General features: G+C 45.2%; 1 protein-coding gene across 2 annotated transcripts; it reads right to left on the bottom strand.

Annotated features, from left to right (window-relative positions):
* Positions 1 to 244: 244 nt before the first annotated feature.
* On the bottom strand, positions 245 to 31,191 carry ALDH1A3 (aldehyde dehydrogenase 1 family member A3). 2 transcript variants are annotated; one of them, XM_062501206.1, is made up of 13 exons: positions 31,093 to 31,191; positions 27,637 to 27,741; positions 22,027 to 22,167; positions 19,769 to 19,898; positions 18,461 to 18,522; positions 15,513 to 15,641; positions 13,099 to 13,212; positions 10,593 to 10,695; positions 9,452 to 9,636; positions 4,670 to 4,834; positions 2,986 to 3,143; positions 1,645 to 1,719; positions 245 to 317 (listed from the first exon to the last, which is right to left on the bottom strand). In XM_062501206.1, the coding sequence occupies exons 1-13, from the start codon at positions 31,189 to 31,191 to the stop codon at positions 245 to 247; spliced, it is 1,539 nt and encodes a 512-aa protein (XP_062357190.1). The 2 variants fall into 2 exon arrangements, with proteins under 2 accessions (XP_062357190.1, XP_062357191.1); XM_062501207.1 differs by lacking the exons at positions 15,513 to 15,641; positions 18,461 to 18,522; positions 19,769 to 19,898.
* Between the last annotated feature and the right edge of the window lie 29,757 nt (positions 31,192 to 60,948).

Here is a 60,948-nt window from a genome sequence, read left to right as displayed (position 1 = left end):
CGTTTGAGTCACAGGGAGCAGGCAGGTGCACAGCCAGGGACTTGTAGAGTACAAGTGTGTACTGCCAGTAGGGTCAGTGAATCAGTTTTTGAAGAGCCAGTTGACAAAATGGAGTCCAGTAGATTCAGTGTTTCTAGAGGAATAAAGACAGGTGTTGCCATTTTCCTTCCCTCCCCTCCCCCTTGTTCTGAACACGTCCCCCATGTATCACATTCAGAGTGTCAGTATTTTAGGCCCCCTATTTTCATGGACTCTTCTGGGAGAGTTTAATGGTGACTGTTTTCACTTCGGTGTATTCTGCCAAAGCATATTCCCCACTGCAAAAGAAAAGAGGAGGAAAGGGACAAACAGTTGTTGAATGTTAATGTCTATTTCCCTGAGAGAAGAGTTGTATACATGTGCATTTTTGACATCAGGTCATTAAAACTAGATCTGAAAAATTTACACCGGCTATCCCACCACTTCTAATAACCACCAAGTACATGCACATAAGTACATACAATTACACTCTGTTGTGGAAGAAACACAGACTGCTATTGTCACTGTAACACACAAGATTACACTTGTGACTCTGCCTAGTGCAAACTAACTTCTGCTGTGAGAAGCCGTACAAGAGATAGCCATGTGCACACCATTATTGGTGCTTAGACAGCAGTTAAAGGAATTCTTTTTTCACCAAAAGAAAGCTTCTATCTACAGGATACCATGTCATCAGGAAGGCACAGTTGCTGCAGAAATGCATACTGATGAGAGAGCCTTGGTTGGTGATAACTGGCTCTGTTCCCATGCCTTTCCCATGGGAAACCTCTGACATCCTTCAATTAGCCAGGCAGTCAGGCAAACCAAACCATAAGGTCTCAATATATATCTATGTCCCATCTGAGGATTCGTTTATTTGCTGTGCTTAGCAAATGAGGCACCTGAATGTCTCAGAGCAGCAGATGTACCAGAACAGTTACTGGAAATGGTTTCTGGGATTAAATCTGGCTTGTGAAAGAAAAGGTGTGTTAGATTCCTCTGAGGAATCTGCTAAATAATCTAAGAAAACCTGTTTCCAAGACAAAAATTAAGATTTAATACAATGTCTCAGCTCCGTGTCTAACTCATGGGCTGACCTTGGTTTAAAAATTTCAGCTTTAGACTAAACTATTAAGAGCTGACATGTCTGGTAGCCCCACTGTAACAGGTCAGGCTGGCAAGAGGGACAGAGGGTTCTTCTGTAATTTAGCAGCAAGCTTGGAAGGTGGGATGTAGAATGATTTGGGAGATCATGCCCTCCCACCTGAACAAGGAGCAATGATACAGCAGCCAAGAGAGGCACAGATACCACCATGGAAATATTGGGGTGGATACCAGTGTGCCCAGCCATGATGCCATACTTCTCCCTTCATCTAAAAATCTAACCAGTATGGAAAATGCTTCCAAGTGGACTTGACTGAACTGGAGCTATTAAAAGCTTATAAAGCAGATGAAGGTGCTCCTAAAAGAGTGCTTTACATCCACGCTCTACTGGCTTAGCACCTCCCTGTGGAGCATGCTGCAAGCCTGATTAAACTTTAAAAGCAAATTCAACAGTGTTTTCACAGTCACAAATGTTACTGCATTCACCACCCACACAGAAACAAAATATTGAGCAAAACTTACAGTTCTCTGCCATTGCCTGACATTTTAAAGCCACCAAAAGGAGCCTGAGCATAGAGCGCATTGTAACAGTTGATCCTACAATAAAAACATCAATTTTAAAAAGACAATTCAATACCAAGGAAAAGCAAGATGATGACAACAGCAACAATACAATAAAAGGCTGAAATCTCTCAGCTTTCTCTTTCATACAATTCAGTCACTTGAGAAATCAGATTTTTGCAATAAAATCTTTTGCTGCAGAAACAGAAAACATCTGAGTAGTTCTCAGTCTGACCTACATCTCACTTCATATCCTCTAATGGCAAAGACATTCATGCTTGAGTTGGAATTTATGCCATGTTCAGTCATGATTAAAATAAATAATCCAAACTATATCCTAACTTATTAAGCACGTTCTGAAATGAACATAGTTACTCAGAAATCTGTCTAAATGCTCACAATGAGGCCCCAGCATCCCTTGCCAGGTATAGAAAGCCTTTGGACTGTATCAGACAATTGTGTCACAGTAAAATAAAAGCACTAGGTCCATTTCTATAGATACTTGGTAGAAAAAGCTGATGCAGACATTACCCTAGCATCTCAGTAAGATTAAATGACTGAAGGTCATACAGCACAGGTATGGCTTGTGCTGTAGGTGTGCACCTCCATGTGTGCTCGAGCACATGTATCCTTCAAAGCCCAACATCCCATCTTTATGTAACTATTTGAGGCTGATTCTTCTGGTGCCAACTCTTGAAATTAATCCTCTGCTTCAGAATCAGACACCAGATCAACTTCCTGTATTGAGTGGGAAAAAAAAATCAGGATTCCATCTTTAAAACCATTCTAATATAAAATAAGAAATTTTGTAAGCAAAAATAGTTGCTTTTTTTGTGACAGTGGTGTGTTGCCATCTACTGTCCATACTGGTTTGTGCAGCCATCCGGTGCGGGCTAAAGATCATGAGAATTGCTTTTTGCTACATACAGGGTTTTGAAAGGCATCACTCCGGTGGAACTTACAACAACCCCGACAAAGAAATACCTCGACCGAAGGAAAAACCAGTCAATTCCTCGACATGCTGTCTGGGCCTCACCACCCTGTTTTGAGGATGGGTGTTGCTTCTGAGCAGAGCATCAAGACTTCGGCAGGCTACCAGTACATCTTACCTCCAGCATTTAGAGAATCACAGACACTCTGAGTTGGGAGGGACCCACAAGGATCATGAAGTTCAACTCTTAAATGAACGGCACGTATGGGGATGGAGCCCACAACTTTATTATTTTCTAAACGTGACTGCAAATTCCTCTCACCTCCCAGGAAACAAAGTCCCAGCCCACTCTTTGTCCCTAGCCTGCTCACCAGACTGTTCCTGACTGCAGAGCTGAAGCCAGGGTTAAGGCTCTGTCCAGGTTCTTGGTGAACACCGCAGCTGTGAGTCCGTACTCGGTGCTGTTGGCTCTTCTTATAACCTCTTCTGTACTCTTGAACTTCATAATTGGCTGAACTGGCCCAAAAATCTGCACATATCAATTAAACTTTAGTACAGGAAAGCATCTGCTAATGGTGGTAATTTTGAAGTAATCAGAATCAGATGCTTTGTTTGGGTAATATTTAAAATCTTGTATCTTGGCCTTCTAGGGGTCACTGATAGAATGTCTTAAAAACTATTAATTAAACTTCAAAGGAAGCATTGCGATGTGCTGTAGTAGTTAAGTAGTTAATAAATGTTAAGATCCAGCAAGTAATGGATCATCTGAAACAATCAAAATAAGCAGAGTTAGATCTGGACAGGTTACAAATGATTCATCCTTACACCATTTACAACCCTCCTTTTGAACTCTGAAGCTGAGTGTACTCAAGTAACAAATTAATTTATTTCAAGGACTGCAAGTTTTCTTCTGTGGTATTAACCCTGATTTTGTCACTGTATGCATTTTATTTGCATGCAGTGCATTAGCCATGCCTGTGTTTGACCACAAACTTGGCTTCCCAGGTTGCCAGTAGAGGCAACAGCCATACAGAAGGCTTCCCAAATTTTGGGATGGAGTCTCTCATTAGGTACAGTATCAAAGGTAGAATCCTTTCTTGGTCTGCAGGTTCTCACAGCACAATAAAGCACACTAAATGTGAGATACAGACTCATTTTTAAGCTCATACAAGGGTTTCTAAATGTCTTTGTTTTGGAGTATCCAGGCTCTCATTTGGAGCCTCAATCCTAGGCAAAGGATGAATGTGCCAATGAATGGAACTGGATAAGCTTTGTGAATCATGGCTTGGGATTTGGAGACAGTTCATTAAGGAAAGGTCTGTCATGGGATTTTCAGCTCTTTTTCTCTCTATTTTTAGCATGTAACTGATGCCCTGACTGACTGATATCTTTCCCAGGCTCCTTAGAGATTCTGTGGCAGATCTGAGACATTTAAACATCTTGCCAGGAGTGAACATCAAGCAGCTCCATAAAAAGCACTAAGCTAAACTATAAACTACAAATGCCAGTTAGACTTTGGCAACTACTTATTTTCCATTAGGGAACATGATGAAAAGTAGATTAACTTCTATTTCAAAGGAATATCACAGGATCTAATCACATGCAGCTTGTTCAACATTTCTGCATATGAATAATGAAAGCCAGAGTATTAGATCTGCACTTTGCTGGCTTTGACCACATTTTCATATAGGAAAGACATAGTCAGTCTCAGGAGATTTTGCCATGAGAATGGAATTTGGGTTTGTTTCAGATGCTAAGGCTGCTTCAGAGAACTTCAGTGGCTGTTCCTTTGCTCCTTACCAGCACCAGGTCCCCGAGTTCTTTTCCTACCTTTCCGCAATAAAACAACCCCTTCTTTACAAAATAGTGGAGCAAGAACACACATTACACTGAGCACTGTCACTAGCATTAAACAGGGTAAATAACTGCTCCAGCTTACCACAGCAGCAGTTATTTTTACTCAGTTACTTATATTTAAGGATCCAGACAGAACCCTCTCCATCACTACTATTCCTGTTTCTGAAGCAGCATTTTCCTAGGTGATTTGTACTGTACCTCTTCTTTGGCAATTCTCATGTTGTCAGTGACCTCTGAAAACACCGTGGGTTTTATAAACAAGCCTCTGTCTTCAATGGCAAGACCTCCACACTCCAGCTTAGCCCCTTCTTTCTTCCCGCTTTCTATCAGCTCCAAGATTTTATCAAACTGTTTTTGGTCAATCTGTCAGACACAAAAGGAAAAGAAACAAACAGCAGCACCTTCATTATCATGGTTCCAGAGAGGAGTAATGGAATATGGCCAGGGGCATGTTTGCAGGGTACTGTCAAACTGGGTCCGTTTACAACTCGGTTTAGGATGTGGCAGGCAGTGAGCAGGGAGAAAGACAGGACATGGACATAGTTCTGAGCCACAGAAAACAGAAGGTGAAGTGACATGTGACAGTTTAATCTGATCTAATAGTCTGTTGTTACATGGAGGGGTCTCCCCATTTTCCCTTCCTCCCTGTCCTGGTTATGTGCTCCTGCAGCTCACCTCACTTGAGCCCTGGGACCCTAGAGACTGGTATAAGCTTGTACTTTTTTTTTTTTTTTCCTCTGCACTGGGAGCCGTATCCTCACTTTTAACTACCTTTTCTAATTCCTCCTCCTAAATATAGAATTATCTCAACTAGTGAGTGCTGTCAGCCTTTAACCAGGGAATCGCTGTAGGAATAAGAAAAGGCCAGTCCAGTGACAGGAGCCTGAAGCTGCACCAGGGCTTAGAGGACACATGTACTCAACAAGCACAGTGTGTCCTATGCTGGGAAGAGATGCAGAAGCCCACAGCACTTCCAATCACTGCTGAGCCTTCTTCCCTGCTCCACATGCAGCCGTGGGCTGCAGAACTGGAGGTTTCAAAGAAACAGACCTGGCCTCCTGATATGATGTGGAATTAAGTGATGAAACCCTTTATGACAGGACACCAGAAATGGTAAGAGACTTATAGAGATGTTTTTAAAAAGAAAATCTCAACAAAAAGCTCAACAAATTTATTGAGGTGATTAAAGAAAAGATTCTAGCCACTGGTACAAGGTGTCCTGGAAGCCTAGGGGAGGGGGAGAATTCTGATTGCCAGGTATCTCCAGATGCTTGTTCTGGCTCAATCACCCTCCCTAGGCATCTGGTTTCATTTCAGCAGGGCCCATTGCCAGTTGGGACTGTTTACACAGAGTGTTTTACACTTGACTCCTCCAGATTACAGACTATATCCTGTCCCTAGTTAATCCTGGCCACACACAATCCAAGTTTTTATACTTTTAGACAAATATCAAAGCTGCAGGAGGGTGTCCTTGGGATACTTCTGGTACACAGTGGAAATAGAACACATCTCCAGGCAAACAGATGTGTCCGTAGCACATGCACTGTGGGTAGCATGTGCTTGTGTTCTGTCATGTGTTAAGGTGCTACCTAAGGACACACTTAATTCATACTACTGCCTGAGGAAATGTGTGCCCTCCTGTAATATACAGTGTCACACTGAGTTTGGCAGGTGTCATACACATTGTTTATTTGTCTGGTTGCTTAGTTGCCAAGTGTAAATAATTCAAAAATATCTGCAAGTGCTTTCCATCCTGGCATGTCTGTGATCCAGACCAATCCAGTCAATCCACTTCACATCACAGAAAACAAAACAAGGATATTTATACAGCTGTAACTTGTTGCAAGGCAAACTACAGTTAGATGAGAAGACACTGGGGAAAGAAAACATTTGTAAAAATGACATGCAAGGGTGGAACTGTTTGTCATTGTAACTAGAGCTTGCAAGGCTTGTTTAAATTCTGTCCCCTACTCCACTATTATTTATGGTTCAAGCATTGAATTCTATTAAAAACATATGAGCTGGTAAAACAAATTCTACTATTTGTTCATCTAATTCAATAGAGAAGGGAACTTCTAAGGATCACTGCAATACTGAAAATCTGGGAACCCCCAAATCTTCATCTCTTGCTTCCTTTCAGTCAAGGCCACAAGGAGAATTTTTCCCAAGTGCAAACCTAGTGTTTGTAATCCTACAAAACAGCCCACAACTGGATCCAACAGGCTGTTTGACACAACCCTTTCTACTTAAATGTTTTATTTTCACACTTTAATCCTAAAGTGCATGTCTACAGTATAAGAAAAATATTCACTGTCTTATAAATCAAATTATATGCCTTGGGCTCAATAATTATTGGCTAACAAGTGCCACAATTAGTACTTGTTTTATTTCTGCATACTAGGTCTTGCAGTCCACAAATCCCAGTATCTGGGGTACTAAAAAAACAAAACTAGTCTAGTCTTGTTCTAATCTAATCCCTGTTTTGGTGCCCCAGGATGTCAGTCTCATCTAATAGTTTGCTGTTCACAGTTGTATAATGCACTGGTTAACCAGTCTGCCATCTGTGCAGATTTATTTTATTGCTTCCTGTGATACAGTTCCCAGGAATCCAAAGTTTAAAACTGCCCTTGGTCTGCATTTGAGGTTGGCACCCTGCTCAAACAGTCCTGATCACCCCTCAGGTTTCTTGTGGTGTCCTTTGAATTCCAGCCAGTCAGCACTGCCAGACACATGTGAGTTTTGGAGAAGTCTCATCAGAAGCATGCCTCATTTCTGTCTAATTTTAATGCTGTTTAAAGTTGACCTAATTTTAATCAGAGCAATACAGTTTATATCAGCATAACCCAATACTGCAGCTGACACAGTCTTTTTCCCACTGCCATGCCATGAGCATCTATGCCAGTGAACAGTAATCCTCATCAGGGGACTGACCTGAGTAAAACCTTTCTCCCTCACTTCCAAAAAGGCAGGGTTAGACCTGAATCAGCCAGTTCCCAAATCTAGTGCAGTGCAATGTAGGAACAGACAACTGCACGTGGTACCACTTCTACAGGACTAGCATGCATCAACTTCAAGTTCTTGTGGAACAGGACTGTCATCACCTACAGCTGATTAAGAACCAAAGAGATCATGAGCTACAACCACTGTCAGCCTCAAAGTTGGCTTCAACCCCTTCCCCCTGTTAGCTTCTAAGCAAGTGACCATCCCAAAATGGGATCTGTGCAGCATTATTGCAATGCTGTTGTATATGTTCACCCTGACTTACACCAAAGAATGAAAGCAACAGGCTGGATCTGAAGCATCTGATGGGGAGAGATGAAGACAAACCATTTTTCCTGGTGATTCTTCCCCTATCCATCAGTTCAAGACCAGAAAACCCTCATAGCCAAGCAAGTTACTTCAGGAACAGGGCAGGGAAATTTATCTGGAAGCTTCACATTAGAAGAGTAACTTGTGGACAGGTTTGAATCTTTGCTACTTTTGGAGGTATTTTCAAGTCCTTGTGACACTGCATCATTTGTCTCCTCTGCTTCAGTTTCTGTATGTGCCCACAACATAGCTGCAGAGGAAGTGGTTGTTCCTTTGAACTGGCAACCACATAAAAGCTTTGGGATTTACAGTTTCATCCCACTCCCTCAACACCTTCCCATCCTGGCCTTGACAGTTGCATACACAGAAATTCAGGTGTGTGTGGGTGTGCTCTCTCCTACAAGTATACCAGGTAAGCCAGAGCAAGAAAAATGGACAGATGGGCCATAGGTAAAATCTGACCAGACACTGCTATTCTAACTTGCTACCCTTGTTACCTTTAATTACAGGTCAGTATGTAAAAAGTTTCCCTCAAGCCAGAACAGTGATCCCAGAGGATGGAGATGTGCCATAGTGCACCCTGGAAATGCTCTGGGAATACTGATGAAGTTAAACAAGCAGCCCAGTTCAACATACTCCAACCACTGCAGGGTGTTTCACCCTTTTAAACTCACAACTGAATGGATTCAGGAGCTGTTCCTATGAAATCAATGTTTGAGGGTCAGCTCATCTCTGCTGGAGCAAGTCTCAGCATGGGATTTTTTTCCTCAGAGTCCCGAGCAGTTTGAAATCTCTAGGCAAGTTACAGGGCTAGATGCAGCCTCAGAATGAGCAGGGGATGTACATCATCTTATTTCCCATGCAGGCGGGCAAGTAATGGGGCTTTACCATGCATGAATCATGTACAGATTCAGATCCAAATAAGGAGAGGCAGATGTCCTCAGAGCCACCCCTTGTCTGAGGGATCCTACACAGACAGCATCAAGGAAGAAAAGCCCACAGTGCAGTACTGAGAAGAGGCCTTGGCTATAGGTTTCTGGGAACCTTGCTTTATTTTTGGTACTAAACAGTGGGCCTGTTAGAAGATCTGACCTAAGGATCATCTTCCCCCAGAGCTCTCCATCCCAACTCAGATTGCCTCAAAAGGAAAAACTAAGAGGAAGGCTCTGGAAGTATTGAGGAGGCTGGTTCTGACAGCAGTTTGGCATGTTTCTTCCTTCTAATTCAGCTGAAACTTCTCCAAAGGATCAGAAAGGCAGCAGAGGAGGAGAGGGAAAGTGAGGACTCAGGAGTCTCTGGGCTCTAACTACTTGTCATCACCCACACAGCCAAGGAGCTGAATAGTCATTTAGCTGCACTCTTCTGCACAGAGCAATGGCTCACTGAAACATGCTTTGTGTTACTGCACCAGGGAGACAGCCCCTTCCATAAAGCTGGATAAGAACCGAATTAAATACATTTGTGTTTTTTAGAAAAATTACAACATAACATTTCAACAGTTGTGATTAATTGATATTTAAAATAGAGAGGAAAAAATAAAGCCACGATACATTACTCACCCCTCGGCACTTCTGCTGGGACCACATCCGTAAGGATAATATTTACGCAAGGAGAATTATACAAAACCACAACCAAAAACCAAACAACAACTGCTCTCAGACACACAGTTACCTGGGGCCCTTGTTCTGTTCTGGCATCAAAGGGGTCTCCAACCAGTCTCTTCTTGGCAAACTCCACGCTGCGCTTGACAAACTCAGGGTAGATCTGCTCCTCCACGAAGACACGGGAGGCAGCAGTGCAGCACTGCCCCTGGTTGAAGAACACGCCTTGGTGGGCACATTCCACTGCCAAGTCCACTGTGAGATGACCCAGGAGGGAAAAGTGTTACCACATGCACAGTTCCAGCATTCCAGGGTTTCCAGACTTGCTGTTTTCCTTTCTCTTTGGAAAACCGCCTTAAAAAATGCTGACAATGGTCCACACCCATGGAAGGCACTCACAGGGCCTCACTGCCCCCAAACCAGATCTTTCATTGTATCCACCTCCCTTCCTGCCTTTTGTCTTGAGGTCTAGTCGGCAGTAGTTCCTGATACTTTCTTGCACAAGGACTCACTGAAGGCAGTGACCAGTTTTTCTTGCTGTGGAAATTCTTGATACCATGCATTGGTTCATAAAGACAAGTTTCAATTGTGATTGTTCAGAAAGCAGCATGCCAGCTTTGGCCAGCTCCTTGCAATGCTTTCTATTAGCAGCTGGCTAAATACCCGATTTTTCAACCTGTGCTGTGCAGGACTGGAGAGGATTTTCCTGAAGCCAGATAGGATTTCCCAACCATTTTGGTTGGTCACAGGTTACATATACCTCCTAGTACTACTGAGTCATGTAACAAAATTGCAATGAAACACACAAAATGAGCCCTGCAGACTATCAGGATAAAGCTGAAGGCTGGATTAGATCAGGGCCTACAAATTTCCCTGTCACAGGAATGCCTGCAGAGGGGCTGCTTTACAGAAAACTGCTTTCCCCAGTGCTTAGCTCAGGCTCTGCAGCACTGCCAACAAAGAGAAAGCACACAAGTCCAACATTTAATTGCAGCCATCCCCAGGGAAGGCAATATGGACCATGGGAGCAATCCCCATGCTGGGGAAGAGCTCCAGGAAGGCAGAACTATATCCTGCCCTTGGACATAGGTTTCCTCCAACCTTTGGGGTGGAAACACCAGCCCTGTTAGCTGCCAGAGGATAGCAGAGACACACAAACCCCACCACCCTCAATTCTCTTACAGCAAACACACCCAGCAGCCCATACTCACAGTCTGCATCTGCACACACAATGCAGGGGTTTTTCCCTCCCAGCTCTAACGTCACCCTTTTGAGGTTGCTTTTAGAAGCAGCTTCTTTGATCAGTTTTCCAACCTGTATCAGTGAGACACAAAGAGGACATGAGTGGTTTCTCCTAAAATTCTCAAGTGCAATTCCAACAAGGGTAGAAGAGGCTAGATGGCAGCTGAAGCAGGTGGGGATCAAAGAGAGCATTCTGAAATGGTTTGGTTTGAGTTTCCTACTGCTGTGATGTGTTGGGTCAAAACCAGCCCCAGAATTAAGGATTGGTTTAGGCAGGTCTGAAGGGACAGGCTATGCGGAAGAACTACATCTGTATCCTGAAGGGAAGGATTTACTCTGCTTCCAGAATTTAGTAAACTAATTTTGTTAGAAATAGTATGAATTAAAACTATTTGGGACCTTTAATTGTTAGGGCAGGTTAATTTCTTAAGAGTGATATAATATGAGCAAATTCAAATATTACAACTGTCTTCTTGTATTTTACCTTTGCAAATGGAAACCTTACCTTTATTTCTAACTACACTTACCCTGGAATAAAACTGTGAGGAAGGAAAGCATGGGGCAGCTGGCTGGCAATTACAGGTCTGCATTTCTCATGGCTTGCCCTTGTTATTCAAGCATGACTCCTGAACTTAGGAGAGATCATCTCTAGTCACTTAGAGCTTATGCCTAGAGACAGCAGAAATAAGTGATGCATCCTAGCTTTGCAAGAGGCATCACTGCAGGCTGGCTGGCCAAAAAGGAGCAAGTTAATAACCTAAGAGAAGAGATCTATATTGGAAAATTCTCGTGGAGTTTAAGATCAGCATTTCCAAGCTGGCACTGAGCCCAAGCTGGGACTTAATAACTAAGTCAAAATATATTTTGAATAGCTTCACTTCCTGGCTCAGAAACAGTAGCATTGTGCTGCAAATGCTGCAGAGATGCAGCTGAACTCACAGATGGGTGGAGGGGGAAGAAAATGCTTCTAAATTACACATGCATTAGCAAAGAACCTGTCTCCTTTGGTGTTTCCTGCACACCCATGGATTAGGAGACAAGCACAGTGTCTACAGGAGTTTTTTGCCTACAGGCTCCAACAGCTGAGGCTTTCCTTCTGCCACTAATCCACTGGATACTCCTTTTTCATTAAAAACCCAAACAGATCCATGTGGGCTGGATGAGTCTATAAGCTCTATTGTTTTCACGCAGCTAATGTCTCGTCTGGGCTAAAAGTTTCTGATCTAGGATTTGGAGAGAAGCATGTAATTGAGTAAACTCCAAGATTAGACCAACTATCAAGAATGTAAAATCTCACTGTGAACTTTTACTTTATTGTGTTCTGTTTGTACCCATGATCTCTGCACAGAAACAGAAGCTTAGCACACCTTTTCCTAAGGGATAAGTACAGGATGTACACAAAGCCACTAGATGGTAGTGTTGGTAAATGCTGCAGCTTTTAAGTGTTTGGTGTTACCTTTACCGACCAAGAACACCTCTCAAGGTAATTTGTCATCATTATACATTCACATCACACTGTGCAATTACCAGGGCAGACATAAGAATGGATGAATTCAGCAAATGCTCAACAAGAATAGTTTTCCTCAAAGAAGTAAGAGAATTTGCCTCAGCTGCCCCACTGGTACGAGCATTTCCATTCTTTGGACACTGCCTCTATTCTGGAGGTGTAGTTCTTCTGCAAGAAACATCTAAAGCACTCAGTGGAAAAATGTGCACTTTTCTAAGCAAGCTTTTGTTTGAGAATTTTCAGCAGTGATTACTGAAGTCAGATTTGTTTGCACATCTCAGCTGTGCTCAATTCCATGGTCTTAGCCAAGCCATATGCACTTTTCCCATGTACGTATGGAAGAGGATGGCTGTAGGTGATTGATAGTGCAGAGGTCTTGTGGCCACCCCTCTCGAACAAGCCAGACATCTATTTACAGGAAAAAAAAGCTAAATAGAAGGTGCTTTACTGTGCAGATCTCAGAAAGAAGCTCAAATATTAATCCCCTCCATGTCAGCAGAGAAGGCCTTGGGCACAAAGCCATTTTTTTTATTTAAGTCCTAGTTGTTCAGAGGTAACTAAAGCCAAGGAAGAATTGTTCAGGGCTCTGACTGTTTTCCAGTTGCAGGACAGGACTGGCAGGCAAACATGCCCAGAAACTCCATTGGGTCAATGACATGATGTTAAGTCACTGCCAGCCTGCCCTGGAGAGCCTTCCCTTACATCAGAGCACCTTTTACTTACAGCTCTTACAGAATGTGGTGGTTTGGCAAAACCCAGCTCTCAGAGACATGGGATTATTACAAGCACAAGGATCTGAATTAGACAAATACCAAACACTTCTGAGAAATCCTGTTACATGGAATGTGACAGAAGTGTTGGCTCTACAGGAGTCACTGACATTTCATAGGTCCAGTCTCGTATGGATGACAGTTGACAAGAGAATGCAAAGAGGAACAGCAGGTGTCTTTGAGAAATCCATCACCTACCTTGGTTGATCCAGTAAAAGCAATTTTATCAATGCTGTCATGGGTAGAAATTGCAGCTCCAGCTGTGGGGCCGTAGCCTGGCACAATGTTCACCACACCTGGAGGGAAACCCACCTGAAACAGAGATTAAAACCAGTTCTGTAGAGAATTGGAGAGCACAGCTCATTGCTCAGGAAGCCTGGATTAATTGTACTATACTCCTGAGCTCTTACCAGAAAAATCCCTGTTTTCCAGACTTTCCACTAACATGGCTGCATGCTACCAGCTGGAGTAGATGTGGGTGAATCTAACAGCCATGCTTAGGAAATGCCAGGTTTCAGTAAGAATTCTTGGAGACATCCCAGTTTCAAGTCAAAAGAGAGTGAGTCTTTTGACCAAACTTGGCCCCCAGCTACTACAGTGCAGCTGCAGCCAAGGGGTAAATGAATGAAAGTTTGTTTTGAACAAAGGTTGACATTTGTGGTTCTTCAGGGACCAGAGGGATTAAGAAGTCAGTAAAACCTCACTAGATGATGGGGCTAATAAAACAGGAATACAAAAGCAGATGGTAACAAGACTTATGCAAGTTTCCACCACATTTACAACCTAGATTAGCCAACTAGTAATTTTGCCAAAACAAATGGCAAAACTTCAGGTGAAATTCTAGCGCAAGGAGAACTGAGAGACTGACTGATTTGGTTTTACTTCCTGAAACAAGAGTTTCAAGGATTATTGCTCTTCTAGGTTAGCCCTCCCCTACTACTGATAGCACAGGGTTGTTTTCCCTGCAATGTTGTTAGAAACTGCAGAATATAACACATTTGCTTCATTTCCTATGACTTTTTAATGCAAAATCTCAATAAATGCCATTACTTCTTAATAGAGGAAAGAAAAAGGAAGCAATTGCTCATGCACTGTCTTGCAAAAAAATTATCCTCATAAGAATTTTCCCCCATTTTCTCTTTTCATAAATTGGAAGGGCAGTCTCATTTCTTCTATGGATGTGACAATGACAAAAGTGCATTTAATGGCGTTTGCATCCTGGCTAATGAGTTTTCAAGCAAATACTGCATGTCAAACTGTGCAAGCAATGGTGATTGAAGTCAGCAGCAAAGCCACAAGGAAGCAAAAAATTGGTTGAGAACACCCTGAGCCAAAAAGTTTTTTTCTTCAGCAAAAATGAAAGCCAAAATATTTTGGTTGGCCAAAATTTAATTCACTGAACGTAACACATAGCTTTGTGTGTGTGGTAACATCTTCTGCATCCTTTCAAAGATGAAAACAAGAAAAAAAAAAACACCCTTTAACTCACTTTTCTGAAAAACTGCAAAGAATTTAGCTAATTCTGGATGGAGAAAGGAACACCTTCAAATAAAATTATTCTGTTCTAATTATACTTCTGCCTTGAAGGACAGTTTAGAATTTCTGCTGAAAAAAAATAATTTTAGCAGAATTGAATGATGTTTTTATGGGGGGAATGCTATGCCTGTGTTTGGGGAGCTGCATGTCAGAGTTAAAAAAAGCAGTGGTGTGACAGATCTCACTAGAAGTCATGACAACTGCACTCTATGCTCACTCACTCATCTTGTGTAATCTCATTAAGCCAAGTAACTGTAGGAGATACTTAACTGGTATTATTTTTCCACTTCCTTCCCTGATGGAAGAGCCCTAAGTGTCAATCATCAGCATGTCTTTCTATTTTCTCCCAGGCCAAGCCAAGAAAGGACAAAATCATCATTTGACTCAGCCTAAAAAACAGACTCCCCAGCTGAGAGGCAAAAGCCCATCTACAGCTCCTTTAGTTTTTCTCAGTGAGTTACATCCATAGCTATAGGAAGCTGATGTACTGAGCAGTGCTGGAAGGTTCTGTGCACCTCCCACCCTCTCTGAACAATTAACAGATTTGTTGGCACACAGGATTCCCACCTGACAAGCCCATAACCAGCATTTTAAAATCCCAACCTATCATCTTGCCTTTTTTTCATTTGATTTTTCAGGCCAGACACAACTAAATTGTCGTATGAACTACAGAAATGAGGAACTGTTTCCCAGGACACTCTGTCGTTGTTGAATTATCCCACTTTTTGTCCCATTGGCTAATAAAACTGAGCTGTTGTCTTTCCCTCATCTGGGAGAAGGGAAGACAAGGTGGGGGAAGAAAAGCATTTTTTTCTCTCTTCAGCTTCCTGAGAAAGGAAAAAAATGCATAGATTTTGTGATATTTGCCACCTCCCAGCCAGTCACAAAGGCCTCTGTAAAAAAGACTGAAGACAGAGGTTGTTTTCACCTTCCTTTGTGAGGCTGTTAAAGCTGGAAGTCTGTTTGTTATGCTCAGACTCTTTAAAACATAAAAATCTGGACAGCCCACTCAAAATACAGCCTTGCTTATGACCTTAAGAGAACAGAACCTTGACAGGCTGTTCAGATTTCCTCACCTCTTTGATCAGAGAGCCAATGTAGAGCGACGTGAGCGGAGTTTGTTCAGCTGGCTTAATGACCAGAGTGTTTCCACAGCACAGTGCTGGTGCCATCTTCCAAACCAGCATCAGCAGGGGGAAGTTCCACTGCAAGAACACAAGTCACTGGTCAGATCAGCCTGGCACAGCCACCTACTCACTTCCATGCAGCCTTTTCCCAGCTCAGGGAGGAAAGGAACTGGGAGGAAAGCCACAAAGAGAAGCGTCTGTTTATAATCCTGTGTTTGCTTGGACTAAGGAATATAACTTCCTTGATTCCCCCCTGAGATGCCTGTTATTGCTGGCAGTCCTCACACTAATCCTCTAAGTTGGACAACCTCCTGCATGATGTGACCTCATCGCTTAAAGGGGTTTGATCACATTTTGTGTAGGATTTTGGCTCTTCACCCAAACTGTGTTGGAGGCAGTTTCCTGAGGCATCACTTCTGTGCAGTATCTGTATGTGGGGAATTACAGAATGTAACTACTCATTCAAAAAAAAAACCTATTTTTTTTCTGTTAAGCACTGGCTGAGTAGCTAGGAGTTATATAATATCACTCAGTTCCAGTTTTATAACTAGGAAACTGCAGTGAGTTGATCAGTCATGGAAATCTAGGGGAGGTCTTATACTCCCTTCATATTGTGAATTGCTCCTTTCCAATTTAGAATTAGGAACCAGTCCACATCAGTTTTCTCTGTTCTTGTCTCTTTCATGGTCATGTGTATTTGGGGATCTTAGAGTCTAAGCAAGAAGTGGAAAACCTAGCTCACACTGAATCTTAGAAAGGTCATTTGGCAGCAGAAAGGATTTCTTCATTAAAAATAATTAATGCTGCTTCAGAGATGATGGAAGCAGGCCAACAGCAAGGGGACTTCTTGTCAAGACTCAAGCCAAGGGCCTTCAGCTATCAGCAAAGAAGCCAAGTATGTCAGGAATCCACAAATTCACATTTACAAATAAATTAGCAGTGTAGCTTTTGAGCCATGAGTTCTATTCTAACCCTGAGACAAAGCAGAATTTAATCTCAACTATTATTCTTCAACTTGCTTCACCCTTTTTCCCCACACCTGTTCCATTTCAGTGATCTTCTCCAATGGCCACATGCCATAATTTCCCCATTTGTCTTTTTCTCCTAAGTTTTCTTGGAGGCCCAACTGTGCAGCTTGAGCCATTTACACCTACTCTACTTTTCTACCATTTCAGAACATGAAATAGCTCCATTAGGAGCTTTCTGCTGCAGAGTGGCTGGTGAAAGCAACAGTAAAGGACTCCAGGGCTGCCTCATGATATCACCTTGGGATAAAAATCAGCCATATGCTCTACTTGGTAAGAACTTCTCTTGTTGAGAACATTAAATATATTCAAGCCATAGGAGAAAGGGAGGTATGTTAATTGCTCTAGGGGAATATACCCAGAACAGTGACAATCTCTTTCAATCAAGTAGGAATATACAAAACCACAGGCTGTTGGTGTTATCAAGATCAAACTGGGGAAAAAAAATTGGAGAAGATTTGTTCTGAGTAAACTAAAGACAGATGTGGTTTTGTTGACCCAAATCATTCTTCATACAAACACAGTGTTGAACTTAACTCAAATTAGGTTCTGTACTTTCTGTTGTATTTATTGCTGGTCTAGGATCATCCTGAGATCTCACAAGTCCCACTGCGTCCCCTACAGTGGCCTTCCAAAGCATCCTGCATGTAGGCTTTTAAAGGCACTGCTGACTGCCAAAGGTGGCTAAGAGTGACAGGGAAATAGCTTTTAATGGGTGATTAGTATGAGGAACCTGAGATTTTGATCTTCAGTCATAAGTTCTGCTCACCAGCAGAGTCACATTGCTTGCTCAGCCAAAAAAGCTGTGAAGTCACCAAGACAAATGTTTGATAACCTCCTACTTCACCTCACCCTGACACTGACAAACAGACCATGTCCTCTCATTATCTGGGGTATAAATTCAATCCTGCTGAAGGAAAAAGCAGAATTTCTCTGGACAAATTGGTATTCCCAGGGTCCAGTAAATCCAATGTCCCACATGCATTTCTTTCAGTCTTTAAACTCATCTCAAAAATCCAAATCCTCCATGAACTCTTATTATTCCAAGTCCAAGTACCAGATAACCATAGAACATCCTGAATTGGAAGGGAGCCACTTTGAGATCATCAAATTCCAACTCCTGGACCTACATAGGACAGCACCAAGGCTCCCACCACAGGTCTGACAGCATTGTCCAAACACTTCTTGAACTCTGGCAGACTTAGTCCTGTATCCAGACAGAGAATCTTCACACAGCACCATTTGCCTCACAAATTGTAGGACACCACATTCAAAGAATTTTACAACTAGACAGGAATATAATCTGTCTCCCATGAGCTGTAAAGTTCTTCCTGGCTGTCTGTTGAAACAGAGCAAGCAACACATGCTAACACTGGAGGCATTCCAAGAGCTAGCCACACTGTCCCCTCAGCAGAGAATGAGACCTCAATGAAAAGAAAACTCTATTCAGTGAGATTTAATCCCAGAACGCTCAGAGAACAGCCAGACATAATTAATTGATAATGGATATGATTTAAAACTCAAAACTATGCACCAGCACAAGGCAGCAAAAAAAACAGCACTCTTAATGACAAGATGGTTGTCCCAGCAGTGTGAGAGCCAGAGTTCTGACTGGTCTCTGGTGACTGGTGTCAGCCTCAGAGAGCAACAGAGCATCTGATTAGGAGACCCACCCTTCCACTGCAGAGCATTCCTGTTACCAAGAGCAATTGGCATGGGGGTAAAACACAAAACTACATCAGGCCACTGAGATGGGAGTTCCCTTCTGAACAGCTGTGCTTAACCAGGCAGCAAATGGCTGCAGGGTAGGATGGAGTGCTTGTGGAATTTCCAGTTCTATGGGAGATGCAGGGCAGCAGCACTGTCACTTACTGGGGTTATGGCTCCACAGACACCCATGGGCTCGTGCCGGGTGAAGCAGACAAAGTTTTCATCTGTAAGACAAGAGAGTAAAAGGGGACAAAACAGTCAAAATCCTCACTTATACAGAAAGCACGTGGGGCAACTGCACACTAACACCTTGGGGACAGAACTAAACCCGTGCTGGGCAGAGAACACTGTTCATCCTGACTCATGTCTTTGGAATACCCCAGGTGGATGAAGATCTGGGTATAGGTCTTGTGACGGCTTGAAAGCCAAACACCACTCACAGTCATACAGGAACCTTTTAAAGCCAGAGTTCAGTTCCTTCTGCAAACTCCCTGTCTTAAGGCTGAGGGAAGGATAACTACTGCACTGAAGAGCAAACAAATTTCATTCAAACTGTGTCCTACTGAAAAAAAACCACAACAAAACAAAGCACTTGTCTCCCTGAAGGACAGTGTTTTAAAACATTTTGTACAGGATTCTTGTTCGATATAACAGGAATGGCACTCCTGGTAAGAAATCACAAAAAGAGATTAAACTCTGAAACTAAAGTAATACCATTTGCCTTAAAATACTGCTGTTGCTCTTTCAAAGAGGAAACAGGAAGAACATTTGCCTTTCAAATTCATTCTTGGTGAACACCTAATTTCATTGGGAAGATGTGACAGAGCAAGAACATTTGCATAGACTGATTTCAGAAGTGTTCTCAAATCAGGACAAACAAGCAGTGTCCATACAAGCAAAGCTTGACACCACTCTGAATGAGGGTGACAAATCTCAGTTTATATGACTGACATGGCTTCCTTTGCTGTTTGCACAGACTGAACTAGTTCAGCCCTCCAGAGCCCTTCCTCTGGTGATTAATTTCTGTCTACAGTGTCTGTCCTTCACACAGCCTCAGTGATCACCCACAGGCAGGGTGAAAAGAAGCCAAATTTGAAGATACTCCATATTGCCCATCATGCCACAAGGACATCCATTCTCAAACTTGTTCTCAAATATGGTACCACAACCATATTTGAACTTCTATACCTGGACCAAAGTGTTCTCTCTGTACGACTGCTCTGACCAAAAGTTTCTCTATTAAAAAAGCAACAGAAGAGCTCACACATTTTCCAGAGATCTCTCCAGCCATTAACCAAGTTCTCTTATTCGTTTCAATATTGAAATATCTGCTTAAAATGCATCCTGAGATAGAAAGGAAGTGCAGGCTATTTTTGCAGGTTTTCAGAAGCCACCCTTCTTTCCATGGATCTCCTTCCACTTCAAGCCTGATCCCATCCCAACTCTGAAACTGGGTCTGAAGATACTCACCCACTGGAATAGTCCTGCCATGAATTTTATCAGCCCACCCAGCATAATATCGGAGTGTTTTTATACAGCCTTCCAGGTCAATGAAATAAGCCTGCAGAAAAGGTTTTCCTGTGTCCATTGTTTCCAGAGTCTGAAAAAAAAAAAAACCACCGAGCTTACATGCACTATCAGACAAGTCAGTGTTTTGGGTTTTTCCTTAAGAAAGAACTTTTTAAAAACCTTCTTCTCAACTTTATTGTGCCTTGTTCTGAAGACATGGAATATTCTTCCCTCCTCTTATATTTTGAGAACGAGTTTATTAATGGAAATAATGCAGAAGGGAAAGCAGACACAGTAACTCACATGTACAGGAGTTTCTTTGTCCAGGGACTGTGCTGAAAGAACACCTTCAAGAAGGTGAGTGTGGGTGGGATACAGAGCTGGTGTCTGGGGCACTGGCCAGGAACAATGTGAGTATCATGACTTCACCTTAACTGACCTTTCAGCACAGATGTTCTGGAATCCAGATGGTGTCACTGAAATCAGGCAGAGCTACTTTCTTTCTATTAGAAAAAAATAATCTAATCTTTCTACTTCACAATCCTAAACCCAACCTCCGAAAAGCCTCTTTTGTCCAATGATAAACATACTTTTTACAGAGTTCTGGTAAAGTAACCTTTGGGCTCATACCTGTGCTGAGCCCAGGGCAAGGCAGAAGTTACTCCACTGAAGTTGCACTGGTAGTGATCAGCTCTAAACAAAGTCCAGGCTGAGCCTGTGTCCTTCACACTGTTCTGGACATCAGCTCAGGGAATGCTTTGTTCTCCACTCAGGTCATTAAATGGGATATTGGTGCAAATGGCCAGCACATCCATAAAGGAAGTACTATCCCTTGGTAGATTGAAACATCTTTGTTTACACATGAAGTCATACCCTGTCATCCTCCACAGACATTAGGGTCCAAACAGCACTCAAACAGACATTCCCCTTGGAATGGTGAGGATTGTTATCCACTGAATGTCTGCTAAAAGAACTGATTTTCATAAGCTATTGCTTAGCATGCAGCCAAGGCAGCCAGGGCTGGTTTTCTGCAGTGCAAACAGCAATGCCAAACAAGGCCTCCCAGACCAGAAGGACAACAGAAAGCTTGAAGCATGTTCTGGTTAAGGGAAAAGAAGGTGCTCCAAAGTCACATCAAAAAGTGAGCAAAAAATTAGCAGGGTTTATTCACACATTCACATATATATGTATTTTTCTTTCTTCCCTCTTATTTGCTGCCCAGAACTGTCACCAGAACTGTATGTAGTGGTTTTGCCCTGCTGAAACTGAAAGCTGACATGAGAGTCACTGTTGGGGAAAGAGACCCAGCTCAAAACAGTCTGAGGTATAGGCTCCTGAGCACATCACACAAGGGTCAATTCCCACTGACCTCAGCAGGACACTGGCTCAGCTCCCTGCACATCTGACAGCATGGAATGTCATAAATGCCCCTCCCTGAAGATAAAAGTGCAACACTGAACTAGAGTGCTCAGATCCAAGAGCTTAGGTGTGGATGGACAGCAGCCCCAAGCTGAGGATCTGTGGGGGCCATTTGGAAAGATGTACAAGGCCTGTGGAGTCCAAAGGCTTCTACAAACTGAGCACATTTTAGTCAGGCTCTTATCCCTTTGTTCTGCACCAGCAGGACTTTTCCAGGACAGGATCATGGCAGCTCTTCAGTGCAAAAGTGCAAGTTAAAACAGCTTCACAGCTATAAAGAGATTGTCCTGATACTCAATAGGGAAAGAAGCAGTTCCCACTAACCCACATTTTAAACTTTGGATGATATCCAGCAGGAAAAAGATTCTCATTCCAGCCCTCCATTTTAAGGGAAGGAATTTGCACAGAAGTCAAACCCACCTGCATTTTTTTAATAAAGAACGAGTCATCTGTGGTAGTTTGGTGTGATTTGACTGTCTTGGTGTGTTTTTGATTTTTTTTTTTTTTAAGAGCTGGGAGATAGTTACAACAAAAAATGCTTTGAAAATTTAAGTATTAATATCTTTAATCACTTCAACAGTTAGCTAAAGTTCTGCAAAAGTCAGCTATGTAGAAGAACTGACAGCTTTCTAAGACCCCCAAAATCCTGCAGAAAGAGGAGCAAAGTCATGACTCCTGTATAGACTCTTCTGCCCTTCATAAAGGGAGAGAAAAATATTAGGTAGATATGGATACACCAGAGGGATGGAGCAGAGTTATGAGCCAACTGTTGCTGGCTTATCACTGCTCCCAGTACTCACTGCTAGGATGACTCTGTCCCGCTCCAGCAGATCAGCCAGTTTGTGCAGGAGTCTTCCTCTGCTTGGGGCATCCATCTGTCTCCACGGAGAGCCCCTCTGGAATGCTGCCTTTGCTGCCTCCACTGCATTATCCACATCAGGCTACACAACACACAAGAAAATTTCAAGTTACAAGGAAGGAGGTGGACAATGGCACAGAAGCACCCCCACCCCCAGGCTGCTTCCTAGTTGATATTGTGGTGGCCAAAATCAAATTGTCCAACAAAACCACTTCCATTTCACTCCTGGATTTGAATTCAAGCCTGGAATATGTTTTATGCTTGGCCTGGGCTCATAAACAACCTTGAGGTCTGAATACCAATTGGGTCTTTCAAGGGTAATTTAATGTAACTGACTTGTTTATAAAATAATCCAGAATCATGTTCCTGCCAATACAGGATGTGACACTGGGGGAGGATGAAGAATCATGACAAGCCACTGGCCTACATGATTTAGCCTCCTCTAAACAAGTGTGGGCAGGAAAATCCCCCATGAGATCAAGATTTTACCCAGGGAAGTAATTACAGCTCAGATCCCACCATCCAGTTCCCCTGGAGCCCATGCCAAGGCAGTTAACGCACTAAAAATCACCCTTAGATTCTAGAACATATTCCCAGAACACTTCTACCAGATGGGAAAGGTTTTGCTGTTCAGTGCTGTGACAAAGACACTTCCCCTATACACACTTAGCACCTTCTCCCTTCCTCTCCCAACAGCTTTACCATCATCTGGACCAAATCCAACTCTGTTTAACCAAGTTAATAACCAGATGGGGAGCAAATTCCCTCTCCTCCCACACCACCACTCCCCAAGCTTCATGCATTTGCTCTGGCCACAGTATGCCCTGGACTCCTCCCTTCACCTCATATACATTGATTTAAAAAAGCAAAGCCAAGGGCTCCCAATCCAATAGAATCTATGGGAACACTGTCACCAACACCCACAAGGCCAAGGCTGAACCCCAAGCATTGGTAAAGCTTTGGACAGACTCCTGCTCTATGTAAGGCCTGGCACAGCCCAAGCCTCACTTCAGCTCATAGAGAACTTGCACCTCACTGCAATATATGACTCAAAAGGATGGGAAAGGAGGGAAGGTGTCAGACCTTGAACCTTCCTCCCAGCACTTCACCAGTTGCTCCCATCTATACCTTTTCTCAAGTCTTGTCTGGATACAATTAGGAAATAAGCCTCTGCACTGATCCAACAAAGTTTGGCCACACCCTCCTCATGGAGGGGATGTGTGGTGCTCAATCAAGAAAAAAAATGTTGTAAGGAAACACATTGCTTTCTTAAAAAGCTCATTATCAAAACTGGAAGTTATCACCCAAGGCAACGCCACCTTACATTAAGTTTGGCTCCATTTCTTTACAAAGATGACACAACTTTGAAACAGTCTGACCTATACTGCTAGGAAAAGAACTCCATCCTTTTGGAAGGGCACTGATGGGAAGCCATTGGAGGAAACTCGTGCTGTCACAGGAGGGCTCTGGTCCAGCAAGGGATGCTGGTAGGGAAGAGGTATCCAGAGTGACTGAGCACAGACAGGCAGGTCCTGCCTGGGGCCAATCACCACAGGCACAACAGGCCTTTGAATGGCTCACTCTGCTGGAGTTGGTCTGAATTCATCCTGGCACATCACAAAGGCCAGAAGGCACCACCAGCCACTGCACACTCATGTATCCCCTATCCTGCCTGCTGGAATGAAAGCTTAAGATGAAAGAAGGCAATATTTTATGTGACAGAACAGGCAAAAGGACATAAGTATGTCAGGTTTAAACAAGTTTTCCCTTAGCAGCAATTAATTAATTCTGCAACCAGACTGGGAGCACTGATGTGCAGGGAACTGGGTCTACAGTGGCACAATGCCCTTTGTACTGATGGTACTCCCTCCATCCTGGCACCCAGGACAGGAGTGAGATGACTGTGCAGGCAGAGGACTTCAGTGCATGCCCAGATCTTCCCCAGCCTCTAAAAATGGGAGCACGTGAGCCCTGCTGCAGCTCCCGTAGAAACAAAAATGAAGACAACCATCTTTCTCAGACATTCTGGTTACAAATACTGGCTCAGAGCCTGCAGTCACTGTCACACAGGAAAACAGGCTTTCCCTAAACACCCTTGGGGCAGCACCATCAAGTGATACCCTAAGAGCCTTTCTGCCCAGCTTCAATAGGCCTAAGAGACCAGCAACAACAAGGAAATTCTTCAGGAAGGCTGAAATGCCATTCTTAATCCATCCTGTTATGACTAGGCATTAGGGGAGTCTGAATGGCATGTTCATTGCAGGCATGTTGCAATAGGTAGGCACAAGGCGTGACAAAGTGACTCCAAACTGTCAAGGTGCCAGGAACACCTTGTGGTGCACAAAACCACAGGAGGAGATCCATGCATCCTGGTGCTCCACTCAGATCTGTAACAGATTTACTGAGCATTACATAAAAAGCTCCACTAATAATATTAAGATTGCAAAGTCTTTACAGTGTTGGGAAATGCCTGCAAACTTCCATACCCACCTGGGGTGTTGGAATTATGATAAAAACCCCAGTTACACAATCACATACCTTCCCCCCCTCAAACAAACTGAACACTCTTCTTTGTTCTAAGCTGCCTCGTCCATCCTCCTCCTCTACCTCAAGACCTGCACATTGCTGCTCCTTTTTTCTTTCCCATGCTCTTTTCCTCTCTCCTGCCCCAGCAGCAGGCTGCAGAGCACAGAGAAGACCATCACCCCACTGGCTCTGTGAGTGGGCAATACACCTGCAAAAAAGCCTTGCTCTGCTTCAATCTCAGGGTGCCCCAGAGAGGAGATGTGCCAGGAATGGAGCACACCCATTGGAGAGGCTCTTTGTTCAATTCACCTGCTGACTTCTTCAAAAAGCCTTCCCTGTGCACATCTTTGGAAAGGCACTCTTCTGACACAGAGCATGAGCATGTCACAGTTTCTCAGTTAGAAGAGGTTCCCCGACCTGCTCCCCTGCAAACAGCCCACACATCAAATTGCTTTAAGTGCCAAACTCGAATTCAAAACAGCTACAAACAGCATCCCAACAGCCTGAAATGACCAAAATCATTATTGAGGGCATTGCAAGTCAGCTGCAGTCTTACCTCAGCCTGCCACAACAATCTGAAGGGAACAGGCTGACTGTGAACAAATCCCTCTTACAACCCTCCAAAGAAGCACATGAGAGTGAACTGTTTAGAAATGATCATGACAGACTTCAGTCACAGCTATGGACCAGCTGCCCATGCTCTGTAGCAACTGAGCTGGGAACTCCTTTGAGGAAGGAACACTTTTCCCCTGCCCTTGATGAATGTCAGCAAGCTGCTAGAAGGAACAAGCTTGTCTCCAAGCTCGAGGGACAGCACCAGAGTTACTCCTTTTCCCTTATCAATCTGGCAAACAGTTGGACACTAAGCTTTTATTTGTGAGGTATACAGCATCCAGTGGAAACATCCACCATTTTGTTTTCAGGGCTTCTTTGTCCACACAGACATTTCTTTATCCCTCAATTGTCCCACCAAGGACAATTCCGTAACTAAAGAAGAGACAACAAAACCTTTGCTTCCAGGCTTATAAAGCATTGGCGAAATTTCAGCACCAGACTAAACTGTCATCACTGAGATATCAGCTGCCAAATTTCCACCCCTCACATGCAGCCTAAGCAAAACACTCTGCACAACCAGGGAGGGGCAGGTTTCTGTTCAGGGCTTGGGAAGGGGAGTTCTGTTCCCAGCCTACTGTGAAGGCAGAGCCAAACACTGGCAGAGCACAGCTGAAGCCAGAGCCACTAGCAGGAACTGCCACCCCTGCAGTGGCACTGGCCAGCACAGCAAGTACAGTGGCACATGGGGGCAGGGCACTAGAAAGCACCATCAAACATAACTAACCATTTCCTGTGGTGACTCTAGCAGACTGGACTTACAGCCCCAGGAGGGGATGAACCAGAGCAAGGGAAGCCTCAGGGACCTTGGTTTACCAGAAAAGAATGGGACATGGTCAAGTGTCACCAGAAGGCAAACAGCTAGCCGGGGATGGTTGTCACCCATGACTTTTTAATTAATCCAGATCCAGCTCTAATCCCTACTCAGTTTCTTGCAAAAACCTAGTTAGAACAAAATATTGTTTTAAAAAGTGTGATGTATAGAATAGGCTCTCAGCACCCAAAGCACAGCAAGCTCACATTTTTGGCTGCAATTTCCACTAAGAAGTTAGTCACCTGTACTGAGTATTCAGGGGGAAAGAGCTCCACTGACTGGAAGAGCTCACAGTGACCCTCCTGCAAGCTAGAAGCTGAATTTACACAGGGACAAAACTCAAGGAGGCAAAACTGGCCTCCTGTTTGTTCTGTATAACAATTTTCTTTAGCCAACACTAAGAAGCAGGCATAAACTGCTCATGTAGTACTCTGCAGCTGCTTGAGGAGACACTTAGCTCAGTGAACAATAACCACGTCATGGTTTCTGCCTATCAAAATACAGTTGCATCAGAGTCAGCTTCAATTCCACTGTTTACATGCCACTGCAATTAAACATAGTTGTGTCCTACCCAGTCAGGATAAAGAAATGACACATCATGTTTGGTTCTGCCTCAGTGTGTAATTGCCCCATGGATGCACAGATCCCCAGTGGCAATAAGTCTTGGAGCCTGCCTCACAAGCATTGGACAAGTTTAAAGACCAAGAAAAATATTTCAGTGCAGGCAGAAATGGCCATGCTGCCCATCATTTACTGCCCACAGCAATGAGCTACCAAAGCCCTGGCACGGCACAGCAGCTGTGAATCACCTTCCTGTGACTTCCTGCACAAAGCCAGATGTTGGCCCAGCTCTTTTCCATAGGTCAGACCAGTTGGCCCATACATGAGCTGCTTTGGACAAAAAAAAAAAAAAAAAAAAAAAAAAAAGCGTCACATGTGACTCTCTCTCACCTCAGACTGTTACAAAATCCAAGCAGTTACATCTCAGGTTACTCTATAGCACACCAGGGCCAGTCAGGGACTACTAAAACTCCTGAGACATTGGTTTTGTTTTAGTGAGAGCTGCCACATCCATGCAGGAGGCCAGAACCCACAAGAGCAGCTGGAAAAGCAGCTCCGCATTTCCAGCAGCAAGTGGTCAACGTTTGCATGACTGAGCTTAAATTCCCCCAAGCACTCAGGTTATTTGTGTTTAAAATAGGGGGAATTTCAGTTCAGTGTCTCCAACAGGCTGCCCTGCAGCTGGGGTATAAACCACCCCCAACACAGAGCCAAATCCTGTGCACACACCATCATGGTTATTTCCTGAGGCTGGCTACTTCCTTCCAGTCTGTGGCACAAGAATGATGCTGAGTCTCATTGCTCTGACAGTGTTCAGCAGCCAATTCCTATCAAGGAAAGTACCTCAGACAGGCTGGAGAGGGTTGATGCCACCCTGCCCAGATAATTCTTGAGCAGCACATCCAGTGTCCCAGACCTCCAGCTCAGGCTGGCCAGATGGATGTTGCTGTTAAAAGCTAGCTTTTCCCCTGTGTGTTTCCCTGCAAAAAGAAATCCCCTGGAAAACTGCTTTTGCACTGCTTGTCCAACACCACTTACCTTATCTCCTTCCTCAATGTCACAAATTTTCTCCAGCGTTGAAGGGTTGTAGGTGGGGAACTTCTTTCCACTTGTAGACTCATGCCATTCATTGTTAATAAATATCTGAAGAGAGAGCAAGGGGAGTGGGATGGGCAGGAGAAAGAAAAACAACTGATATAGACCAGAAAAAAATAATATTCACAAGTGCTCCTCAAAGGTCTAGAGGCTCTTCAACTTCCACCCATGGCAGAGTCAAGTGTACTCAGTCTCTCTCCCAGGGACACCGCTGGCAATACAGGAACATGTCTACAAACTTTGTGCACCCAGTTAGTTTTGAGCCAGAGGAAGGCAGAGGATGGGTCCCACACAGAACAACACCGGGATGTGGCAATGAGGAATGGGCAATTTTTGAAATACATCTCCATGGGAACAGCAAGCAGACACCAAGAGAAACTTGTATGGTTGAGGCAGAAGGAGCCCCTTGTTACGTGTGGCTGTACAATTACTACTTGGCTGTTTGTGCCCTGCCCTGGGCTACCTCCACAGCTTGCTCCCCCCTCCAGCAGCATCCACAGGAGGCGGGTTCTGGCTCGGTTCTACCCCACCATGTCTTGTCACAGGCCAGATCAAGCCTCCCACGTCACTTGGAGTCATCTGTGACAAGATTTAAGTGTTTCAAAATATTGCATTTCCAGAGCAAGAACAAACAGTCCCAGCATTGCGTAACTGAAAATGCATTAAATACTGGAGTGCTGTTACTCACTGTAAACAGAACATGAATACCTATATACGATTAATGGATTCAGCATGCATCTTATCCACGCTGTGATCTGACTTGGCAGTGTTATATTTTATAAATATACTTTAAATAAGATTAGATGAAGTAATCTTTATTAGTAGCCTGCTAGTGGCTGTAAGCTAGTATTTTTATTTGGAAGCCATCCACATTTGCAATCTTGTTTATGAGCCTCTACACATCACCAGGAGATTAATGTTGCATCTCTTACTTTCGGAATTCCCACTGCTTTGGGTCATAGTTCTCTTTCCTTGGGCAGCTTTTTTTCCTGAAAGGACTTTTTCTTATTATTTCTGCATAAAGCATCCAAAGTGTAATTGGTGTAGAAGCTGCACTGCTGGACCCACCTGTTTCACACAGGCTGAGAAAAAGAAAACTTCACAAAAATGTTGCCAAGGCAAGTCACAAGAAAAGATACAATGTTAGAAATATTAACTCCAGTTAAGCCTATCAGTGCTCCCAAACTACCTCTGTTATCCAAGTACTAAGTTTTAAGATGTACACATTATTACTTCAGTTTTTCTTTATTTCCATAATGAACAAAGTCATTATAAATGTGGGAAATATGACAGGAACCATAAAATTACAATATCAGGTATATGCTCATAAACTAAGGATTGGGGAAGGATACTGATTTTTTTTTCTTTGCATTCAACGCTAATTTTGTGGGAAAGTGATGTTCCTACCAAGTAGTAAAACACAAAACTGACAGGATCAGGCTGTTTTAAATGTAACATACACACTGGCATCATTCTGGGAATTAACGACATATCACAAGTACTTGGTGCCAGGAGTTGAAATCAAATAGTATATCAGCAGTTCATGCTTCATAGCCAGAATTTGAGACAAGGAGTTGTGGACAGATCACTTCCATCACACACCCATGACAAGCACTAAGCTGCTCGATAAGAAAGGTCTTTGTTGAAAAACTTTGCCTCTCCCCCAGCCCCATAACTGGTAGAACCAAAAGTAAAAATCTCCTCAAACAGAGCGAAGCATGCTGTCAGCTGTAAACATCTGGTGAAACTCAGCTTGCACAAAACCCCTCATAGTCTTATGAAAATTGACTGCTGCTCATTATTTGTTCAGATGCACCGGGAGCATCAGATCAAACATCAAACTCACGCTTTTATTTTACACTGGTTTCCACTTTTAAGATACTACCTTGACTCTTTTAGCATTCACAGTCTCTGGCAAAACTGTGGGGCATAAACTGCATGTTTTAAAACATACACGGCCGCAGGATAAGATCCCTGAGGAGTGTTTAAAAGTGTTCACAACAATAAAAATAACAAAAACCAGAACATTTGGATGTTTAAGAAGAACTCAAATGGCCGTGTCCATTTTGGACGCAGGAAAGATCTGTTTGTGCAGCATTACGCCATTCTGCAATCAGCAGCTGCAGACCCAATTTGCTGCTAAATTACAAGTTTATCTGACAAATAAAGAGTAGATAAATTTCAGATGTTAAAAATTAATCCGGTCCAGTGATTTCTCCTAATTGCTAATCTGTTTCAGTACTTCAGATGCATAATTCAAATCAACACCTCGCCCGATAAGCTATCGCTGTTCACTGCTCCTTGCTACTAGGGAATGAGCTTCAAATTTTGTTTTTTCTTAATACATAACAAAAATATGTAACAGCAGCACACTCATTCAGACCCTCCAGCTCTTTTATTCCAGGTGAAAATTGAAATTATGGCAGCCAAGGCTCCGCAGCAGCATAACCAGCCGGGACGCTTTCCCCACTGCGCAAGGCAGCGGGTGAGGCTGTTGTGGAACAAAAAGCAACTCAGCGATCACAGAGCTACAGCTGCCCTGGGAGCAGGCATTTCTGCAGCCCTGCTCAGCTCCAAGTCAGCCCCAGCTCTTAGGGACAGAGATCTCAAGCTCAGGAACCTTCAGCTGATACCAGAAAGTCCAGAGAGACTGTTTCAAGGGAAATTCAATGGGGAGCAGAGAGGCGAGGGCTTGTGCGGGCTCAGTGCCGGACTCCTCATCCCATGGGGAGGCCGTGGAGTTGGGATGATGAATCACCAACATGAGCACTGCCCCTCTTGTGGAGCTGCAGGATGGCTCCAGTTTCATGGCAGAGCCTTCCCGCAAGGCCCAGTCCTGCTGGACACCAGCCCTGTGCTCACCACCACCCAAACCCACCACTGGCACAGAGCCACAGGGGAGCTGTGGGTCAAGGACAGTTGGACACAAGCGGCTTCCTGAGGGATAAACCCCTCCTCGGCCTGCCCAGGCTCACCCCATCCAAATCGGATTGTGCTGAGCACCAACAGGAGCCAGAGGCGTTCATGGGTGGGTTGGGAGGGGAAGATGGTGTCAGGCACCACAGGCAGGGTCAGGAGCCCAGAGCACCTGGGGCAGAGCAACAGCTTTGGTGGAGTTATTTTATTAAAAATAAAAAGGTGGGTTTTGGGCACTAGGGAGTGGGGCAAGCATTGCTCCATTAGAAACGCCACTGTCACCTGCTTGCTCAACTTCAAAACCCCATAAACCTATCTCAGACAGCAGAAGGAATAAAAGAAGCTAAGAAAATCAACACTGAGGGTGACAGCTCTGTATTAAAAATATAACACCTCACCACCACCCTGACTCCGCCGAGCACAGGTGATGCTATCACGACGAAGCCCACCCGCCGCCCATCGCCCCATGCCTGGCGGGCTCACCTTGGTGTACTTCACTTCCAGGCTGCGCAGGGGCCGCGGCAGCGGGGGCACTTTCTTGTCGGGCTGCCCGTTCTCCACGGCGCCGTTGAGGGCAGCCATGGCCCCGCCGTCGAGCCCGCGCGCCTTCTGCCCGCTGACAGCGCCCGCGCCGCCTTAAGAGCGCGGCGCGCGCCGCCCGCCCGCCCCCATTGGCCGCCGCCCCCCGGCTCGAGCGCCGGCCCCGCCCCCGCGCCCCGCCCCGGCCCCTCGCGCGGCCGCAGGTGACGGGCGGCGCCTCCCCGCCGAGGCTCCGCGCGGGCCGCAGGGACGGGGGGGGCGCCGCGAGGTCCCCACAGCGGGGCAAAGGCGCCCGGGGTCCCGAAGGACTGCATTCCCGAAGGGTGACAAGGGGTTCTTCTCAAGGGATTCCCCTCAGGCCATAAACGGTTCCTCGCAGGGCTCTCCACAGAATCCCAAAGGGCTCCCACCGCGTTCCCCTCAGGGTTTCTACAGAGTCCCTCAGGGCTCCCCAGAGGGCTCGGACATTGCTCCCTCAGGGGTCCCCGTGGTGTTCGGCAGTGCTTCCCTCAGGACTCCTGCAGGACTCCCCATGGGGCTCCCTCGGGGCTCCCCGCTGCCCGGAGCGGTGCGGGAGGGGAACTGGATGTGCCCAGATGGGCTTTGGGGAGTGGAGCAATCACCCTGGCTTCCCCCAAAGGGTGGCACTGCGGTGGGCATGGGAGGATGTGCCCTCTGCTGCCTTCTGCCTCTGCGTCCCACCCACGCCAACCCAGAAGTCATTCATGGCAGGATCCTTGCAGCGGTCTCCATGGGAATAACACCACTGTCTCCAAGCAACAAGGGTCTTTTTCTGCTATTCCTGGTGCCCTGACATCCTCACCTCAACCTGCTACACCTCATCCTTCACTCAGTCTTTCTGGAGAGCTTTCCAGAACTGACAGTAAGAGAAGAACATGACATCAAATGTCTGATGTTCATCTGCACAGCATGATATGCATCCACATTCCTGTGTGTGTACAGGAGTCTGGGACCAGTTTGACCATCCCAGCCTGACTATCCCAGTCAAAGGGCTCCAGCCAGCGGGGGCAGGACCAGGCCTGTCCACTGGAAAGTCCTACACTGATAACAGCATATTTGTGTCCCACTCAGCCAAGCTCCAGCATGGTGCTCATGGTAGCGTACTTGGAGCATCGAGAAAGATGCTGTCTTTCGAGAAGTCCTGAAGGATATGGAACATGTCTCAAGTGACAGATCTAGGCTCTGAGCCTGAACAAGTTCATTATGTATTGCTTAACTTTACTCTGCATAAAATATGTGTAAGTCTTTGCAGGCTGAGGGCCAGGACACTCGGAGCACCCTCACACCCCCACACACATGGAAGATAATGCAACATATTTTCCATATAACAAGTGGCAAGATGCCAGAAGTTATCTTCCAAAATGTTCTGCAGAATCTGTAATCCCCAGCAATAGTCAGCACTTTGCTGTTAGAATGCTTAAAAATACTCAGAGCTTCCAAAGGCAGATAGCCCATGATATCACAGTGGCGTAGATTTAGTGCTGATTCAGAAGGGAAAGTACCTTCATGAATCAACCCCCACTCCCTGCAGCTTGCAGGATGTTTTTGGAGGTCCTCTGCCGTAGTGAAAACCTATCTGATGGTGATTGGTGCAGAAATGTTTCTTTCTAAACTGTCCATTTTTAACTGTCCAGTTGCTATTTCCCACAAAAGCTACAAATGCACCCAAACTAGAAGAAATCTCTTAGCCAAATCCCAATGTATTCTTAGTCCCAGTAAAGAGAAGTTTACCCATTTCTATCTGTACCTTGCCCACAGAAACACTCAGTGGAAGTGGAAAGTACTTTTGCAATTAGAGGACAAAATATCAGGATGAAGATATCAGGATGAATAAGAAGTTCCAGAACAAGCAGTGTCTAAAGAGTCATTCCAGTGGGTTGTCTCATGTGGAATGACCTTGTCTCTTATCTCTGATGAGGAAGATTTTACACAGGACACTCCTGGGAAAATTATTGCTTCTTGGAGTTAATGTTGGTGCAGTGTGAGATACATCCAAGGCAGAAACTCCATGGACAGGGTTTGGGGATGTGTAAGAGTTTTTAAAGGTTGTACAAAGTGAATGAATGGTGAGTCAGCAATGTATGAATGAGCTGAAATAATAGACTTTAATGGATATACATAGCTGCGTGTAGTGAGTCCTCTGATAACGTCACAGGAAGAGTAACAGAATGCTCTGCTGCCAAAGAGTTTTGTGGATACTGACTGGTCCCTTGTAGGGCAAACTAAATCCTGGTATAACTGGGAAGTCCACCAGCCCCAGAAGAGATGTGTCACCAGATGTGTCTTTTGTGCTTCTACCAGATCCACAGGAGTGGAAATATGTCTCTAGACTTCTGTGTGGGAGAAGCCCTAAAAGCATCAGCAGAGCCCTGATCAGAGCAAGTGTGAGACATTTTACATTCATTCATTCCTGTGCCTTGGGAGAACCATGCCACCATTAGGATAGAGGGACTGAATACATGGGGTTTACTTATGTTTCCAACAGTTGATCAATGTGTCAGAAACACGAGCACGAGGAAGAACGTCTGTCAGAGAGGTCACATCGCTGCTGAGTTACCCTGTTGTGTTCTCCTGTCGCAGAGATCTCAGCAGTATGTCCTTAACCTGCTGCTGTCACAGCAGTGGCTGTGGATTCCCTGGAGCTGCTCTGCTGAGCTGTATCTCACAGAGAGTTTTTACACTGTCAGTACACCAGCTCTGCTCTGCCAAGCAGAACAAATATCACTTCCCACTGTTGGGTTGGACATGTGCATTCAAATCTGCCACCATGAGTGAGACCTGACCACAGCTCCCTGTGCTGTCCTGCCTGTCTGTGCCAAGCACAGTCCTAGGACATGTTCCTGCTACGATGTTGCTGTCTCCCTCTTTTAGGGATGCCAAGTGTGCCTGTAGAAATTAATTTCTCTTACTTCCCAACCTTATTTAACCTTAATGAAGGGGATATTGTTGGTGGTAACTCCTCCAAATACACTCTGATGTATATTATGCCCTGGCTCCAGCCCAGGAGTTGTATACAGAGGGCCAGTGAAGACATCTCCAGACTACCTGGAAAGCACGATATTTCTAGACCCCTTTGGCATCCTGCCCCATGGATGAAGACAATTGGGCACATATTAGAGGAAATATGTTTGCCCAGCCAGTGGTGCTGTAGCCATTCACATTCACTCTACAAACTGATCAGTTGATATTTCAAAGATTTTTTATTTTTCATCTAGACCTCAGCCTGTGCTTCCAGCTGACCAGCAGTGCCGTAGCTGTGTGGAGCAGTGAGCCTGGCAAAGAGCCAAAGCTTATCCCACTTATTTTCCATATACCCTGAAGCCCATGCACACACAAACATAAATACGTGTGTGAAACAATATACTCTGAAAGGCTACTGAGGCTCTACACTCCAGCATTCAACAGCCCGGAGTGTCCAGGATTTGCCTGGTTTTCCTCATCCAGATGAACTGTAATTGAGTTATCCACGCCCTTTTCCTACAGGCATCCCGCTCACTCTGCATTGGCAATGGTTGCTGCTCCTGAGGGAGCAGCTCCCCTCATGATTTATTCTCCTCTTGTTTAATGTGCAGCGAAGGGGCTTTTTACTGCCTGTTATTCAAACTGTGCTTTGGGCACAAAATTATTCATTTCCGTATGGTTTTTCCATGGTGCTCATGACAGCAGTGTCTGAGAGTTTCACATGCACTGTTTCCTTTTCCAGTCATTTTGAGAGGATGCTGACCCTGTATTATCAGTGAGGAAAGAAGGCAGGCAGTGATGAATAAAAAAAGGGTGGTCATAATTTCAGTTTCCCAGTGCGAGTCACCCACAGCCTGAGTGCTTTGATGACAGACATTCGAGCTCAGCTCCAGCAGGTCATTGCACAAGCTGGATCTAAAGATCTCCCACCTAAACACCCAGGTAAGGCAGAAAGTGCTGGTGAGTGCATTGCTCCCCAGTGACTTTGATCTGTGAATTTTCTGGGTTTTTGTAACTTTACCATTCCTTTAACTTGTATTTCCTATGGGTAGCTTACTAGAATTTGAGTTAATTCTTCTAAGCAAACTTAAAATCCATAAATTTCATCAGTCTTGACCAAATTTGCCATGATACAGGTTAGTAGTGGGATGGACTGTTTTGAGCTGTGGTGTGATTGGCATTTCATGGGCTCCCTGGTAGCAGAAGTGACTGATGGATAAGGGCTGGCCATGTGAAGGCAGTGAGACATGCTGTGCCAGCACATTTTGATTTGCTTTGTTTTTTCAAATATTTTCTGGCTGGAAGATAGTGATAATTGAACTGCTGCCTTCAGTTGTGAAGCACATTGCAAATATCACCAAATTAATGACTTTTTTTTTTTTTACCAAAACTAGCTCTACTCAGTTTATTCAATATTCACATACAATTTCAAAAGGATTTGAATCCAGAGATGTACCTTAAAAAGTCAAAATAAAAAAAGATCAGCCTGTCCTGAAGATACCATTGAAATAGTATGTCTTATCAATCCAACCTTAATTGTGCTGTGCTGGTGCCTACAACCCTCCTCCACCAAGGAGAGAGGTTGTAGACATGGGATATGTTTTGGAGTGTGAGCAGCCCCATGAACTCAGCCACCTCCCATATTTGTGTTGCCCTTCTCATGCCCTGTGGGTTTAAGCTTCAATTTTAACACGTCTGGGACTGAAGAACAGTTTCTTTTCCTGTTGCTCTCCACCTCCAAAAGTCTTGTTAGTAGAGGTGGAGAGAGGCAATGTGAGATACTGCAAGATGCTATTTGTGCAAACATTTGTAATCCTAAACATGACCTCATGATGCAAACCAGGACTCTGGCGGCTCAAGACAAAACACAGCCTTTTTATGCTTTGTGCTGTAATTACATCATAAAGCAAAATCCTCAGTCAAATTAATTTTCTTCATGCATATCATAGGTATTAAACTGTGACTGTGCACAAGGATTGGCCTTTCCTTTAGCTAGCCTGGCTCCAAAAGTAAATTGGAAAAGTAAGTGGCAAGGAAATAACAAACATCTGAACATTTTTAAGCCTTTTTTATTAAAACAAGGTCTATTTCCTCTAGTCTTCACTTCTCCCTGCCAGTCCAAGCGTTGGAAGATGAGGAAAATGGGAGCAGGAACAGAAGCAAGTGCAAGATAACCTACTAAGATAGTGTCTGTGCTGTGGAGAAGTTCAAGGACCTGTTTCCTTACAAGCCTTTCAGTGTGTCTGGCACCGAAGAGCTGATGGGAACCACTCCCAGCATTGATCTGACTATGCAGACCTGAGGATTATTTGCCTACAAATAGCTATTGTTTGCAGGATTGGCAAATAAAAAAAAAAGAAAAAAGAAAAAAAAAGTATGTTTGTTTTCTCCACAGATCATGTTGCTTCCCACTTTCTCTTGATAAGAGGCATTTGGGGACAGTGCCCAGGTTTTGGAAGCAGTGGTTGTCTAGGCAGGAACTGAGAAGCCTAAAATGTTCTTTCTTCTTCTGCTCCTTCCTCCCTGTCTCTTTGCTCTCACTCATCATCACATCTGTTCTGGGCCCAATGCCCAACAGTTCTGCATTAACGCCTCAGTACACACAGGCTCACACAGCTGAACAGTTTGCAATGCAACGTACCCAGTGCTCTCATGTCTTCCCAAATCAAGCTCGTCCAAACCATTTTTGTTTACGGGAAGAATCACTTGGCTTCCGAATGCTACTTGTGAGCTGTGCCCAGATGACTTGAGACACTCCATTTCTTCTTTTCCCAGAGAAATGGTTTTGCAGGGCGCCGTCACGAATCTAGAAAATACAGAACAGAGCAGGTAAACAAACATCCTTAAAGATGATCCGTCTCAGACCTTGATCCTGCAAACCCACATGGGCTTAATGTTAAGCACATGAACAGTCACAGATGACTTCAGCAGAGCTACTCATATGCTTACAGTGCAGAGCATTTGCCAGATCAGAGCCTTTACATCTAATTGCAAAATAAAAGGCAAGTCTCCCAGTTCTATCAACTATAATGAATTGTTATTAGCAGCACAATTTAAAATGGCTGCGGGGCAAATCCCTGGCAGACCACTGGGGATAAAGTGATGTGGACTTGTTGCAACAGAACCTGGAAATACTTTTTCTTGGATAAATTGCCATGCCAGTCATATGAAACACTAACACTGTGATGAGGTTGTTTTTATAGGCCTTGACCTGTTCAAGGGTTTTCTTTGGGTTTTTTTTGTTTGTTTTTTTTTGTTTGTTTGTTTGCTTGTTTTTTGGTGACTATTCTCTGCACAATTCCTTTTTTTCCACCTTTTGCGTTGAATTCTGCTGTTCGAACCAGGAGTCGGGAAACTGCTCTGCTCCTAACCTCGGCAATACTTTCTGTGAAGATTTCATGATGTTACGGTGTCCAAAGGCACCTTTACAAGACGCAGCGGAAAAAGCCAAACCACTGGTCCCTGTCCAGCAGGCTCTTTGGCACCAGGTCAGCACCCACGACCCTGGGCTGCGCGCGGGGTCCCATCCGTGTCCCCTCGGGTGAGGGGCTGGGCAGCACAATAGGCGACATTGTGTCCCGTCGCTGCCACTAACGGCGAGGCGGGGGACGGACGAATCTGGGGGCACAGAGAGCGAAAACCACCCATGTCCGCTAATGAAGGGACAGCCCAGGGCCCTCATTAGGAGCCCGCCGGGCCGTGCCCCGGCCCCGCCGCCCGCCGGTGCCGAGGCCGGGGCCGAGCGCGGAGCGGCCGCAGCGCTCAGCGGGCGCGGAAGGTGGCGCGGCCTCTCCGGGCTGGCGTTTGCACCTGGGGCTGCCGCGGTTTAATGGACTTTAACACATGCAAACAAGAGCTTTTGTGTGCGGGCACAAAGGCTGCCCCGGCGCGGGGCTCTCCCCAACACTGCCGCATTGTTTCCCCTCCGCTGCTTCTTGTCACCCTCCTTGTCAGAGTTTAATGAGGACAACGAGGTTTCGCAGGCTCATTTCGCACTTCAGCAACTTTCTAACACTTCCCTAACGAGGGAGAAGGGGCCGGAGCGATCGGGGGCGCAGGGGAGGAGCAGCCCCGGGAGAGACCCATAGCCTCGGGGCCGGAACAGGTGCGCCCGGGGCCGAGCCGGGATGCGGGGACTCGGCCCCTTCCAGCCCATGTCCGGCACCTCGACGTGGCTCCATTAAAAAAAAAAAAAGCCCCTACCTATTGCTCGATTTAAACTCGGCAGAGAGGGCGGGAGTGCTCCCCGTGGTGCCCGGAGGAGCAGCGAGGCTGCGGGGAGGCGGTGGCCGCTGGTACCGCGGTGGGCAGCGGCAGGGACCGGCCCCGTGGCTCCCTATGAGGCATTTCCCCGGAGCACCTAGTTTTATCGGGGCAAGTAGCTTTCCCGGGAGCAGGTAGCATTCCCCGGGCTCTCCGCCCGGAGACCGGCAGTTTTCTCACCCCTCGCTGTCCCCGCCGAAGCCGAGCATCCCGAAGGCGAGGAGGGAGCGGAGGGGATGCTCGACTTCTCTCCCGTCACCCCGGGGCAGTTTCTTCCCACCCCGATCGTGCGTTTCGCCCAGCACCGCCCGGCGCGTTCCGCTGCCCCGCGGTGGAGCGGGGTTTCGCGGTGGCGGGACCGGCGGGCGACGGATGCCGAGCGGGGTGGGTAAGGCTGCCCAAAGCCCGGATTTGCACCGCTCAAAGCCCCCGAGGTGTTGCAACCGCTTTGGGCTTTGGGGGAACGGCCTCTCCTCCGCAAACGCAGCCATTCCCCTCGGACCGGCTTTATTTCCTCCTCTCTAGACAGCAAACGGTCCCAGGCAGACCGTAGCTGCAGTTTTCAGTATTTTAGATGGAGATTTTGGGGAGGATTTGCCTTTAACCTTTGCGAATCCTTGTTTCTGCCTCCTATTCCCACGACTGAAATCTCCCCTCCACTTTTTTCTTACTTCTCTCTTCTGTGCGTGTGAGAAATTTGGAAAACTCGAGAAGTCGTTTAATGCAACGGGATTTTAAAACACAAAAGTATGCTGTGAAAATAAAAAAAAACAACACCCCAACCACTTAATTAGATACTTACCGAAGGAGCCATTAGAGCCTGCTGGGTATAACACGGTTTATAACTTCTCTGGCCAGAAAGAAATTCAATAATTACTATTTTTTAACTCCCTTACAATGGGATGGGTGAAGGGTGGAGTGTGATAAACTTAACTCTGTTCCTGGGCTTTCTGCAGATTAGCCTTTGGCATTCGCTGGTAAATACAAGTGAATAGAGACTGTGTGACCACAGTCCCTTGAATTAGGGACAAACATTTCCTCTGTGCATTTTAAATAATGCTACTGCCAAATATTTTGTTACCAGAGATCATTATCCTTTTGAATGAAAACTCGAGTAGTAAAGGCATTGGTTTTGTCTTTGCTGGTGTGGAACAGACTATATGATATCTAGAACAGCAACAAGCTTTCACAAATTGCTATATGATTTCTACTGCCAGGTTCTGTGATATTGGATACGACATAAAAATAAAAAAAGCCGGGCAGATAGACACAGAAACTCACAGAAACCACCTGTATATTTTGTTTCAAAGGAAAATCTCAGCTATTGTCTTACTGGCTCTGGTTCTGTTAGGCCTTGGATCTGCTTAATCTTTAAAGCTATTCAAACAAATTGAATGATACAAGGCAAGTCTTCTATAATTAATCCGGATTCTTGAATTTTGATACAAAGTTTTATGTAACCGAGAAGTTTCTCTCTTTTCCTTGCAAAGACATTTAAATAGGCACTAAATCCTTCTGTCAAGAGTGCTACCATGAACAAAGTTAAAAGGAACAAACCTGGAAATTTTCCCTTCATGAAGAAGAAAGAGGTGCAAACATAAAGTCATGGGAGAGCTGGTACTGGTGCCTGGACAGAGACCAAGGTTTAAAGTGGCCCCTGTGCTACAAACCACAGAACATGAACGCAGGAATGGTGGTTTGTCCCAGGCTTCTGCAGCTTCTATAGCTTCTGCAGGATGTTATTTTGTCAGTTTATCCCAACCTCACAGGGACTCAGCTCTGGCACTCAAAGGTCTCATTTGAAACTTTTGAAATGTTTATTCTTTCACTACTAGAGTCCAAAGAAAATGGAAATGATGCCATCGGGTATGGAAGAACTCGTGACGTCCACACTCAGCTGCCACTGTGGATGATGAAGCTTCAGCTGCGGTTTGCTCCTTCTCATGTTATGCAATTTTCTCTTGGTATTTAGCAGAACTGCTTCAGAATGGATACTTTGCAGAGCTGTGCATCCTCTGACGAGGCATTGTTGAAATCCCCCAGTATATAACTCCATCGTAGGACTCAAAACTTTATCCAAGTTATCAGAAAAATAAGAATTATCTTGGGTTCTTTTTTTGTTTGTGGTTTTTTTTAAATTTTCTTTGTGATCTGCACTGTCTGGCTTCAGTGGAAAATCAACACACTGAGAAAGGTCTGTAGGTCTAGACCTGTGAAACTCATAGGTCACAGATGCAATTCCCACAGAGGCCACTGGTAAAAATCCTCAGACCCTGCACAGATTCAGCCAGTGTCAGCAGCTCTCCAGGTTACTGCACAGCAGAACCACTGACAACCTCTGTTTTCTGATTCTCCATCTTTCCACTCACATTTTCATCAGATCCTGTAAAATCCAGTGGAAGAAAGGAAACCTTTTGATTTTGAAGCTGATGTCCATGGCAGTGATGGTTTATACAGTGCAATTCTACCTCCAGGGAATTATCTGATGGGCCAAATAAGTTTGGTTTCCTTGAGATTCTGAGCAGTTGTGGGTTTGTCTTTTCATGGACACAGACAGAAGTGGTGCTGACTGTACAGAGAGAGCAGAAAGCTGTGCCCAGGATCACATCTGCTGCTGTACAATCTCGTCACATCAGGAGACTCCCTCTCTGCTGAATGTCCTACCTGTCATGCCAGGCAACAGTTCCACCTTTTACTCATGAAAGTGTAGTATCTAACCATGTTACCAGGATGTTGGGGCTCTGTGCCAGATTTTCACTGCTCATACCACCAGTGTCTCCAGAAAGGTAATGCCAAGGCTTGTTCTCCATTCCCTACAGAGGTGTCACATCCTTGAGGTTATCCAGTGGAGTGAGGCTGTTCATTTCAAAATGGGAAAAGAAAGAAAATGTAGACACTGGTCCCCCACAGAAGAGAGGAACCACCCAAAGTTGCCCATGCAATGGCCCAGACAGGATGTTTTTTGGGTGCTAGCAGCTGCCAGGTGCTGCTGATGCTCCTGATGCCACAGCCACTGGATCTTGTCACAGCTGCCCCATGCGCCCGGCCCCGAGAGACCACTGCTGATAACACTCTCCAGGTGTTCAGCCCGAGAACAAAGGCCCTTTTCAGAGGCTGCCGAGAAGGAAGAAGCCTCCTTGCTGGATGGAAAATGGCTTTCCTGGATGGCAATATTTGGTTACAGTACGATCTATTACTTCAGAAGAAGCCCCACAGAAGGGAGGGTAATTTGACTCAGGCATGTAAAAAACCATTGTGGGGACTCTTGTCTGCCTCCTTCTCCCCAAAGTTCTGAAACAACGTTGAGTTGCGATGCTTCATACAAGAGAAATAAAACTAGAATCTGGGATCAAAACGTGCCTCATCTTGCTACACCCACTGTCAAGAGTGTGAGCTAGGTTATCATCCTGAAGAACCTGGGCTCTTTGCAAAGCCCTGTCACCTACCTGGACAGCACACAAAGCAATGTCTTCTGAGCATAAAACTGAGCTGAGAAAAGCTGTGTGCTGGCATGAGCACAGTCCAGAGGAAGCTTGCCCTCAATCCACGGATCTGAATTTCAGTGCTTGTGTTGGAACACCTTAATCAAACATTTTCACAGTGAAACTCGGCTTGTTTGCACAGAGACACCCAAAAGATAATTTGCTCCTCTGGATAAGGATGAGGAGGTGGGTTTGGGTATACTTGGGTATATTTTCCAAGTAGCTGTGCATCCTGTGTTTTGGCATTGGAGGGATTTCCAAAAGGGAAGGTCTGGTGACCACCGACCGCAGCCGTCTAGAGGTGGCGCATTCCCCCTTTCCCACAGAACCAGCTGCCAGGGGAAGGAACACCCCATGCACAAGCACTGCTGTCCTGTTGTCCATGTATTTTCAAAACCTGGGGCTTCCTACCACCAGCTGAAGGCTTTCTGTGCTCTCCTACAGCCTCACCATGATTATAAAATCTCTGTGAGGTACTCCCAGTATGTTCCTTCCCCTTGGTTGTTCAGCCTGCCCCTACATTATCCCTACACCCCATGAGCTGCTCCTCACACCCCAGGGAGTTGATTCCCTCAGATGTGTTGGAGGTGATTTATCTAAAATTATTTTCTCCACATCTTTCAGGTAGAAGTGAGAAGGGCAGTCCAAGGAACATTCCCACACTGATGAAGCATTTCCCATCTCTGAAAGAAACACAGAGGGATGCTGTCCTCGCCCCAAATGTACATGCTTAGTGGAAGAGCAAGGATAAGAAACTAATTTTAAAGTACCTGCCATTTATGCATAAATACATCTCTACATAAAGCTGAACTTCTCATTTTAGGTAAGCAGAGGAACAATAGCACAGATATTGCAGTTTTCAATCAAGTAGTATTATTTCCTATAAAAGACAAGGCTTCCCTAATTCTTCAAATGCACCAGCTAACATCTATACAAATAATGGGATTTGGCTGAGTACAGTTAAATATATTTGATTACTTCCCTTTTATCTAGTTCTAGGTTTACTGTACTTTTCCTTGGATGGCAAATAAGAAGCCCTTTTCTTCTAAGTGACAGCAGGGAAAAGAATCAGGTTGCTAATTTACCTGAGACCCAGGAGTGTGTAATGATAGATGTGTGCTGGAAACTACAGAGTGGGCTTTCTAATTTTGGGGGGAGGAGAGAGGGAAAGCGTGAGATTCGTTAATCTTTCAGATTGATGGTGCTTTTGCTGATGGACTTTCATGGTTGTAATTACACACACATCAGGAAACAAATGCAGTGAGAAGAAGAGCTGACAGGAGGCTGGGACCTAACAAAATGTGTCATACAGGAAGCAATTAAAACGGAAAATCACTGTTCTCCAGACAAACAATTTTACAATGTGCTCATGGTTAATCACAGTATCTCTCTCAAAGCAAAGGTTATAGGCTTACCTGCACGGTGTAGGAAGTGAGCACACAAATGGTCCAGGAGCAGTTTGGTTAAAGAAGCAGAAATCCTTGTGTGGTTGTCTAGGTCCGCAGGTCACTGGTGCTTCCAAGGACATGTGTCCACCTAGGTTTTTGCATGGAAGATCTCCACCAAAATCTTCTTGAAGAGCTGTGGAGGAAAGAGGCAGGTGGGGAGGGAGAAGGGAGGATGGATGGCAGGCAGACACAGAAGGGTCCCACTTACGGTTTAGGTTTTGAAATGGGTGTGTTTTCAGCCCAAGGTGAAGCAAAAGCCTGGAGCATGCCCACGATGCCATGATGGTCAGTTCTAAAGCACCAGCAGCTTTGGGTGTAAAGTCACTCTCTAGGTAGGGAAAGGAATCTGAGCCCAAGCTGAGTTTGCAGTGCAGATGTGCTGTTAGTCCAATTTAGGTAATGCTTATCTCCTCTCCTGGGATTCCTTTCCCTTCTCCTGGAATCTGGGCAGGTCAAGTTCGAGCCAGGGTTTCACCTGAGCTGGTACATTCACACCAGCCAAGAGAAGAGCAGCGCTGCAGGGAGAGGATGTCACACAAAGGTCAGTGCCAGGGACAGTTCAGGTGATCTGAAGTAAAGTCATCTAATTTCAAAAAAGATTTTAATATTCTAGTAAATTATATTGGAATACATTTTGTTCCTTGGAAGATTCAACCTACTAGTTCTTCCCTGGCTTTGTTTTAGCTGGTTCAGCTATGAAGTTGGTTATCCAGAAAAGCAGAAAGATGCCATAATTTCCTGTAGGCATGTTTGTGTTTATTCTACTCTTCCAGCAGACCCTCAAACATCCAAACATCCACCCATCCAAACATCCACTCTCAAACATCACAAAGCAAGCAGCTTTTGTCTCTTTGTTGTTTCATAGAAAAAAAAATTGTATTATGGCTTTCAAGTAAAAAAAAATAGAGAAATAATAACATGACCCAACTGCGAAAATATTTTTTTTTCATGAACTATACCAATGAATTGGAAATGCAAGTAGTAAAATGAATTGCCAAAAGTATCAAATATATGTTTTCAATAACTTTTTTTTGTTACCTAGTAAAATATTTTCCTGGAGAAGGGTTGTTAAACCCCTTGGTGCAATATAAAGGTGCAGTGATGTATTGTCTCAGAAGTGGTTTAATGGAGTTTTGGGGTTCCATTTTTTGTACATATTTTCAACACACATACTGCGTGATCAATTTGGATTTATAAAATGCTCTATATTTCTTTCTAAGCAGTGATCTTAACTTTTAAAGAATGTTGCTTAGTTAGGAGAGCATGTGTGTGTGTTTGCATTTTGGCAAGGCAGCAAATCACATACAATATTTATGTCATTTGAGAAAAGTATTTGTGCATTTGCCAAAAACAGTCCTTTCTAAGAACCTAAAGGTATTTGATCTGCTCTAAAACACAGTTTTAGGGAGGATTAGGTGTGTGGGAGCACTGGGCAGAGAGAAGACCTGTCCAGTCTTTGCAGTGTGAAAGGGCAGGATTTTAGACAAACAAGCCAGATCTTGTTTCAGCTCAACTTTGACTCTGTTTTTGTGAAAATATGTTTTTCAGGCTTACGTGTGGCTTTTGCAGGGAGATTAGTGGTGCAGGTTGGGCAGCATCGGGTGGAGTCTGACCCCAGCTCTCCTGCCATGCTCCTGTGACAGCTCAGGGAGGTCAATTATAAAATGTGCAGGGCAAAGATGGCAAAAGGATGATATCCTGTGTTACACCAGTGATTCCCCCTGGGAACTGACCCACTTCACCCATTCTACTGGCAAAAGACAACCAACAGCTGAGTGTACAGGGGTGGGGAAAATGGGGGGATGCACAGTCACAATTCATTTTGATCTCTGTTACTCTTGCTTCATTTATCATAAAATATTCTGAGTTAGAAGGGACTCACAAAGATTATTGAAGTCCATCTTCTTATCCACTGGTGTGCCAAGGATCAGGATCTGTCCCTGGCTGCCTGGTATCAGGTGCTGTTGATTTGTCTCAGGTGAAAGCCCAGTGCCCTGCTCACACTCCAGCTAGCCATACAGACCCCCTGAGTCGACATCTTTGTGCCAAATCCAATGATATAACGTTTCATGCAGAGAATTTCTCCATTCCCCCTCCCTTCTTTTTTTGCTTTATCTCTTCCTTCTATCTTCAGCCTGTCAGGACTTTCACATACCTGCAGCTGACAGTTAGGAGATCAGGAACTTTGATGTTGTAAGGGATATTTTATCTCAGGTAATTCTCACCAATTCCTACCTTATTGTGTAGGATATTCAAGGACTCCGAGAGTGAGCAACGCCTTTGTCTGGTAAGATCAGAGCAATTTGCAAGCTTTTCTGGGAACAAGGTCCAATAAAGGGACTTTAGAGATATAATCTGTCAACCCCATTGAGCAGCACTGTGACAGCAGCCTTAGGATCATTGACAGTTTAAGCATCACCCAGGACAGAACAAGGCTGAGGGCACACAGTGCAGCTATTTGCAGTTAGACATTGTTTGCTAAAGAAGCATAGGAAACCCTTTATATCCAAATTTACCAAGTTTTGACCTGGTTTTCTCCCTCAGGTAAACAACTGACTCTACAGGGACCTGATGCTTTTTGGTAGGAGTTTGGAAAAAAAATCAGTCTTTGAGGTGCCACCTCTAATTCACAAGACTGACTTGATTTGGAGGCTCTAAGCTGGAAGGCTCACCCAGTAAAGCCAGTCCTGAGCCTGCAGCCACTGGGCAGAGGGTGAACTGCCACCCCAGTCCCCTGAGTCTGGTGAGTTTGTCACCTGTGCTGTGTGGCTTTGGCATCACAGGCAGGTGTGAGGAGATGCAAAGCCTTTTCTCTTGCCAGTCCTATGGTAAGCACCATGTGGGACAGTGGTAATGAGGGCTGTGTTTGAAATCTGCTTCTTCACTCTGTACCTCGCTCTGTTCCTTTAAACTGCGGGTGAGTCACGCCAAGCTGGCAGAGGTTTACCAGGGATCAGCCACCCATCATCTCTTCAAGCAGCTGTGGCATGGAGCTCCCTAGAAAATGACAGATGGGAGATGCTCAGCATGTCTGTCCTCAGTTGGTTTTGTGACCCACTGGCTCACTCACCTCACCAGGGCTTTGCTGTCCTCACTGTATTTGATTTTTGAGGAATTTCTCCATAATCCCATATTATTTCTGAAATATTTTTTTCTCCCTCACTAGGCAAACATTTGCTTATTTTATTTTCAAATACACCAGTATCTTCTTTTCCAGCAAAAGCTCAGGCCCCACATTTTTATGAACATATTAACAGAGACCCCAGCTCACCCTCAGTGGCCACAGCTTGGTATCTCCCAGCAGTAATTTCGGGATAACACCCTTCTGCAGAGGCAAGTAAGGGGCCTGTATCCAGCCATGCTGGTCTCTATCCACGTCCTTGTTTCCTTAGTAATCAAGCTGATGTTAGTATTGCTCTTGGTAGGTGCTTAAGCTTCCTGAGGAATTGATCTCTGCTGATTGATGATCATCAATGTTAAGCGCCAACCCACAATCAAGCCTCGGGTTTCTCCCCAAGTTCCTTTTCTCTTATTGCTCTCCCAAACCTTTACTCATCCTTCACACCTGAATGTCTGCCTTCATCAAAGATGTTGGTGTCCTCATCCAGCTTTTTGAAGCCAGCACTTTGCAGGTAGAAATCCTCCCGTGGCTCAGTGGTGGCTTCACAGAACGAGTTGCAGCCCAAACACTGACGCCAGCATAAAGTTCTGTTGGGTTTCCAAGAACGTGCCACAGACCATTTGGCTGTTTGCAGGTAGTCCCTTTCCAGCCCCTCCACTACACCTGCTGAAAATACTTTTGCTGATGGCAGAGCCGTGCAAAGCTGAGCCCACCTGGAGAGGCACCAGCAGCAACAGGCAGTGAGCAGGGCAGGCAAACATCCAACCATCCAGCTGGAGCAAAGGGGCTGCCAGCAGCCTGGACACCAGGGGAGATGGTGCTGGAACTGCTGACAGAGGCTGAGGCTGCTCCTGAGGTTGCACCCGGGGATGCACGAGCGCAAATTTCACAGTTTCAACGTCTCCCCTTGCCCTGGGCTTTGTTTATTCTTGTGACAGGTGTCACATGGAGAGCAGTGGCAGACAGGATCCGGAAGCAGCTGTGGGTGGAGTAAGAGAAGAATCCCACCAGCCTGTACTGGGCACGGACTTTGGCTTCTGCCAGGAGAGCAGAGCAGTTCTTGGCCCCGGGAGCGAGATGCTGCTGGTGCCTCTGCGCACCCACCCGGCACCCGACACAGGCTCTTGCAACAGCTCCAGCGCGTTTCCTTGGTAATGAATTCCGACTTGTTTTCCCAAATCACCTCATAATGACTCAGTTCGAATCTAATGATGCAATCCTGAAGGGAATCATTAGCTCCCAGCTAGGAGGGTCGGCCACTCTCCAGCTCCAGCCCACGAGGCTGCTGATTGCGGCGTTTGGAGCGGCTCTGCACCCCGGCCCGGCGTGTGCCAGCTCCGGGCTGTACATTCTTTTGGGGATACCTCACCCCATCCATCCCACTGCAGCTCATGCCAGCGCTTCCCTCCGAGTCACCAGGTGTGGGACAGAGGGACAATGTGTTTTCAATTAGGTGAGAACACAATGATGGTGTTACCTCCCTGCTGAGTTGGCGTTTGCAGTTCAGACCTTCTTATCAATCCCTGCTACGGTCCCTTCCTCACTGCAGCTCGAGGACCACATGGAGAAGCGACTCAGAGTTCTGCAGACCAAACATCTTTTTCCCTGCCTGCTGCTCATGTGAGCAGAAAATCTGACCAAATCACAGAAGAGGAAAAAAAAGAATTTTCAAACCACTGCTGGTGTTTTGTCTACATTGGTGGCACACAAGAAGTGCATCACCATGACACATCCAGCCCCAGATTAAAACGTCTCCTACCAACAGCCTTTCCCACAACAACATGAAGCAAACGGGCTGCTGAAATGCCACTAATTCCAACTTCTAACCCATAAAGGATCCCATTCTTCAGCCTGCTAAGGTGGAATCCTGTCAGTGACAGCTTTACCCAGGGTCACACCCTGATGTCATTTGTTCACTGGAGCTGGATTTTCCAGCTTGTGCCTCAACTCCAGCACAGGGTGTTAAATAATTTACTGCAGAGACACAGTGGCCAGGCCAAGAGTAAAACCCAGGTATCACTAGTCCCAGGCCACTGTGACAACCACCCAGTGTTAGAAAACAATCCCTGCCACTGCCTTGCACTTTTATTTATCAACAAAACCAGATTTGTTTTAGTCTTAGCAAGACTCTGTTGCACTGGAGACTACTTAAAATGAGATTTATCTTCCTTGGAATAAAAACAGACTCTTGCATTTGTAATTCATTCCCCTCCTATTTCTAATCTCATTCCTATTGAATGCATTGTTTTGCTTCCCATTATTTATGAGATCATTAAAATGAATATTGGAACTCAACAGGTTTGAGGCAGGAAGAAACTTTCCTGCAGAGGCATCCCAAGAAGAATTCCTCGGGTTGCTGCAGAGCCTTATGCTTTGACATTTTGGGGGCTTCCCACTCTTCTCCCAGCCCAAGCAGTGACAAACCTCTTTCCAATCCTTAAAAAGCAGCCACTTTTCATCTTGAGTGGGGTGAATATCAGGGATGGATGAAACAGAATCCTGATGAAAAGAATCAACAGATCCTCAAGGATGCTCTTAGTGCAGGCTGTTATATGACCCTTGGGAACACAGCAGCAAGTTCTGGATGCAAAGAAGATATTTGGGGAGAAGGGTTTTGAGGAACTTTTCCTCATTAAACTTTTACATTTAAAAAGAAAAGATCAAATTCTGATCTAAAAAGTAAAGGAAAAAAGAGCAAGTGCTGTCTAAGAAAGCTTAAGTCTGGAGTGAATGCACTGCAAATTAACTTTATTCTGGTTTAATACTGATGAACACTGGACTAAGAACTGCAAATCCCAGCTCTCCCCACATTCCCAAAAGACACAAATATGAAGATCTAAGCATCTACAGCTATGTATTGCATAAAATATTTTCTGGTTAGGAAAATCTTATGGGACAATGATCAGGAACAAGATGGTGCAAATAATTAGTTTAATTTAAAGTAAAGGCACACTACTAAAAATAAAGAGATTAAAGTGCTTTTCTCTTTGCCAGTTTCAGCATGAGCAATAGTAGTAGCATCTGCATTTCAACCCATTTTGCAGATAACAGTGAGGGGCATTCTGGAAGCTAAACAGTTTAATTGCACAGGCTACCCTTTAATTTAGGGTGGTGAGAATGATATGAAGGACTCATTAAACTGGGGCATTAACCATGGCAGAAAATAAAGTAGTTTCTTTGTTGGAAAAGATCTCTCTGCCCTCCAATCACTACAGTAAATTGTTCCTGGGAAAGGCAGCAGGGTAGGATGGGGAGATAGAGACACGTTGAGATAGTGGGAAGCAAATGAAAAATAATTGGTACAGTGCTCTGCAGATTGTATGTCACTGCAGACAGTTATTTAATAACTCTCCAATTATTGCTGCCAGCTGGGGTATATTAAGACACTGTGAGAAGTCAGGCCAAAATCCCCCAGGCACGACTGCTGACCTGGCCCTGTGCTTCCTTCCTCCCTGAGGATGAGGAGGGGCAGGCTGGGGGCAGGCTGTGGCCTCTGGGCAGCCCAGGGGCATGTGCTCCCCTCTTCCCAAAGGATTACAGGGCTTTGCCCACCCCTCCTGCTCCCAGCTTTAAAGATGACGTGGTGTATTTGGGTTGTCCTTCCCATGGGACACAGGGTGACTCTGGGTGAGTCTCCTTCAGCATGATAAAGTGTGGTGTGACAGGCAGTTCACTCTGCAGCAGCTCTGGTTTGAGCCAAGGGCATCTCCCACTGTCCCTGGAGCTGCTCAGCTCTCACAGCTCTGGTACTGGCAAAGTCTGTGCAAGGTCCATCCTCCACAGCTGGGAGTTGGGAGCCCTCTCAACCATCTCTCCTTGCTTCTCCTCTCAGCAGTGATCTGGTGATTTGAATGTTTTCCTTTCTTGGATTTCCCTGTCCCCCACCCACTGCAAGAGCTCCATGTCACCCAGTTTGTATCAGTTTATTGGGTGATACTGAGTCCCAGGATGGTTTTGGGTTGGAAGGGACCCTAGAGACCACCTCAATCCAACCCCTCCGCCATGGGCAGGGACATCTTCCACTAGACCACTAGTCCATGTGCAAACCACAGGTAAGCTCCAGCCCAGAGCCCATGGCTGGTGACCAGCTAATATCAGAGAGGACCAAAAGGAGGTCCAGGGCTAGAGGCACTTCAAGCTTCGAGCAAGAGTCCAGTGGTCACTGGGGACCCACCAGACATTTCTGCAGAGAGCCTCCCAACCTTAGGGGCTGCCACTGAAGCTCTGTAGACCAGAGCTCTGTGATTACATGGCCTTTCTGTTTATTTCAGCACAACCTCAAATCCAACAGCCCCTACCACCTCTCTGAGAACTGCAGAGGAAAACCTGACACTGTGAACCTCAAGGGCTTGAAAGCCCAGCTGCAAACTGAGAGCCCAAAATACATTGTCTGAGACCTGTCACCTTGCCCTTATTTCCCAACAAAACAAAGCCTTTTTAATGACTCCTTCCCCAGGCTCAGGATTGGGTCTGTAAAATAGAAACTATACTTCAATACCAAATGAAAAACATGACTCACAGACTGTAATTCCTTTCTGCAAATACCGGAGGAGAATATTTCATTTGGCAAACAATCGAGCCTTACAGTTGAGAGCTCTTAATGTGATTAGGGACAGGTTCTGCAACACATTTGTAACTCCAGGTGATTTTGCTCTATCTTTTTGGACTGTGACCAGACATAAAAATGCCCTTTTGCTAGATTTGGATCCAACTAAAACTGAGGAGAATCAGATGTTGGTAAGACCTTTACAGTTTGATCTTTACCCAGGGGTATCACAACATGTTTCAGCTAGGGGCTGTGCTGAGCCATCCCAGGCTCTTTTTTGCATTAAGCCCATATCTCCCCTGATGAGTGATAACTCTTCTGTAGCACATCTTCTGTAAGTGAGCATGTGCTACTCGTCTGAGTTACTGTGATGTACTTATGGGGAGGGAGAGAGCACAAATTCTTCCACTGGCTCTATGGACACATCTTTGCTTCCTTTAAATCTTTGAGCACCATGGTCTAGTGGAAGGTGACCCTTCCTGTGGCAGAGAGGTTGGAACTGGATGATCTTTAAGGTCTCTCCTAACACAAACTATTCTGTGATCCTGTGATTCTGCAATTTTAAAGTGCTCATAAGGTGCCAGTCTTGTTTAAAATGAGCTGAGAATAGATTCCCTGTCCATTTAGAAGAGCCCAACATTCAATCCTGAAAGCTAAAGCTGCAGAGATTTGTGCAATGAGACCAATCTCATGCTCTGCCTGTGTTTCTGCCTCACCTATCAAAGGTATGGCTGCAGATAAATTAAATTGAGAGCAAAATTTACAGGGAAAAAAGGTGGAAGGACAGCACTGCAGAGAAAAGAGACATTGCTCTGTACATGCAGCTGAGAAACAAAACCAAGCCTGACCTTTATACTATTGATAAGAAAATCTCAAGTTTCTTGTTCATAAGGAATCATCCACTGGCTTCACCAGGGCTGGTAGTCAGACTGTCCCTTGCCTTCCCCACGTCTCCCCAGGAACTTTTTATGGAAAGAACATCCATTGCTCAACCAAAAATTGGATGAGTTTAGTCTCAATCAGCATTATGGCAAGATGAAACTATGGAATATTTACAGCATGATATTAAACAAAATTTTTAAAAAAAGAAAAAAAGCAGGGGGAGAAAAATACACATTCTAACAGATTTCTCTCTTTATAAGAGGAGGAAAATTGAAATAAGGACAAACCCCCACCGTTTTACCAAGCAGGTGGCTCAGAGAAGAGTCAGCAATGGGAAAACCTGACCAGGGCTGTGCACGTGAAAGCCTTGCTCCCACTAAATGACCATCACAGCCAAGAGACAAAGTGAAGGAATTTGCTTGAAGAGTTTTCTGATGCTGTTGGTCTCTCTGACCCTGACAGTGGCTGCCTCGTTGGGTAGCAGTGGCAGCCTGGGTATCCAACAGCCTGGAGCTCCTCACCTCCACCAGGAACACGCAGAAGAAGGTCTAATGGCAGGAATCTGAAGTCAGCAGCATTCAAATCAGAGAGGAGACATCTGGTTTGGAATGAGGGCAGCCAACCACTGGAACACTGTCAGGAAGGAATGCGGCGGATACTTCAGCACTTTGTCTTCAAAGCAAGGAGTGAATTTCTCTTTGGGAGAGATGGGCTCCAGCTACGGGTTTCTAAGGTTGGGGGGGGGGGAGGGGGGGGGGGAGAAGTGGCTTTGTCAGAGTGAACGATGGACATCTGTAAGTGTCCAGCTTGTGCTGTACTGGCCCAAAGTGCCACTGAATGGATCCACATGTGAGCAACGTTTGTGGAACTGCACATGCAAAGCCAACCCTGACACCAGCAGCAGGCAGAGACAAGCCCAGCTGCACTTGAGTAAATCTAATTAAACCAAATGTCTCAGAACTTTATTCTTCTGTGCTTTTCCAGATTTTTTTTTTTTTAATGCCATGGGACAAACACTAAGGCCAAAACAACATACCTGGCTTTTACAGTGCTTTCACAACCTGGGCACAAGGCCAGACTGAAGAGCAGGACTGGCCAGGGATGTGGTTTGGTGCTGTGGCTATGCCAAGGCTGCTGGGACCCCAAGGGCCAGGCTGGATCTTCCACCAGCACCATCCCTTCCCTTCCTTGCACAGGGCAGGATTTCTGGTCATTTTTAGATCCCTGAGCCATCCCACCCTGGCTCAGAGGGGTGATGGGTCTATGGGTCAGCAAATCCCAACCATGGCAACTGCAGTGCTGGCCACGGCATGGTCAGGCATGAGCTATCTTTGGGGGGCACTCCCAGCCCCATCCCTTGATCCTTATTCCTGCCACCTTCATGCTGGCAAGCACCAGGACCAGGCACACAATAAGCTGAAAACCCATCTGGTTTTGTGTGCACAAATACCTCAGCTGTATTTGGAGTTTCCCAAGATTTTTTGCCACCTGGCCACAAGGAGCCATCACACACAGAGGGTTTTCCAGCAGGCAGGCATGGGATCAATTGTGGATAAAATGCTGATCTTTAAAAATTATTTTCCCATTCCTATCTCCCCCCCCCCCTTTTTTTTAATATGTTTTTTAAAAAGCATTAATTTTGTTCCAGTCTGTACCATAGGCAGTTGTCAAGGCACTCAGCTGAGATGCAAGAGATGCAGGTCCAATTCCTCCCTCCAGCCCAGGGAGGTTCTTCCAGCTTCTGTCAAAACTACATCTGAGTGCAAGAGGCATGAGAAAAAAAATATCATGATTCAGCAGGTCAGAAAGCCACACACAAAAACCCCCGGATCTTGTGACCTTATAGTCATTCTCAGGAAAGAATAACTGGAAAAAGCTTGAAGCAGCTGCAGCATCTGTGTTCACCCCATTCCAGGGGTTGGATTCCCTCAGATCTCTTTGAATTGCTCAGGGAACCTTCAAGTTGCTCCCTGCAGTGCCTGACTCCAGCTACCTGGGGAATGAGGATGGGATAAAGTCTCACGGTTCACAGCAGCAATGGAGTGAATCCAGGCATAGCCTGCAACAAGAATACGAATATTTGGGAAGGAAAACAAAAGCTCATCTTCCTCTGCTTTGCCCTTTTAAAGGTTTCTTGAAGATTTCTGACGTTCTTAACTGGTGTAAATCACGTAGCTCCCCATAAGCCAAGAAATCAACAGCCATAATTTAGGATTCTGAACCAGTTCTAAGGAGAAAAGTATCTTCTGTTCAGAATCATAAAAAGTTATATAAACCCCCCCCCAAACGATCTGTTTTAAAACATATTCAATAGTTCTTGGACTGCAGTGGGCAAGAAGCTGTGTTGTTTTTACTGCCAAGAAAGAAAAAAAATTCAACATTTTCAAATATTTGCAATACCAGATGCCCCAGTAAAAATTTTTTTAGTCCAGTTTAAAAAACCCTTATTTCTTAAAAACCCATTTTGCATGGAAAACACACCATATGTAAGCAATACTTCAGGCACTGTGCAAGGACCACATGCTCCCAGCCCAGCCCAGTGACAGGACACCCAGCTCTGCAGGGATGGACATGAGCAGATGGATGGGAATAGGGAGCTCAGGGATATGTGCTGAACTTGGACTGAATCCAGACAGGTGCTCAGCACCCTCAGCTTGCTCAGGGAGTGTTGGAGACTGGTACTGAATACTGGAAAATTCTGTCCCAGTGGGAGCGAGGAAAATCTGAAGGACTTGGCTGCATGGACATATAGAGCACCAGCTGCCACATCTTTAATTACCCCAGACATTTTTTATTGCCCTGGCAATCGAAAGGCTGTTTGCTGAGAGCCTGTGGAGGGAGATAAAGGTGACAGAGCATCAGAGCACAGTCCCATCGTGGGACATCCCTCACTTAGAAACACTCCTGGTGCCTTCCAAAGGAATTGGCTTCCCAAGGGCAAACCCACACAAGACAAACACTTCAGATGTGGAAAGAGAAAGGAACCCAACGTCCCTAAGGGTGAAAGCTCATGGCTCTGTGTCAAACCAACCAGCTGCAAGCACCATAATTCAGCAATCAGAAAAGTCTTTAAATTTGCTCTGGGTGTGTGAGGGTGCAAGAACATGGTGGGTGAATGGGGGGAGGCTGGGGCAGATCTATTTGCACTGAGTGAACAATCCAAATTTTAATTAACAAAAGGTATTGGTGAAGGAGGTAATCAAAACAGCAGGCTGATCAGACAGCCTCCTTTCTTTGGTTTCGGAGCACTACTTCACTTCTTAGGCACTTGCCATTAGAAGAATCCCAGAATGGTTTGGGCTGGACAGGACCTCAAAGTCCATCTCATCCCTCCCCCAGCACCTTCCACTATCCCAGGGCGCTCCAAGCCCTGTCCAACTCGGCCTTGGACACTTCCAGGGATGGGGCAGCCAAAACTTCTCTGGGCAACCTGTGCCAGGGCCTTCCCAGCCTGTGAATCAATAAATAATTGCCATCACCATGGAACCTGCAAACTTTAAATAGAGAGTGAGAGCTGCAGGTTCCCTCCAGTGTGGAGCTGTTACAGCCAGAGTGTGTCTGTAGCTGCAGCCTCCCCCCATCCAAGCCACCTGATGGAGGGTGAGGATGGAGGTTACACACAGCCTCCCACAAGAGACAGCCTTCAAGGAGGTGTTTTATGAGATTTTTCCACAGCTTGGACCCTCTGAGAAGCTTCCAGGTGCACTATCCCATTGCTCCCTTGATTCCATGGCCACAGGGGTGTGCACGTGGGTGTAGGATGGGGGTGACAAGTAGCAGAGGGGTCTGCTAACCTGAGAAATTCTTCCTTTGTCTCAGCCTTTCACCAGAGCCCAAATAAAAACTGCTAAAGGTCACAAGGGGATCCCTGGATAATGCAAATAACAGCACCAGCAGAGAGCTGCAAGCACTGCAGATTCCTCCTGCAGGATGTCCACAGGTGGTCACCGCCCAGCTGCCCCAGGGGGACTAAAATCTACCTAAAACCTTCCATCTGCCCTCCCCAGTCACCCTCAGCTTCTGTCCCGCAGAACCATTAATTAATAACCCACCACCGACATGGCATTTAAAGGGACATTGTCACGTAATATCTGTTTTCAATCACAAATTTGGGAAGAATAAGGTTTTATATACCTTGAGGCCCCAGGAGGGCTGGAGTGGGGATGATGATGATCCTTTAAACAGCAGCAGATGTCAAGACCTGGAGGAATCATTTTTCTTCCAGAGGAGGAAGCAGTGGTGAAACAGAGATATCTTCATTGAGCAGAACTTGCATTTTCTCCCATTGTGTCAGCTCCATTGAGCCAAGGGAAGGGGAGAGCTCAGGACATCCCTTCCCCTCACTGAGCAAACCTGAGGTGGCCATGCCAGCTCTGAGGGACATCCTCAGCTGTGCAGCCACCAGAGGGGAACCATGGAACACCATGATCCTCATTTTATCTGAGCATCTCTGCTCCAAGACACCTTAATCCAGGACACAGCCTTGTCCAGGGCTTAGCAGAGCACTCAAGGGCACTTCCACGGCATTAGCACAGCACTTAGCTCAGGCTGAACAGTTCAGTGGAGAAAAAAACTCTTCAGAAATGTAATGCTGATGCTCTCCAGCATGATCAAGACAGATTTTTAAGGGCACCTCTGTAGAAGGCAGATGCTTAAAATCTGAATCCTGGCTTAGAGAAATTGGGCACTTCTGTCCCAGTGCTGCTGGCCTGGTTTATCTTTGTCCTGTGGCTCAAACCAGGTGCAGATCTGTGCCCTGTGGATGCCCAGAGCAGGGGCTTCCTTGGCCTAGCAGAAGCAGCTGTGGGTATTTTCTCCAGGGCATTGGTGTAACTGGGTTTAATCAGCCTGGTTATCTCAAAGCTGGCAAAGCAGCTCAGCAGAAGAGAAAAGAAACCAGATCACAGCCTGAGTTAACAACTTCTTTGCTCCACAGAAAAAACCTACCACCTTTATCTGGTGACAGGAGCAGGGCAGGGAGTGTGAGCTCAGAGCAAACAGAGGCACAGCCCATGCTCCAAGGCCAAAGCTTTGACTTCCTCTAAGTAACCCTGGGCTGGAATATCTACTCCTGGAGCCCAGGACACAGAGCCTGGGGTCTGCCTGCAGCTTTTCGTGGTGTCCCACAGCATCTTTCTGGTCCCAAGAAGTTTTCTAACTCCTTGCTAGCAGGATCAGGGCACAGCCTGTGTTTCTCCCCCACCCTCACAGTACTATAATCAAAATGCTTTTTGTTTTGCTGGAGCTTAATTTTGAGTATGTGACTCCAAACTTATCCTTCTGGGATTGGATTTCAAACCCAATTCCATGCTGGAAACCACTAATTTTCTTAGGACCATTTTCAGTGTGGTAGAACTCTGCTTTTGGGCAAAGGAAAACTGCTTATTTCCATTATTTTTAATAAAAAATATTCAAGAACAATTCAACCAATTTCATCCCTAGTGGCTCTCAACCCCAGATACAGTTTCGACTCAAGCACAACCCTAAAACTTGACCCTCTATTCAGCCTCAAACCCCAAACCTTTCCACAGGCTCTGGGTGGAAAGTTACTGACCCTGTATCTGAGCCAACTTTCAAAAACAAAAATAACTTGCCTGATGAAATTTTTGTAGGAAAAAAAAATGCACACGCGCACACACGCACGCCATATATACCAGGAGGGATTAAATCCTCATGTTGCAAGAATTTAATTTAAAAAAGCTAAGACATTGTAGGAATGCAGAAATATCACCTCAGCCTGGTAACCTTTGGCTTAGGCATGCACTTCCACAGCTCACAAATGGGAATGTTTCCTCTCCAGCACTGGGAGGACGGTGCCACTCAGGAATGCCTGGCTTCAACCCAGTTTGAAGAGGAAACCAGCAACCCTTTACTAGTGGGGCCTCTGAGGGCTCCTGGAGGCAGCCTCTCATCCCATGGGCTTGTTTGAATTCCCACTTTCTCCAACATGTTCTGAGTTGCCCAATCCCAAAGGAGCTGCTAAGGAGGACCAAAGAAGGGTCTTTGCAAAATGACGCCACGTATTTTCCCCCTGTGAATCCAGATTATTTTCCTTTGTTCTTGGGAGGTAAAGCTCTATTTTCACCCCTATTCCAAGCCCCAGGGTGTTAGTAGCAGATCCGTGCCTGCTGCTGTCACCTCACTGGTGTGAATGCCATTGGGAAGGACACACTGCTGTCTCCAGTCAAGTTCATTCAAACCAGAGAGAAACGCCCCTTGGGAAATACTCAGTACCTGCACAGGGGCAGGAATAAGTTCATTTCACACCAAGATTAAGCCTTTAACAGGGCCCTGTGCATTAGCAGAATTCCTGGCATGTCCGAGCCTCGTTTAAAAGGTGGACGGGAAAGTCTCTGCTGATCTCAAGTTAATCACAACAACCAAGGGACCGACCTGCAGGAAACAATCCTCAAGGTACTGACGTTACCCACATAAAGCCAGCAGTTCCTCTGGTTTATTGGCTGTGTTTTTCCCCCCAGCAGGCTTAATTTATGGTAATTACTAGGAACTATGGATTAAATTAATAAAAAGGAAATTATTAAGGTTTCCTGACCCAGAGGCCAAAGGTAAATAAAGAGAAGCAAACTGTTCAAGATGGAAACACTTCCCTGCTGCTTTTGGGACTGGCAGAGAAGTCTTTCAGTGCAGCAAGAGAGAGAATAGGATTTTGGCAAGAAGCTGTCTCATCTCAGATGCTGGGGAGGACCATCATGTCCACCAGTCTGGGGAGCCCTGAACCATCATGGCACAACTGTTCCCTGGCAGTGGAGCGAGCTGTGAATAGTGTATGAAACAGCAAAGAAAACAGAGATCTCTGTCAGATGGGAAGAGACTATAAAAATAATATAATACAGGAATCCAACTTAATTCAAACTACACCAAAGTCCAGGGTCCTGCTCTACATCCAGTTCTGCCAGCTGATCAGGAGTAATTCTCTCCTGCCTGGTTTGAACACATTTACTACTCCTTATAATTCTTATATTCATCTCATACTTTAAATTAGAATTTCAAACATTATGCTGTTGCAGAAGCAGACCATTGGCATTTTGCCAGACCTGGCCTTGCAATTCCTGGGTCTAAACATGGATTGTGCTCACCAGAGGGGATGGCTCCCACTCTGCTTTCCCTGCAGAACAGTGCAGAACAAAGACACCGAGTTTTGCTCTCAGTAATAATCCTGGAGCTTATCAGCCTCTCCCCTACCAAGGCTCTCCATATATACACAGTTCCTGCAATGAGCACTTCCAGCTTCATTAGCTCCATTTTCCACCCTGTGTCCAGTGTAAAATCTGTCCACGGGATAACCTGAAATTCATCTCATGCTCTGCCACCAGCTTTGGGCCCTGGAAAGAGACTCATCCAACGTGGCCAATTCCGTAACAAAAAATTACAATTCTTAATATGACATATGTCTATCTTAAAAAAAAATGAAAATAGGTTTTTGATACAAACTTTACAAAGTTCAAAAGAATATCTGAAATCATCTCCCTCCTTGCACAGTAAATGCAAGTAAGTAAATGCAGCACACACCTGAACTTGTATTTAAATACGCCCTGACTGTATTTAAGAAAGAGCTACTACAAGCTTAAATCCTGAGAAAGGCAGTGAAATCCTCCTGGAAGCAGCTCTGGCAGGGAAGGCATGAAGCAGCACAACCAAGCTTTACAGTGGCCAATTGTTAGAGTGAAAACAAACCTGCCAGATTGGATGTCACTGGGGAGGGATATCAGCGTCTGATCTCGGTCAGGACGGGACACGGGGGTACCTGGAGCCTTGTCAAACTCAATGCTCTTATGTAGTAGGTTGAATAACAGAACAATGTTTACATTTCCCCTTGTGCCCTAAGTAGTTTGGAAGTTGGACACCTGAAAAGCCTGAATGATTTTTAAAGCAGCACCACTGTCGGGTCTTGATCACCAAGGCCTTGGCTGTTCCTTACTGGTATTCAAAAAAATAAAATTAAAAAAAAACCCCAAACAACCTCAAGTTATTTCTGCTTCTGAGCCTGGATATTCATCATAAACAGTAAAATGATGGAAAATCCATGAGGTTGCTCCCACTGTGGGCACACCAGCCTCATGCTGCCACAGCAACCCTAAACACAACCATCCAGCTGGGGACCTGATGAATTCTGCCCAAGAAAGAGTCTTCTTGATTTTCTTCCATATTAACACATTGAAACTTAATATTGAAAGTTCCTTACATATACAGACACAACAAAATGCAGTTCATAGCAAAAAGTGTAAATTGAAGTACGTAGGAAGCAAACATCCCGCGTGTGTTAGAGAGCAATAAATTCTGCATAATAAATGCACCAAAATAATAGAATTATAGAATATCTGGAGTTGGAAGGGATCCACAAGGATCATGGAGTCCAACTCCTGGCCCTTTACAGGACAACCTGTCCCAGAAATAGGGTGGAAGTAGTAAAAGTCCAGTGAAAGAGGGGATGACTTCTCTGATCCCCTTTTATCATTCCTCCTCACTACTGCCCACTTTCCAAACAAAGCCACCTCCTTCCACCCTCTTCAGCTCCCAACTCTCTGATCCTCACAGCCAGCCTGGATCCCAACATGCTTCAAAGACAAAATTGATAGTTTCAAAATTCAGCTTCATCAATCTCTTCTAAACTCATGTGCTCTCCAGAAAAATGAGTCCCAATCCAGCTTGAATTGGACCATTTAATCTCATCCTGGGCTCACATGATTGTCAGTCCATCAAACACTTCTTTGAAAACTGATTTCTTGCAGATGACCATGATTGCTATAAAACAGTATTCAAAAACATTTTAATATTTGAAAAGAACTTTCCTCTCCTCTTATATCAACCACATGTTTGAGAACGGGCCTGGGGTTTACCACTGCTTGGTGAGAAAAATAGCAAAAAGGAGAAAGGATAATGGGGTGATAATGACTGGGAATTTATGGATTGAATTTGGGCTCTATTTAAATACAGGAGGACAATTTGTGACTTGTTGGTGTAGGCAAGCACAGAGAAACATTTGTGGCTCAAGTGTGCATTCAAATATAGAAAAATATCTTGTGGCAAACTATATTTCTTATAGCACAGACAAAG

Source organism: Cinclus cinclus, chromosome 13 (genome assembly GCF_963662255.1).
Source record: "Cinclus cinclus chromosome 13, bCinCin1.1, whole genome shotgun sequence".
Lineage (NCBI taxonomy): Eukaryota > Metazoa > Chordata > Aves > Passeriformes > Cinclidae > Cinclus > Cinclus cinclus.
This window is presented reverse-complemented; position numbering and strand designations above follow the sequence as displayed.

What these genes read in the sequence shown, in the direction of transcription:
- ALDH1A3 (XM_062501206.1), bottom strand. Translation starts at nt 31,191, where the DNA reads ATGGCTGCCCTCAACGGCGCCGTGGAGAACGGGCAGCCCGACAAGAAA. An exon ending in TTGGCTCTCTGATCAAAGAG is followed by an intron (nt 13,213 to 15,512) that starts GTGAGGAAATCT and finishes TCTCTGTTTCAG; the next exon opens with GTGGGTTTCCCTCCAGGTGT. An exon ending in TGAGAATTGCCAAAGAAGAG is followed by an intron (nt 3,144 to 4,669) that starts GTACAGTACAAA and finishes TGATATGTGCAG; the next exon opens with ATTTTTGGGCCAGTTCAGCC.